At 52.0% G+C, this 70573-nt stretch overlaps 2 protein-coding genes across 2 annotated transcripts; both read right to left on the minus strand.

The window, feature by feature from the left end:
- Positions 1-9515: 9515 nt before the first annotated feature.
- Positions 9516-50986, minus strand: GFPT2 (glutamine-fructose-6-phosphate transaminase 2). The gene is made up of 19 exons (XM_069468322.1): positions 50927-50986; positions 39248-39355; positions 37771-37869; positions 37121-37246; positions 33692-33750; positions 32919-33053; positions 30984-31045; positions 27581-27660; positions 26903-27020; positions 22946-23109; positions 21492-21587; positions 21319-21416; positions 20896-21016; positions 18480-18637; positions 18079-18193; positions 15867-15994; positions 13851-14018; positions 12025-12186; positions 9516-10417 (listed from the first exon to the last, which is right to left on the minus strand). Exons 1-19 carry the CDS (start codon positions 50931-50933, stop codon positions 10373-10375), a joined length of 2049 nt encoding a protein of 682 aa, XP_069324423.1. The 5' UTR covers positions 50934-50986; the 3' UTR covers positions 9516-10372.
- Positions 50987-69669: 18683 nt separating this feature from the next.
- LOC138383426 (small ribosomal subunit protein eS27-like) lies at positions 69670-69981 on the minus strand. Its single transcript, XM_069468323.1, has one exon. The coding sequence runs from the start codon at positions 69967-69969 to the stop codon at positions 69688-69690; it is 282 nt and encodes a 93-aa protein (XP_069324424.1). The 5' UTR covers positions 69970-69981; the 3' UTR covers positions 69670-69687.
- Between the last annotated feature and the right edge of the window lie 592 nt (positions 69982-70573).

Consider the following 70573-nt stretch of genomic DNA (forward strand, 5'->3'; position numbering starts at 1 on the left):
CCTGGGCTTAAGAGATCCTACTGCCTCAGCCTCCCGAGTAGCTGGGACTACAGACATGCACCACCATGCCCGGCTAATTTTTTCTATATATATTTTTAGTTGGCCAGATAATTTCTTTCTATTTTTAGTAGAGATGGGGTCTCGCTCTTGCTCAGGCTGGTCTCGAACTCCTGACCTCGAGCGATCCACCCGCCTCAGCCTCCCAGAGTGCTAGGATTACAGGCGTGAGCCACCACGCCCGGCCAACAAAAAATTTTAAAGAAAGAGCTGCAGAATGATCACTCTGACACATGCATGGAGGATGGGTCTGAGGCAGGTGAGACTGGGGGCAGGAAAGTGGGCCAGGGTCCACATCCGCATTTATAATCACTCTCTCAACAGCTTGTGAGGGGCACTGTTACTACCCCCACTCTGCAAATGAGGAAACGGAGGTCTGGAGACAGCAAGGGAGCTGCCCACATTCCCAGCATGGCCCAGATTTGAATCTACATGGTTTGACCACAATATTCATGTTCCTCCAACACACCACTCTAACATCTCTACTTTTATCTAGAAAGCAAAGCCCTGTGTCCAAGGCTGGTCAGGACCAGGCCAGAAAAACACAGGCCTTCACGTTTCATCCTGCTGGCTTCCCCTACCAAAACACTTTTTCTCTTGATGACCAAGGTGAGTCAGTGATCTACAGATTCGATTCAACCTTTAATCACAATAATTTCAAAATACCCACCTGACAGCTATGATTAAAAGCAGATTCTCACCATCACGTTTTTAAATACTTGCTATTGAAATTTTTTTCATCAAATTGTTCTATTTTCCTACTTTAATTCTTAAGAAAAATACCTTAGTACAACAACTTAACTTTTCTTTGATAATCAAGAACCTTACAGTCTCCCAGGGCCATCCTCCGGACATCAGTTCTTAAGCTACTGTACACACTGCGATGTAGAGTAAGAACTAGTATTCGGTTATCACCTCACCTACTGCTGGCTCCTAAGGACCCAGCGAGGACCCTCCCCACCAGCCTCTTCCATCCACCAGCGCCTGTTCATTCTCCCCCTTTCCAGGCCGCACCCCCAGTGCCCTGGGTAAGGCCTTCTCATTGCTCCCGGGACCCGGACGCAGCAGAAGTGCTCTCCAGTCTCCATTCCTGATGCGTGCAAACCACTGCACACACGCCACTTTAGGAAGAGAGAGCTGTCTACACGAGAACCTGTACACAAATGTTCACAGCAGCTCTATTTGTAACAGCTCAAAACCAGAAACAATCCAATGTCCTTCAGTGTGTGGATGGTTAAACACACTGCTGTACATCCATACCAGGGACCACTACTGAGCAACTGAAACAACCAAACTACCGATCCAGATACACATTACGACTTCGGTGGATCTTTGGGCATTATATTTAGTGAAAAAAGCCAATCTCAAAGGTCACCTGCTGTAAAATTCCATTTATACAACATTCTTGGAGTGACAAGATTATGGAGATGCAGAACAGATTAGTGGCTGCCGGGGGTAAGGTGGCATGGCTTTAAAGGGGTAACACGAGGAGATCTTTGGGATGATAAAACATTTCTGAACCTTGACTGTGGTGGCGGTGTTTATACAAATCTCCACATGTGATAAAAAAAATGACAGGACTGTACACACATTGTACCAATGCCAATTTCCTGGTTTTGATACTGTACCATAATTATGTAAATATACAACTATTGGAGAAAACTGGGTGAAAGGTCCATGGGACCTCTCTGTACTACTTCTGTAACTTCTTGTGAATTTATACTTGTTTCTAAATAAGGAATTTTAAGAAGAGAGATTTGTTGAAAATATGCAGTGATCATACTTCTGTTTGAATTCCTTCAATAGCGACTGACTGCCGTGACAGTAAGATTCAGTTCCTTAGCACAACAGAGAAGCTGCAGCCCCTCTGGCCCACTCTCTGGCAATACCGAACCACCTGGGATCGGCAGACACACCCGGCTACTGCGCACCTCAGACCTCAAGCTGTTCCATCTGCCTGAAACGACTTCCCTCTCCCTTTTGTTCTCCTGGTCAACCTTCATTCTCCTTCAAAATCTAGTTCAAGTACCTGCTTCTCTTCTAAGTTTTCTTCTATACCCTTTTCCTTCTAACTGTGCTGGGCATGCCCACTTTTTTGCCATTCAATTTGTTTTACATTGCATTGCAGGCCTACCTCCACTTCTACTCTGTGAGTTCCTTAAGGGCCAAAAATGTGTCTGATTTATTTCTCAGTCCTCTACTAATTACACAGTGGGTGCCCAGTAAATGTCTGTTAAAGGCAAAACTAAGCACAATAAATGTGGTAAGGCAGAGTGGAGCAGTGGTTAAGATCAGGACCCTGGAATTAGACTCCCAGTGTGTATGCCATTTATTTGGGTGACCTGGGGCAAGCAAATGTACTCATCTGTAAAACAGGGATGGGCATAAAACCTCAGGGTGTCTCTAGATAGAAGCACACAGCCCCCCTAGGAAGGCATCTTGACATAAGTATGCACCCTAAATCTGACCATGCCTTGTCTAGATCCAGCTATTAATTTTCAGCAAATAGAGAGAAACACATTAAATCACACGCAGAGATGTAGTCAATTACCAACCATGGAAATGCTACTGAATAACCCGATTGCTTCAACAAAAAAACTACAAGGAAAACAAAAAAGAAATAGAGGTGAAATCTACAGATTAAAAGACATATCAACCAATCGCAATGTATGGACCTTATCTGGATCCACCTTCAAACTATTACTATTAAAGAAACTGTAAAATTCATGGGACAACTTGAAATTTAAATACTGACTGGTTATTCGATGATATCAAAGAATTATTGGTTTTTCAAGTATAAAAGAGTCCTTATTTAGAGACATACACTGAAAAATTTATGGATGAAATAATATGATACTCAGGATTTGCCTGAAAATAACATAGGGGTAAATGTGTAAGTGGAGGATGTTACAGATGAAATAAGATTAGCCAGAAGTTAATAATTGTTGAAGCTGGACACTCTATTTCTATATATGTTTGAAAGTCCTCATAATAGCTAAAATAAAAAGACTGACATTGAAACTAGTTCATACAATCAATTACAAACTATTAAGGCCAAATAAAAATTATTAAGAATGAATTGTCCTTAAGGCAAATTATATAAAAATGGCACATTCCTAACCAAGTGTGAAGTATAACTACTGTACATGTTTAGACCAAAAGTAGCTGCCCTAGTGCCAAATCTATAGTCTTAAGAAAAAAATCTGGCTTCTGTTTTATCTTATGCATCACGAAAACAATTGCTTTACTCACTATTAATTGCTTCATCTGGCACTTTTCTTTATCCAGAAAATTAAGAAGATTTTAAATAGACAAGTTCAAGTATACTAACATTTATTTAGGGAATGAAATGAAGATTTTAATCTGTCAACAAATTATTTTAAAGTCCTGGCACCATGCAAATTAAATTCTCAGGAAAATCAAAGCTCTCCAGAGAAGACTATACCAAAATAGGATTATTTTTAGCTCTATAGGATCCTTCTGAAGGAAAAAAAAGGTTAAATGGAGGAAAACATTGAATAGATTGGATGTTCTACCAGAACACAGTAAAAGCCAATAGAGAATACTAAGAGCCAAGAGACCCAGGAAAGAATGTTTGGGGGGGGCCTGGGTTCGACTTCTGTTTACCAGCTGCTTGCTATGAAGCAGACTACTGAAATTCCGTGGGTCTCCATTTCTCCCTTGGTAAAAGTGGGTTTGACACCTGCTAATCACAGGGCTCCAGTGACAATCAAATGAGTACCCGGCTGGTACCCAGGCAAACAGGGCCTCCCCTGGCCTCAGGCTACCTTTCCAGCTCATCACAGCTTCTCCGTCCCACACAGCCTGTCCTGGAGGTTGACTGGCCTGCAACCAAGTTGAAGGAGGTCTGTATTTGGCTTGAATCACAATGTTTTTTTTAAAAAAAAAGCTTAATTAGCTATTGCCAACATTTAAAAATCAGAAGAGTAGAAATGCAAATTTGGAATTCTGCCTTCTTTTAGAAAATTGCTGGGTGAGGTTCTGGTTCTCTGGGGTCCCCGCCGCTCTGTGCCCTTACACCTGGCCTGCAGGCTGGTTCCCGGCTCCACACTGAACTGAGATCTTCCCTTGGCCCTGCCCTTTCACACTTCTGTGCCTCTCCCTGCCTGGCAAATTTCTCATCACCCTCAAGGCCCACCAGCACCACCTGTCACCTCCTCCACATTTCCATGGCACAGCCCCTCCACTACAGCAGGTGTCCTGCACTGTCCTGGGGCTGTCTGCATGCCTGCCGTCCCTACTGAGCTCCTGGACTCTCTGGGGGAAGGGACCCTGTTGCTATTCCTTTCTGTCCCTAGGGGCTAGCATTAAGTGTGACCTAGAAAATGAAGAATTCAGGAAATGTCTCCTGAATGTCTGGAAGAAAGCTAGAGCTAAACTATTACAAAAACGTAATATTTTTATATCACAGCTTGTTCTGACAGTTACCAAATAAAGGAGGTCAAGGACATTACAATGTTTCACAAAATGAGAAGAAGCTTCCATCTGCTTACAAGTTTCACAAGTTAGTCAGAAGTCACTCCATGAACAGGTAAAGCAGAGACAACAAGCAGGCAGGGTCATTCCTTAGATCACTCATTCATTCATTGAACTGATACTACTGAATACTTACGGTGTGCTTTCTAAACACTGGGTTAAAGCAGTGGACAAATCAGACAGCTACCTGTTTTCATAAAGTTACATCCTAGTGGGGGAGACAGAAAATAAACAGGCAAATAAACAGAATAGTTTCAAACCAGAGTGAGTGCTAGGAAGGAAATTAAACAAAATAATGAAATAGAATGACTCAGGGAAGAAAGAGGGTGGTCAAGGAAGGCCTCAGCAAAAATGAAACATCTGATCAGACGAAGGAATGGAAAGAGCCAAAGATCCTGGAGACAACTCCAAAGCTGGGAAATAGCAAGTGCAAAGGTCCTGGGGCAAATGGGAGTTGGCAGGTTCAAGGCAGGTGAGAAGATGAGTGGGAGGAGGAGCAGTGTTCTTGGGTAGGGAGGAGTGGTAAGGAAGGTGGGCCATACCTGCTCTGGTGCTGCTGGGCATTTGTGCGATGTCAAGGCACTGGAGGGGTGCGGGGGGAGGGGGGTTTTGGGCGGATGGGGAGGGGGTTCCTATCCCATTCACACCAGCAAGGGGCAGTATCCGGCCCAATTTTCCACAAATGTGCACTGGGCTCCTGCTCAGGCGCTTTCATGCAGTCATACAACCCGACAACAAACCAAGGGAAAGCAGGATCAGTGCCTTAGCCAAGGTCGCGGGGACCAGACCGGGCCCCTGGGCACCCAGTGCAGGAACGCAGCCGCGTGCCCCACAATCTGAAGGAATGGCGCCCACAGACCCCCAGGCAGGTCTGCGTGGCCAGGCCCGGGAGCGGGCCCGCAGCCCTGTGCTGCTGACAGCGGGTGGGAGGGGGCGATTGCCGCATCCGGGGGACAAGGGCGGCGGCCGCCAGTGCCCCGCAGACCCGGGCCCACCCCGCAGAGCCCGGCCGCGCGGCTCCCCCGCCGCCCCTTTCCTGCGGGGCCCGGCCCGAGCAGTCCCCGCTGGGCCTAGACCGCCCGCCGGGCTCACCTCGCCTCCCCGCCGCCGCGCACGGGGAGAGGGCGGGCGGGAGGACTGGCGGCGCTGCGTGCTGCTCGCTCCCGGCTCCGCTGCTCGCTCCCGGCTCAGCCGGCCGCCCCACCCCGCTCCGCTCCGCCCCGCCGCCGCCGCCGCAGTGGCTGTAAGGGGCGCCGGGGCGCTTCGACCCTTCCGGTCCGGCTCCCTTCTCCTGCGCCGCCGCCGCCGCCTCGGCGGCGCCCGGCCCGACCGACCTGTGGGCCAACCAATCGGCGCGCAGAGAGCTGGGCAGGCGCGGCCAATCGCGCCAAGGGGCGGGCCGCTGCCGGGCCGCGCGGGCGGGGCCGGGGCCCGGGTCAGGGTTCGGCGGGCGGCGACGCCCGCCGGCAGCTCAGCCGCGCCGGCCGACGGGCCCTGGAGACGGCCTGCGTCTCCAGCCCCCTGCGCGCACGGCGCGGCCCGCTGTCCCGGCAAGGGGGCCACCGCTGGTGGCCGGACGCAGAGCTGGGAGGCGGCGGCGAGGGCGGGCCGAAGGGCCCGGGAGCGGGGCTGGAGGCGCACGGCGGGGATGGGGCGCCGAGCGGTCGCCGGGCTCCGGGCTGCAGGAGCAGGCTCGCAGCAGCGAGGAGGACGGGGGCCCGCCCGACTCGGGGAGAGCCCGGGGCGCGAGCGAGGGGAGGTCGGGCCTCGGCGTCCGGGAGCCGGAGTGCAGTAGCTCCGGGAGGAGGAGGCGAAGGAGGAGGGAGGAGGGAGCAGAGGCGCGGGCCTTGGACTCGGTTGCTCGTTGCGGCGCCGCGGGGAAGGGTTTGTAGGGGTGCGGCCAGAAGTCAGATTGTAGTGGGGGAGGGGATGCAGAGAGGTGAGAGATGGCCATGTGTGGACAAGTGACCGGGTTGGTCAGGGACGGGCGGGAGCGTGCGCAAGGTGGCAGGGGTCAAGCCTCTGCCTCAGAGGCGCAGAAGGGCGGACGCGGGCGGGGGAGAGGAGTGCAGTGCCGGAGGGCTCCCTAGGGCCTGGGGTCCGACAACCCTGAGCTGCTTTTGAGGCAACTCCTGGGCCCTCGGATCAGGTTCCAGCAGGCCATGGGGGCATAAAAGATGATGGGGAGCCCGGTGTTTGGGGTGTCGCCAGATCTGCGTTTGACCAGTAAAGCTGGATGTGAGGCCAGGGGGCTAGACACCTGGGGCAAAAGCTCAGCGATCTGCGGGGTGGCGAAGCCCTGTGGCCCTGGCTCTCCCCGAAACGGGTGGGCTCCTGTGCCCCGCCAGGACTTCGGGGAGTGGAAGAGTGGGGGGACAGTGGTTGACAACAAATGGTTACCGTGGAGGTAGAGCAGCAGTTACGCCAGGGCCAGCCAGAGTGGCGGGAAGAGCAGGAGGACCTTGCAGATCGGGAGGTCAAGGGGCTGGGGGGCATGGAGGGTGGTTGCAGAATTTGGGGAGAGCGGCAAGCCCGTGACCAAGGGCACAGAGGGCTGGGCCAGGCTGGTAGGGCAGCAGAGGAGGGGTGGGACAGAGGGATCCAGCCAAGGTGTCCCCCTCAGGCCACCCCCACCTTGGCCACCAGAGGGAGTTTTCTAAAATTAAGCGTGGGCTCACACCAGATGGGCCCTCCTCAAGGCAGGCCACGCTCAGGAGCTAGAATTCCAAGCAGGGATGAGCCCTAGTAGTAAAGTGATTCCCAGACAGGCAAGTCCTCAAAAATTTTGCCTCCTTGCTATAGTCTGAATGTTTGTACACTCCAAAATTCATATGTTGAAATTCCAATCCCTAATGTGAAGGTATTAGGAGATGGGGCCTTTGGGAGGTGATTAGGTCATGAGAGTAGAGCCATCATGAATGTGATTAGTGCCCTTACAGAAAAGGCCCCAGAGGGCTCTCTCATGCCTTCTGTCATGTGCGGACACAGTGAGAAGACAGCCATGTTTGCACCAGGAAGTGGGCCCTCACCAGACACCAAATCTGCTGGTTCCTTGAGGTTGTACTTCCCAGCCTCCAGAACTGTGGGAAATAAATCTGTTTTTTTATAAGCCACCCAGTCTACGGTGTTTTGTTATAGCAGCTTGAATGGACAAAGTTACCTCCCGAGTGCTTTTTCTCAAGAAGGATGTGCTCCACCAAAACAAACAAGGAAACTGAGAAGGAGGAAGACAGATACAGGAAACAGGAGCCCAATCCAGAAAACATGGCCAGGGAATCCCATGGAGGAGGGTGAGAAGTGACCCCGGGTGACAGCTCTGTTCCAGACATGGGGGGCGACTGCACCATGCTGCAGCAATGCCACCCGGGAGGTAGACTGTCATCACCAAGACCCCACTTCCATCAGGGCATCTTTTTAACTGAGGACAGAATGCCCAGGAGCGCTTGGCCCAGGTTCTCAGCAGGACTTGGCTCATCTTGACCACACGCTGATGAGGGTCTCTCCTGCTCTGCTGAGGGCACGCACATCACCCACAGAAGTCTCCAGCTTTTCCCCGAGAGCTGGAGGGAGGCCATATGAGCTTAGGAGCAGAAGGTACAGGACACTCCCACCCTGACCGTATTTCTGCTGCGTGTCGAGTACCTGGCCCACACCACAGCCCTGCCGGGCACACGACTCTGTTTCCCGACACTCCCTCGTGACCTTGCTCACACCCTTCCCAGAGGGGCCTTGTCAACAGCCAGAGAAGCGGAAGTCAGACCACGACCTGGAGACTGACCCGCTCACCTCCTCCCAGAGCCTTCGTCCTGCAGGGGCAGTGCCACCCTCTCCCTACGGCTAGTGTGGGCTTGCCCTCTGCTTTCAAAACTAGGCAGCTGTTGCTTGGGGCCAGACACACAGGTAGAGCCACGAGGAACAGCAAAAGAACGAGCAGTACAAAGGTTGAGACAGTTGTCACCTCTCTGGCATAAGGTAAGAAACATTTCCTGGGTCTTGTCCAGATAAAAAGGTTCTGGCTGGTTTGCAGTCTCCTAATCTCAGAAGTTGCACTGGTCAGGGTTTGGTCAGTAAGACAGAGACCACTCTAGGCGTTCCCGGCAAGACTTGCCCCTCGTTGATTTATGACGAGGCCTGGAGGGTGGGGGTCAGGGACAGCTCTGGGGCTCTGGGTTCCTGCCAGCTCTCCAGAGTTGGGATTTTGGAGGAGCCGCAGAAAACCTGTGTTTGTGGCCAGCACTGCCAGGAGTGCTGAGGTGGATGAATTTTGGGGAGTACCATAGCAGAACCCCTGTCTGCTGAAGCCATGAGAGAAATTAACAATATGATTTCTGCCCCTCAACTGCCTTCCAAATCTCCCGTGAGTGCCTCTCACTGGTGGAATTTAACCTGGAAATGTAGTTCCCAGGTTTCCAACTTCTGTGATCCAGGGGAGAACGTAGAAGAGAACGGAAAAGTTGCTGAGTAGCCCACAGGTAATCCAGGACCGAGGCCCGATTAGTTGTCAAGACGACGTCATGCAAGCTATGTGACGGCACTTACGTAGGGAGCCTAGATTCCAACCTCACAGACCTTCAGAACTCTGCCTTTCTATCTTTCTGCCTGAGTGCATTAATAAAATGAGTAACTATAACAAGCTCATTGGGGAAAAAAATACAAATTTGGAAGTTTCACCCCTCTACGCGGCCTCCAGGCTCTGGGCAACCATCTTAAGCAGCATCGAGTGGCCCAGTCCCCTCCAGGTTCCGTGAACCCTCAGCAAGTGTCAAATCTCCTGCATTTCGTTGTATCCTGCAGAGTAGCCTCACTTTGTACTAGAAGCATGGGCGTCACAGCTGTGGACAACGCCAGTGGCTACTAACCAACAGCACTTCTCCCCCAGACACTACTGAGCTCCGGCAGAGTCCTCAAAATGCAACGTACACTTAAAGAATGAGGTTAACAAAATCTAAACACATGAGAAAAAAATCGTATGTTCTTTATTGTCTTAAAATTGCATAGTACTTTGATTGTGCATGCTTTTAAATAGAGAGCAAGGTGGCCCACTTAACTACTCTCTTGCATGGGACATTTCCAGCTATTTTACTACAGACAGGGAGCAGGAATCAAAATGCTGCCTGGGCTTAGCAAGAACCTTGATCAGATTAAACAGAAGTTGGAGAGTTGGAGGGATCTGGGCTATAGATGAGGAGAAAATGTTGAAGGAAGTTGAGATTTCAACCGGACTTACAGGTGGCCTGGGCAGATGGCTGGAGGGACTTCCTGATGTCAGGGGTGGGATTCAGGAGCAGCCTAAGGGGAGGAAAGGAGAAGGCGTCCAGAGGGTCAGTGCCCTGTGCTCAAATCTGAGATGAATGCCACCCGCCAGGAACAAGCCCGGAGATAGCACACTGGGTAGCTAGGATGCATAGTCTGGGCGTTACCACGGCTACAGAAAGCCACATAGAAAAATAACTTAAAGGCTATACAATCATCATTATAAATACTTTTTCTTTTAAAACTAACTAGTGTTGGTTTAAAAAGGTTCACAGTTACTCTGCAGAGAGCTGCATCTCTATTGCACAGTAGTGGAAAAGTTCGCTCTGATCCCCATGTGTAAACAATGATTCCTTTCTCCTCAGGCGACTCCAGGACACAGAGAAACAGTATTTGCTGTTAAGCAAAAGCACTTGGGTACAAGGCACGTCGAAGCTGTCAAGCTCTACTGGGAACACGCAGAACACGTGGGATGCCCACTTTCTCTTCCCACGTGGTATCCCTGCTGTCGGGACAGGTCTGGAATCAGGCTGAAGGTGGTGATGGTCTCATCATGGTCTCCTTCTCATTCCACGGTTACAGACTTGGCTAGATTTCTGGGGAAGTCAACCTAAAATGAAAGAGAGTGGCTGCTTAGGACCACACAGAACTCAGCAAACTCCTATGTCTTGAAGACTGTCATCAGAGTGCTTGAAAACAAGGAGACAGATGTTCCTGGTCACCTCCAACCATGAGCTACCCAGAGACCTGCACCCTGGAAGCAGAGTCCCTATTCCAGAAGCTTCATTTAACTGTATAATGTTTAATTCATTCAATAAACATCTATGTGCACCTAATATATATCATGCTGTGTTAACACTATTAAAAGAATATGATCCCTGCTTTTAAAAACAGGTAGCTCAATTTGTACTCTTAAAAATTCACTTTTCTTGGAAGGATACACACAAATCCCATGTGACTTGTTAGTTTAGGGTAGGGGGTGGGAAAGAAATGTGATTGGGAATGGTTTAGAAAGTGGGCTTCAACTTTATGTGCAATGTCAGTACATTTGTATGTTAAAAAAAGATGAAACAAATACAACAAAATGTTAGCAAATGTCCATTCTGGATGGTATGTGCACATTCAGGTGTTTATTATATTATTCTTTATATTCTTATGTATTTTTAAAAGCTTCTCAAAATAAAATTGTAATAAAACTTCTATTTCTTTGCACAATGAATTGTGTGTTCTTAGACACTTGCTGGTGAGATCATAGATAATGCCTTCTCTAGAATACAATTTGGCCATATATGTTAGGAATGCAAAATGTTAAATCATTTGCTAGACTAAGGACCAATTTTAAATGTGGGACAAAGTTATATGGACAAAGATGTTCACTGCTGTGTTATTTGTGCAGACAAAGAGATAAGGAGCAGTTTAAATAATAGACGACTAATTGTTAAGGAAGTCATAAGACTGTGATGGAATATCATGCAATTAGATGTTTCCTATAACAATAGCATAAAGATGTAAGACAATACTTGTAGGCCGGGTGCAATGGCTCACGCCTGTAATCCTAGCACTCTGGGAGGCCAAGGCGGGTGGATCTTTTGAGCTCAAGAGTTCAAGACCAGCCTGAGCAAGAGTGAGATCCCATCTCTACTAAAAATAGGAAGAAATTATATGGACAATTAAAAATATATATATAGAAAAAATTAGCTGGGCATGGTGGCACATGGCTATAATCCCAGCTACTCGAGAGGCTGAGGCAGGAAGATTGCTTGAACCCAGGAGTTTGAGGTTGCTGTGAGCTGGGCTGACGCCACGGCACTCTAGCCTGGGCAACAGAGTGAGACTCTGTCTCAAAAAAAAAAAAAAAAAAGAGAGACAATACTTGTAATATAATAAAAGGAAGATGCAAAATTTTATCCTTGATATAATATTGAAAATGTTAAAAATTACATGCACAGGAAAAAAAACTGGAATAAAATATAAAATTTGCTAACTGCCTTTGGGTGATGAGGTTATGGTTCAATGATACAGTTTTTCTTTATATATTTTGCAGTTTCCAGCTTGTTTTCAGGGAGTGTACGCTGCTTTAAAAAGGAAGTTTCTTTAAATGAAAATTATTTCTCTTATGACCATTTACTGCAAATAAGTATGCCGGAGAAGAACATGAAGGAACTGTGGGGCTTTGTCTGTCCTCTTTGCTGCGCTAGGTGCCATTCTCAGACGTACGTCGTATCCTCGGAGAACGGCCAGGTGGAAGGAGAGGAGCTGCAGCGGGATCACGCTCAGGACACCCTGGAGGCAGTCCACGGTGCGGGGCAGCGAGATCGCTCTGTATGCAAACTTGGAACTCTCCGTGTCGTCCTGGGAGCACAGTATAATCGGGCGACCCTGAAGCAGAGAGACATGACTATACAGCAGACCGTGTCAGACGCAGCAATCCCTCCCGCGCGGCAGAGCATCTGGAGCCAACATTACTTCTAGGATAACAGTCATCTTTTGTTTTTGCTGGAATTATGGGAGAGGTGATCAGTACGGGACACAGCGTTTGGTGCTTTTGGTGTGCATCTTCCCCTGGTAAGGGGACTGCACTTGCCGGGTGGCTGCAGTGTGCCCTGTGAGAGGGGGCGCAGACCCGCTCCTGACTCCGATGGGCTCATCATCTAGTGGTGGGAAACAAAACCTAAACAAGCTAACCAATAAGTACAGATGAATTTCAGGGAAATGCTGCAAAGACAACAAGGTAATGTGACTGGGAGACATGGGTGAGGTCTGGGAAGGCCTCTCAAAAAGGAGACGTTTGGATTGAGACCTGAGTGGTGAGGGCCAACCTCTGCAGATCTGTGGGAGGAACATTCCAGGCAGAGGGAACAGCCAGTGCAAAGGCTCAGAGGCAGGAATGAGTTGGGTGTGAGTAGGAAACAGAAGGAAAGCTGGAGTGCCCGGAACTCAGTGAGACGGGAGGAAGGGGTCAGCTATTACAGGGTCGGGGGTCATGGTGGTTTGATGGGAGGCCCCAGGAGGGTTTTAAGCAGGAAAATGATGCGATTGTGCTTCATGCCATCTCTCTGGCCACTGTGCTGAGCCGGGTGGCAGCAGCTAGATGGGGCCCCTTGTTGGATTTCACCTCCCTATAACTTCATGAGCCCCCAGGATGGAACTGTGGGGGTTCTGCCCTCCTCCCTCGGGGCAGCTGTCATTGTATAAAAATTTGGCTGGACTTTGTCCCTGCTTCCTGGGAGGGAACCTCTAAACCTTGGCTTTTCCAGATGATAGAAGTGTCTTTTGTTATTCATGGGGGGCCCCTTGGACTTCACCTTACTTTATGCTAATCAGGTGGCCCATCATGGCTTCAGATGGCTTCAGGATTGGGGCTAACCGTGCCACAAAGACCAACCACGTGATTAGAGGGTTGGGGCTCTGAGCCACATGCTGTCAGCCTGACCTCCCAACCTCCAGGGTGGAAGACTGAGTTCAGTCACATGGCCAGTGAGCTGATCAAACATGCCTACTTGACAAGACCCCAGTAAAAACTCTGGACACTGAAGCCAGCAGCTCCGGTGAGCTCTCCGGTGACGCACACTGACATGCCGGGAAAGTGGTACTTCCTAAGGACACAGAAGCTTCACACCTGGGGCCCTCACACTACCGGTCTTTTCTTTGGTGCTGGTCATGATTTGCATCTTTTATAATAAAACTGTAGTAGTAAGTAAGTATAGCATTTTCTGAGTTCTATGAGTCATTCTGGAGAATTCCTGAATCTGAGGGGAGCACCGGAACGTTGGAATCTGTCGCTGGCTGGTCAGGAGCGAGGGCAGTCTTCCGGAGGACTGACCCTGGCCCTGTGGGACCCGGCCTGGCTCCGTGCAGTGAGCACGCAGTGGGAGGCGCCGCCACGCCCCCTGGCAGGAGCACCTCCTCTGCCGCCAGGCCAGCAGGCTGGGCCACCGTGGCGTCCTGCAGGCCGACCAGTTCCTTCCCAGAGGTGTGCACTACTCACAAGGGGGCCCAGAAGAACGGGAGGGAGGTGCCCTAGCCCAGCGGAGAGCCCTCACCTGGCGGGCCGTGACCTGCTGCAAGGCGTTCTGGCACTTGGCAAAGCAAGGGTCCTTCATGATGACCATGATGACGGGCATCTGCTTGTCGATCAGCGCCAGAGGCCCGTGCTTCAGCTCCCCAGCCAGGATGCCTTCTGAGTGCATGTAGGTGATCTCTTTAATTTTCTGGGGAAACAGGAGGTGGGATGAGAGGTACACTAGGCAGACAGGTGGCTGGAGCTTATCAGCCAGAGGGGACGAAGGGCAGCAGGGGAGGTGTGACCCTGGAGGGCAGAGAGCTGAGGGTGGCAAGGCAGATGTTGCGTGCCACAGTGTGGCTGACAGCACTGAGGATGCCTGGCAAGGGCAGGGGAGCGGTCTGGCTGCTGCCCAGGACATGCACAAAGCCCAGCACACAGCCTCTGTGTCCCCAGATCAGCCACCCCCTGGACAGCCAAGTCGGAGTCAGCCTATATGGCCCTCTTCGCCTCTGCAGCCAGCCACCGGGCCTCTGCAATTAGCATGTGTCATGATGGCATTGCATTCTGCTTAGACACGCCTTCCGTCAGTTATGTGACTAAGCATTCCCCTAATTTCAGACCACTAGTAACTTCTGAAGGGTTGCTCTAACTGACCTGTGGAGCAAAGCTGCACACACTGCGGCATCATTTGAATTTTTTCCTATGCTTAGGTAGATCTATTGCTATTCAGTCACCATGAAATCTACACCATTGAAATGGTGAGAGCATCGAAGAAAACATCTCTCAGCTCCCCTAGGACTATTTATTTGGGTCAGGGAAAAGCTGTAAGGGGTGTGGCTCCACTCTGGAGGCTGCAGACCACTGGGGCGCCGGCCTCCAGGTGACCACAGAGGGGCCAGTGACTTGTGCCAGAGTAGCCTAAACGCGTCTTTCTTTCCCCACAGACTCACTTGGAGGCACAGTTGAATATGCGTCTTTCGCCAGCACACTCGGCCACTGTAGCTGGGCTCCCCACCCAGGCGACTGACCTATCTGGGGGCTGACAATGAGCCCCTGAGGAGCAGGGTGCCAGCCCCGCGTTCCTCAGAATCTCCACGGGCTGGGTGTGGGGGCTGGAGCCCACTGAGGTCAGGCTTGCAATCTTGGCCGAGACAGCCTCAAGTAAGCTCTGGGTGTTTCTTGTGAACCACTAGCAACTGGCATGGTCTTTCAAATGGGGTTGGTGGGGAGGGAACAGACGCTTCCATGGGGAGAGGCTGGAGCAAAGCTGGGCAATGGATAATGCCCTGGTCAGGTGCTCAGCGCTACCTTGCCTGGAACACTGTGTCCCTGCTCCCTGGGCAGAGTGTTTTGATCCATAAACTGCGAGCTGACAGCGCCCCTGCCTCGCTATGTGCCCGTGCTCTTGGCAGCCTTGTGCCCTTGGCCCCTTGCCCCTGCTCCATCAGCTTTCTCTGAGCGGCCTGGATCTTTACTGCAGCAGGGGCAAACAGCCCATCACCAATTTTTAAAAACTGCAGGGCCTTCGAAGCTCATTCCTGCAGGATCTCAAACTCCTCTCGGGAGGGAAATTCTGGAGAGACCTCCACCCGGCCCTTCTGGTCTGCCAAGATCCTCCCACACTGTGGTGCTGGACAGAAGCAAAGGGCACATGGATCTGGGTTCCATTCTGTTCCTCCTTGTCACTTGAGTGACATACTTCACCTGGAGGCTTAGTTTCCCGCTGGGTGAAATGTGCGCAGGAACTGCCAGCCTCTCGGAGACGACCAGGAAGCACGTGTGAGCTGCTCTCAGCAGCCTGGCACTGGCCGGACACTGGAGGAGCTTGCCCAGAGATGCCCTTCCCCTGTCTCTCCAGCAGATTGGGAGCTCCCTGGGGGGAGGCACCTGCCTCACCCGTCTCTGTGTCCCCAGGGCTAGAAACCTGGTCAGGAACTGATGCTTAGTGCAGGCTCGCGGGGCGGCCCAGGAGCCCTCCTTCCCACCGTGCCTGCCCTCACGTTGCCCAAGGGCTGTACAGCGCCTGGGAGGTGGGGCTGGGCAGGGGGCTCACCAGGGCTCCTTCCAGGCACGTGGCGTAGTTGTAGCCCCGCCCCATCACCAGAAGCGACCTCTGCGTGTAGAGCTCCAGGGCCAGGTCGTGGATCTGCTCGTCCAGTGACAACACCTCCTTGATCAGCTCTAAGCCGCACACAGAGCAGAGGGAGAGAGCCAGTCATTCCGATTTTAAAACAATATTCATGAAGAAAAATTATGGTGATTCATAGATGTGCGAATACTTTCTCGACCACCACTAAGGCAGGTAGGGAAGTATTATCTCTAGCTCCATTTTGCAGGTAAGGCAACTGAGGCTCAGGAGAGTGGAATCACCAGCTGGCAAGACACAGAGCCGACACTCCACGCTGGTGTCCCCTTTCTTGGCCGAGTGCTGTGTTTGAAGACAAGCCAGTGTGGGGGGGCCAGTGGTTCTCAAACTTGTTGGTCTCAGACTCCTCTATATTCTTAAAAATTATTGTGAATCCCTGAGAGCTTTTGTTTTTGTGGGTTATATATATATCAATATTTGCCAGATTATAAATTACACTGAGAAATTTTAAAATATTAATTCATTTAGAAATAACAATAATTTACCCATTACATTACTATTTAAAAAAATAGTGAGAAGAGTAGTATTGTTACACATTTTTGTAAATCTTTTTGATGTCTGACTTTTTAATAAAAAATAGTTGACTCTCACATCTGTTTCTGCAGTCAATCTGCTGTGGCAGTTTCTTCTAGTTAGTTGAAGTATGGGATTAAAATCCAGCCTCACAGAACTGTGAGTATTGTTCTCTGATATTACAGTACACCTAACTTGAGAAACAATAGTTTCTTAAGAGGGTAGTTGCCAATATGTAATCTAAAATTATATCAGTAGTTTTCTACTTTGTTACATTAAAATTTACTGGTCTATCTTGTACTTTTAAATGGATCATTTACACATGCATAATTTTGTAACATCATGCATTGGCCACAAAGTTATGCAAATCTTCTTAAAATAGATAAACATTTTCTAAGTCACCAGGATCTCATCAGAGAAGTCTTTGAATGTTGGGAAGTAATCAAGCTCAAGGTGGCAGATACAAGTTTTACAAAATTCTGTCTCATTTGAAAGCTCGTAGTTTATCACTGGCAACAAATACTATCAGTTGTTTTTACTGATGTGTCAAGATTACTGTTAATTTTGAGAAAGTCTGCCAAATATCCAAATAAGCTTGCTATTCAAACAATCTCAAGGGTGCTTTTCTTTGAAACAACCATGATTCTTCAGGGTGAGCAGAAGAGCTCTATGCATACTTCCCGTTTTATCACAGAACGTTAAAAAGGACTGCAGTTTACGGACTAACGTTTTGTGCCGCCTCATCAAGGATGCTCTCCGGTGAAGCTGGGTGTGCGGTGGTGAAGAGCACAAGACCACTAGGTCTCAAGTGTGCTAAGGCACCGGGTGTAGCCACCCCAGGCAAAAAAGTCATATTTATTATAAATAATGTGTTACTACATAAATTGTTTTGACTGAAAGGGCCTGATAGACCCGCAGGTCCTGTGGACCACATCTTGAGAACCGCTGGCTTAGATATCAGAAGAGAGTCCTGTTTTGCATGGTTATGACCTAGCTTGAAGTAAGAGTGCTTTTCTTGTCAATCAACTTTCAACACGTTGTCTAGGCCAGATTTCAGACCGTAGGCCTTGGTATTGACCAAGGCGGAGACCAGCCGGTAAACAGGTGAACAGGTCACTTCAGATCACGAGATATGTTATAAAGAAAAGAAATGGGCTAATGTTTAAGGAAGTGCTGGGGCACAGGGTTGGGGACTCTTGGGGTGATACTGGAGCTGAGGCTTGGGAGATGAGAAGCTGCCAGCTGTACGAAAAGCTGGAGGAAGAGGGTATCGGCAGAGGAGAGAGCCAGTGCAAAGGCCCTGTGGCGGGACAAGCACTTGACACCATTGAGGATCCAAAGGTCAAGGTAGCAGCCATCCCAGGGAGCGGGAGGGAGCAGAGGAGGCAGAGGCAGTGGACTCAGCGTGCAGGGCTCCAGGGCCTGGCGAGGAGTGTGGATTTTAACCTTGGCCCAGTGGGCACTGCTGGAAGGATTCAGTGGTGACCAGGAAGTTTTAGGAGGAGGGAGTAATTAATAGCATCGAGTACAGGAGAGTCAAGGAAGAGAGTGGCCCGAAAGAGTCCACTGGATTTGAAGCTATGGGAAATCGAGTTGTGGAACATACCAGGTAAAGATCTCAGGCCACGGATGATCTCTTGCCTCCTGTTTTGTAGTGAAATTCTGTCTTCAGACATCATCAAACCAAACATCACCAGAGAGATGAACTGACTGGTGTATGCCTGCAGGCAAAGGAGGAGGCGGCCAGAGCTTTGAAACAAGCATCTCAAAGAGGCTCAAAGAGCTAAAGGCCAACATGGAAAGGAAGGGAAGACAACGTAGGAACAAAATGAGACTATAAATGAAGAGACAGAAATCACTAGAAAAAGGAAAGAAAGGCAGCATCGCTGGTGCATCAGGGCACGACTGCCCGCCGCATGCTCACCAGAGAAGGGTGGGCACCAGGCACCCCGGCCTCTGGCCCACCCGCCAGGCTCCTCCCGAAGCAGAGCATGCTGTTCCTTCTACCTTGGTGCTGGCCACGCCGATCTCCGGCCCCGCGTTGATATGGACTCCGCAGTCGGTCTCCCGGGAGATGGAGCTGCCCACGGTGTTAGTGACGCCCACAGTCAGGGCGCGGCGGTCCTTGCAGTATCGCAGAGCCAAGAGCGTGTCTGCAGTCTCACCTGCCACACAGGGGCCTTTCAGTGCGCGCTGCCAGCCTGAACCCCACCCCCAGCCCCACCCCCACTCCGTTACCCGGGCACTGATGTAAGAGCCCGGGCACGGCAGGGTGGGGGGTGTTCAGAAGGCAAACTGCACACTCAACAATTTTTTCGTTGATTGTTAGATTGAAGATGTTGTTATTATTTATGTGACAAGCACTTTCTCATCCACTATTTCATTTAAATCTTATGACGGCCCTGTGGGGGCCACTGTCCCCACTTTCCTTTGGAGGATGAGGGGCTCAGAGGCAGGAGAAAATCAGTGCCTCTATCAAAGTCACATGGGCAGCAGGTGGGCCTGGCTCCCAAGGCCCCTCCGCCACTCTAAGTTGCCTTATTCAGCATGTGCTGAGATGTAACAGATTTAACATTTAAAAAGCAGGAATGCCCCCAAATGGTGTTTCTCAAATAGATCTTGTTTGAAAGGAAGCACTTCTTGCAGCCTTCCAGTTCGGACTCAAATTGTTTCTAGAATAAAGCTAAAGAGGTTCATGCATAAACTCCCTATGTCTGTACGTTGTAAAGAACTCAGACTAAATTAAATATGAGCCAGACCATAAAATCAAAACCGCTTGAATTCACACGAGTTGCTGGAGGCTGCTCTGTCTGCAAGGTCCCCGCTCCCGGCTGTGCCTGTCCTAGCGTCTCTGCAGGGCAGGCTGGCACTGCCATGTGCTGCCGCATGGCCCAGTGCTCCTCTCCCTTGTTCTCTTCGGGTTGCCTAGTTTACGGCACTGGGGTGCCAGGCGGCACTTCCTGGGCACCAGCCGTGGGGGCCGGGGGAGGATGACGGGGAAGGGGGCTCTGTCTTCAGCCGCCTTCTGCCCCAAGTTTCTACCCCAAGTTTCGACAGGTTTTTCCCAGTCTCATTGCGGGGCTGGACCCTTCTGTGCCCAGAGGCTCGGGAGCTGCCGCTGCATTATTTTCACATCAGAGCCCCCTCTGTTCTGTCGCTCATGGCTTCCAACAGTGTATAATGTTTTTAAGCTCTGATGGGATCAAAAACCTAAAGGCAAACGTGGCGGCTCCCGGGTAACGGAGCGGTCACCTGGGTACCTCTGTGTCAGTTTTTCTCAGCTTGTCGTCAAAATGGAAATGGCATTAAGATTCGACATGGAAACGGTATTAAAAGCCCCAATAGATATTAGAGCATTACTGTCAACTTCTTAGTTGTGGTAATGACATTGTGGTTATGTTTTTTCCTTTTATCATTTTAATCACACATCCTGACATATCTGTGGATGAAATAGCACGATGTCTGGTCTGGGATTGGCTTCAGAATAACCCGGCACAGGGAAAGGTTAGTGTGGGTGTGGACGGCGGTTATCGGCTGTGTTGGTAACTGCTGAGGCTGGGCGATTCGGTGCACGAATATGTCTACTTTTACAAAGGTTTGGAATTCTCCATGATCAAAACATTTCAAAAATCATTCTAGAGCTCAAGCGGACTGCAAGCATATGGCCACGGGTCACTGCCCTGGAGCAAGTGTCCAAGCCTAGCACTAGGATGGCACCAAGGCGGTTTGCTCACCTCAGGGACAGGCGGGCCCTAAACCAGGGCAGTGTCTCCCACGCGCCCCTGCTGGGTGGCGTGGGGACTGCACACCGAGGCCACACTGAGACCCCGGTGTGACTCTCAACCTAGCAGAATTTTGAAGATTTTTTTCTTCATGAAGTTAAATCCAAGTTTCTCTTTATGGAAGTAACACAGCTAGTAAGGAAGAAATGATAAAATTAGAGTAATTGATTTATGAACTCCTAATTATTAATAACTCTAATCAAGAACCATCAATAGCTGTTGAAACCAGGAGGTGAAAAGCTGAGGGCAGCTTTTACTGGACGGATAAGGCCGGCAACACTTGAACCCCTCATGGATTTTAGCACAAAAAGAGAAAAATGAGACATTATGTGCCTCTTGGTGAGTAGTCACTGAAGTCTTGAACTTGGACTGGCAGGAGGGAGAAGCCAGGGGGCAGGGGAAACCAATGGCCCAGTTCCAGCATGGCCTTGGACATACCTCGCCCTTCCTGAGCGACAGTGACAGTCACTGACGGCTCCAAGAGTTAAGTGACCCAGTGCACGAGAGAGCGTGGGGCACAAGGTAGGTGCACAGAGGACTTAACTGGATGGAGGAGGGAGGGAGGTATCTGGTATGTCACAGAGAGGAGAGAGCCCAGAGCTGACCTAATGCTCACCTGGCCACGCGGCCCTATCCCTTACCTGATTGACTTATGAAAAAGCAAACGTCATCCCTGAAAACAGGTGTGTTCCTGTCCAGAAAATCACTAGCAAGTTCAACCATCACAGGGAGCTCGGTCAGTTCCTCCAACACTTGCCGAGTCTGAAGCCAACAAGAATGGGGACTAAAGTCAGTCACAGGCTGTACGGGGACACAGGGCAGCTGAGCTTCCAGGGACAGTTTGTGACATGGCGCCTCACTAGCGCTGTCACGGTGGCGAGGGGATTTCAGTCACTCACACCTTGCAGAAGGGCCCTGTGCCACGTCTCATGCTGGCGCACGGCGGCGGGGGCAAGTGCTTTGCAAATGCAGAAGGCCAAATGCGTGACCAAACGGAAGGCCAGCGTGTCATCCTAGACAGCCAATTTCCCTTCACTCTCAGGGGTCCAGCGTGTTGCACTTACAGCCACGGCAGCGTGGTAGCTGGTCCCACAGCCAATCACGATGAGCCGCCGGCATCTTCGAATCTCCTTCAAGTGGTCCTTCAAGCCGCCCAGGAGCACTGCGGGCACACAGCAAGGCGTCAGTGCTGACTGCACAGCGCAGGCTGAGGCTCCCGGCGGAGTATAGGAATTACCTGTGTTGCTCTCAAAATTCACCCGACCTCTCATGGTATTGAAAACCGATTCTGGCTGTTCAAAGATCTCCTTCTGCATAAAGGCACTGAAGTTACCTGGTCAAATAAACATCAACAAGACTGGTCGGTTTCAATTTAGTTACATTTCTACTGCTTGACTTTTAGTCAGGAGGGAAAGTGGCCCTGGGACAGTGACAGTGACTCGCGTGTAAAGCCCACTGCAGGGACTGTCCTGGCCGGAACGAGGACTATCTCTACTTTACATACTAGATCCTGAAGCTTGAGGAAGGCAGGGATTTGCTTGGGGCACGTAAGTAAACAAATGGTGTGGCTGGTCCTGCTGGGCCAGGCTCCCCTTAAGGCCAGAAGAAACTAAAATGCTTGACTTCCAAAAAGCCGCCCACTTAGGGAAGTACAAATTAAGCCAGCCCAAAGAAACAGACAATCTTCTTTTTAATAAATAACCTCCTAGCTTCTGTAATAAAAACCCAAACCAAAATCTTCCTAGCCGCACATGCATTTCCGGGCTCTGGCTGGAATGGGACTGGGCGGTAGCAAAGGGGCGACCCGGCTATGGCACGGTCAAGCCCCTGACGGAGGTGTGGCACCTGACGCTCCGGCGGCGCCCAGACCTGGTGAGCGAGGGCCTCCAGGATACACGCACTCGTGCTGCCCAGCACTGCCCGTGTGCCCTGCCTGCTGCCCACCACACAGCACGTGTACAAAGAGCGAGTAAAGCAGTGCAGGGGGGCAGGGAGGAGCCACGGCAGACACAGGATTAGAGGACTCTGAGGGCGCCATGTTTCAGTGGAGCTTGAGATGACTGCCGGGAGCCAGGCCTAGGAGAACAGTGAGTGAAGGACCCCAGGTGGGTGAGGGGCTGAGGCAGCCAGGCCAGGGCTGGTGGGCAGAGCACGAAGGGTTAAGTGTGGTGGGCCGGGCTTTGGCTCGGGTGGGGCGGGGGGGGGATGTGGGCAGTGGCAGAGGGTTTGGGTTTTATTCTAAGAATGGCGGGAAGCCATCAGAAGGCTTTAAGCAGTGGGAGCACCACAGGGTCTGAGTCATGTTCTGAACAGTCTGTCAGGCTGCGCTGCGGGGTAGTGGTTGTAGGGGAGGGAAGTGGGTGCAGAGACAGGCTCCCCTTGTGCGAGAAAGTGCTCCACAGCCCAAAGGAGAAATGATGCCTGGGGGTGGGAGCGTGTCCCAGGGAGTCAGCACAGGCCGGCCGCAGGTGCGCTGGAGGCGGCTCAAGCAGACAGGGGCCCCCTTGGAGGTACCAGGCCAGGCTCCCCACATCCTTTCAGCTGTGTGAGCCAGAGGCCACCTGCAGCCCGCCCTGGTGGCCATGAAGGGCAGGAGGACTGCGGCCCCACCCAGGGCAGGGCGGAGTGTCAGGAGCTCCACCACAGGCAGCGGCCCCAAGGCTGCTGCACGCAGCCCCTCGCGGCACCTGCCTTTCATGATCTGCTGCAGTTCCATCTGCAAGGTCTGGATGGCTCGCGATGGGTCATCACTAGCCGAGCGCTTGATCCGGTGAATGGAGAGTTTCCCATCAGCCACTGCGGCAATGTCGTCGTCCTCCAGGAAGATGACCCTGTTGGTGTGCTCTATGATGGCGCTGGAGCAGGGAAACACAGGCATCGTCACCGTCGTGCCCTGCCCTTGGCAGTCACAAGGCAGTAGTCGCTAGCTGTTTCCCAAGCGTGGGGTCCACATCAGTGGCGTTTTAGGGGGGACAGAGACACACCACACTAATAACATCAATTCCCAGGTGAATCATCCCCCTTCTTCAGCCTCCCCCCAGAATTATTCTGAAGCCAGTCCCCAACATTATATTGTTTCTTCTGTAAGCCCTTTAGCTTATATCCCTAAAAGATAAGGACTATTGTTTAACCTACTAAATGCCATTATCATATCTAAAGTTAACAGTGCTTCCTTCCCATCATCAAATATCCAGTATGTTCAAATTTCCCCAATAATCTCATGGATGTCTCTTTTTAGCTGGTTATTCAAATCAGGACCCAGCAGCATCACCCTGGAGGATGCCTGGGAATCAACACATCATCCGAATCGCAAAGGGGAAGAACGGAGCGCTCATCTTGCCTTTCCAAACAACCTGGCTTTCCGAACCACAGTTTACAAAGCCAAGTTTCTCTTTATGGAAGTAACACAGCTAGTAATGAAGAAATGATAGAATTAGAGTAATCAATTTATGAACTCCTAATTATTAATAAATCTAATCAAGGACCGTCAATGGCTGTTGAAATCAGGAGGCGAAAAGCTGAGGGCAGCTTTTACTGGACGGATAAGGCTGGCAACACTCGAACCCCTCATGGATTTTAGCACAAAAAGAGAGAAAAATGAGACATTATGTGCCTCTTGGAGGAAGGACACACTGTCACCTATGCAGTTTTGCCAAAACAATCAAATCTCAATGAGATCAAATTTCTAGACGCTTGTAAACTCCAGTTTACAGGAAATACAGGACACCGAGGAACACGGCAGACCACACCCGGGGATGCACTCAGCAAAATCCAGACAGTGGGAGACTCAGGACAAGAGGCTCCGTTTCTCTCTCTCTCACACACACACACACACACACACACACACGCACACACACACGCACACACACACACACACACACACACGCCCTGAAAGTAACCTACAGAGCATGTCCACCAATGAAACAGGGCCATTGTGTTTATTTTTATAACTTTCTCTGTATGAAAAGGGATAATGATTTTTCCCACTGGAGATCACAGTACAAAGTGTCTTTTAAAAATAAGTTTAAGTTAGAAAAGTTGGTAAGTGAAAAAGAAAGTTCAGTAATTAATAGCACAGGGGGAGTATAGATATGGTAGAAACCATGCAGGTAGGGCTTGAAGGACCACTGGAAAAAACTTCATTCTAGAAAGTGCCACACCCACAGGTGTCTCTGCAGGTAAATGAACAAACTCCTGGTACAAAGTTAAGGAGAGAAACTCTCAAGCTCGATGGCTCTACGAGAGGCATGGCCAGCAAGATCCCAGGGAAGACAGAGGAAGGACGGAAAGCCAATGCACTGGGAAAAATATTTTAAGCAATACTCACCTATTGTATAAAAAGGAGAGATACAGAGTCACAGGAGGAAGAAGTATAATACAAATGGCCCTACCCCATCTCCAAGAGATAAACACTGCTTACATGATAGCATTGCTCAATGCATGTGTGTTTATATTTATGTGTGCATGTATATATGTATGTCTAAATATAATTATTATTTTAATTTACAAAATGGATAGTAACGGATAGGAATCTAGTCATTAAGGTCACTGGTACAAGAGTTAGGCCTGAGGTGGATGCTGCAACTCTGTCCCTTACTGGTCCTGTGCCCCCAGGCAACACGGGTGACACCTCTGTCCCCCTGGCTCTGGCTCCTCCTCTGTGAACAGGAGAGGGGAGCTGTCCCTTCTCCAGAGGTCTGCTGTGATCATTAACCAGGGCGGTCCAGGCGTGGCCTCGGCACAGTGTCCCGCTGTATGTGCACAGTGGGCTGCGGCCGCCTCAGCTCTGCAGCGTGAGGCCACCGTGTCGCTGGTTTCCAGTGTGTGTTGGCTTTCTTGTCTATGCACTGTACATGACAGAATCGCTTTTTTAAGTTCCAAAAACCTAAACAAACAGAAGAATCTCGAGGATTTTAATTATAGCATTGAATTCACTGATTAATTTAGGGGAGAATCTATGCTTTTTAAAAAATTAATTTTTAATTATTAAATTAATTTAAAATTTTAAGTCCATTAATTTTTGAAAATATCCACTTGGGAAGCTGAGATGGGAGGATCCCTTGAGCCCAGGAGTTCAAGGCCAGCCTGGGCAACACTGTGAGACCCTATCTCTATAAAAGAAAAGAAAAAAAGAAAAATAATAATTTTTAAGCTTCTTACTGAGGAATGTGGAATCTCCTCCTTCATTCAAACCTCTTTGTTCATGGTAAACTTCTGTGGTTTTCTCCAGATTCCAGACCATTTTTATTGAAATTTATTCTAAGGAATTTAATTAAACATTTTTTTCCAGCCGTGGTGAGTGGTATTGCTTTTTTGTTTACCAAATGTTTGCCGAGAGCCTCTGGGGCCCGGTCACAGCCACGGTCAGTCGCGTGAGGAGAGACAGGCGGGAGCCAGGCAGACGTGGTCCGGGCTGCTCAGCCAGCAGCTCAGGGGCTGGGGCCGCAGTCTGGGGTTTCCACACCTTTACTCCCAGCTGCTATTCGTAGGTCTAACAGCCTTTCAGCTGGGATACAAATAATTATTTCATCTCCTTTCAGGCATTCATTCTTTTTCAAAAGAGAAATATTTATCATATTTCATTGAAAATAGGTACTGTTGGTTGTAAGATCACAATTATTTGATACACTTGGAAGAAATAAAAACTTCAGCAACTAATAATGGCAAGATGCCAAAATCTGTAAAATGCTGTGTCTCAGAATCATTGAAGTAATCTTAACTTCTCACTGAAATGGTGTGTAGGGAACACGGCTGGGGAAACGCTGCCCGTCTCTGTCCGTGCCAAGCACGATGCTGGCTGTGGCCTTAAGCAGGCCCTGCGTTCCTATCATCCCGTCCCGTTTCCCGGGAGACCTGGCCTGGTGTCCCCCTGCCGCACCTCAAGGCCCTCCTGGAGGCCGGGTGGGAAAGGACAACTAGGGAGGGCGGAAAGGAAGGAAGGTCTGGCCGAAGGGGGCAGCAGGGGCGTCACATGGTTTCTTCTTCAAGGCAGGAAGCGTTGTGCTTCTCCTCTCTCTCCCTCTCTCTCTCTCTCTCTGCATGTGAGTGTAAAATTTCTGTAATAAGATGGGTATGAAGCAGAATTTCTCAAATTTCAAAATGATTATTTTGCAGATTGATGAGAACACGGACTTTAGAATCAATTGAACAAACACCCTGAATCTTGGCTCTGTCTCTCACAAATGGACAGAGCCCGGCAAAAGCGGAGCTGGGGGGTGCGGGAAGAACTGAGGTCTGGAGACACCGGCCCCATTTGAAGGGAGCAGCTCTGAGCAGACCCAGACACCTGGGGCCTGAGAGAGCACAGTAGTTTTTCCAGAGAAGCTAGAAATACAGATTTTTATGGAAAATCTTCTGATTTTAAAATGTTGGTAAATAATTCAATTATTTTGTGCAGACGCAAAAACATTGTGCCCATCAGTGGATCTGGCCTTTGGCCGCCAGGGCTGCAGACCACAGCCGTGCAGGTGCCCACTGGACAAGGACCTCGGGACGAGGGCCGTGGGGCTGGAAGCTGCTTTGGCCCCGCACGGTGCTGAGCTACGAGGAAGCAGCTCACGTGGGGGATAAGGAAGGAAGGGTGCTGTGTAGACGGGCACCCTTTGATTATGCAGTCCCAGGCAGGAAAGGTAAGAAAGGTTTAGTTACCTTGCATCAGAAGCAAAGAAGAATTCCACGGCCTTGTCACCCACTGCGTGCAGGCAGGTAGAGCTGTCCAGCCTCTTCATCCTTGTCTTACAGATGTTCTTGACATTCTCAATAGTGCCTAGCAAATGAAGGGATGATTCGCAAATCTCATTTGACTATTTTGTTTGCATAACATGCAGCAAGGAACCAATTTCCCCTCTGAATGTGTGTGGGAGAAATGTGCAATTTTTAGCTTTGGCTGCGTCAACTGAATCATGTAAAAGATCCCCAAATAGCACAGGACCACTGCAAGAGTGTTCACACGGCTACAGTGTGAGCGCAACGCAAACAAAACAAACCAAAGCAGCACTCAAATCAAGGCACGGCTGCCATCACACAACGGAGCTGCAAGCCGTTCTCTCTGCTTTTGTGTCTGTTTGAAAATATCCACAATAAAAAGCTTTTTAAAAATATGGAGCCAATTTGCCATTCTGGAAAAGACAAAAATAAAAATAAAAATAAAAATAAACATGGAGCCAAGTGTCAGCTGCATGGAAACCTTTTAGACCCGGAGCCGAGTGCCAGCGGGCCCCAGGCAGGGCGGGGCGCCCTGGCCTCAGAAGGGAGTGGCCGCACCCGCGCAGCCGCTGAGTCCTGGGGGGCGCAGCTGCGCCGTCCACGCCTTCTTGAGAGACTTACACGTCCTGTATAAGACGGGGATCTGCTCCGTGGAGAGCTTGTATTTGCTCCGCACTCCGATGAGCAGGGGGCTGCCTCTCCTGGGGAGAGAAGGCGTCAGTTACTTACTGCCTTCCACCCCCGGGGCTGGATGTCCTCCTAGCATCTGAGGTGGGATCCCTGAATCTAGCCCTTTCCCTGGGGCCGACAATCGTGATTAGGTGCCACAGGGTGGACCCTTGGCCACAGGAGATGCTCTCGGGTCCAGAGCAAGGACCCAGAGGCCAGCGCGGGAACCCCAGCTCACTGACTTGCCATCCCCCACTGCCAAATGAGCCTGGCAGTCTGTCCCGGACCCCAGGACCAGGGACTCCTCCGGCTCGGCGAACCCCCCACAGGACTAACCCACACGGATCACCAAGGCTGAGCGACAGCACGCAGAGGCGCGCGGGTCTCCCCAGCCTTCCTTACCTGCACACCCCGAAGCAGGAGGGCTCCATGTCCCGGATGTGCCCAAAGACTCCCTTTTTGTTCCCTCCTTTCTCCCAGTCCCGTTGCTCTCCTGCCTTAATGGGCAAAAAACTACCTGACCTTTGTGTCCACTCTGCTCTGTGGGCCACTTAAGGTGATTTCCAGGGTAGTTTTTTCTCTGCCTGAGTGACACCTCCTGGACGAAGTTTAGAATCTTCGACCCGTACAAGGTGCACTTCGTCATGAAGGGGACGGTGACTTTCACAAGGCAGACTCCTGGGGAATTCCTGCCGCCGGCCAGGACAGGGCCCCAACTCAGGCCTCCCCTCCCGCGTCTCTGAGCGCCCCCAGCAGGCTCTCCCAGCACCTCCCAAGCGAATCCCCAGGGAAGCGCTTCACGCTGTTTCCTCGAAGTTCACAGCTTCTAGCGGTGAATGTGTTTACGGTATTATTTCATGCTTTAATGACATCTTGCCTCCAAAATCTAATTCTTTGCTCATTCTTATAAATTACAGCATGCAAATCAAATTTACAATGCGTGTGCATAGAAATAAGCTGCTCGTTCTCGTAGCTCACGCTCTAAACCTCCAATTCTAGCCAGAACCCAGGCAGGTAAAGTTCTGGTAGCTACTAAAGGGTGCCCTCCCCCCCCCATATTAACTTACTAATAAGAAAACACCCAGCATGTATCAATGAGGCAATTTGAGAGCTGTTTCAAACACATTAATTAGAACACAATGAGGTAACGTTTTACCTCAACCGGTTTCTTGTTAACTCGGGTCAATGAACTAACGACCCACTTGTTAGCCTGAATCCTGCCCGCATGTAACCAGGGTGGTTAACCCAACTCAACACAGCTCCCAATACTCTCCAGCAACAACAGACCTTGTTTTTCAGCAGTGCTGGGCTGTGTGGACCCCACTTGTGACTTCTCCAAGTGGGGGACAAAGTCTGTGGCTCTCAAGAAGGTGCCATGAGCACCTTGGATATTTTGGCCAATCTCTTGTTATGTCTTAAGCAAATCTGAGACATGGCTTGGGGCCCATCAGGGAACTGGCTTTAATAGTCTTTTTTTTTTTTTTTTTTGAGACAGAGTCTCACTCTGTTGCCCGGGCTAGAGTGAGTGCCGTGGCGTCAGCCTAGCTCACAGCAACCTCAAACTCCTGGGCTCAAGGGATCCTCCTGTCTCAGCCTCCCGGGTAGCTGGGACTACAGGCATGCACCACCATGCCCGGCTAATTTTTTCTATATAGATTTTTAGCTGTCCATATAATTTCTTTCTATTTTTAGTAGAGATGGGGTCTCGCTCTTGCTCAGGCTGGTCTCGAACTCCTGAGCTCAAACGATCCGCCCACCTCGGCCTCCCAGAGTGCTAGGATTACAGGCGTGAGCCACTGCGCCCGGCCTTTAATAGTCTTGATAACAATGGCAGTGAGAAAGCACGTGCTTATCTAATTTTCTCGGCAAATGGCTTCCCCAAATTGTATTGTTGTAGGTTGAGCTCCGCGGTTTCTCTAGAAGGAGACGTATAAGTCTCCCAGGACATCCCAAAGGTTGTCCTGGAGGTTACAGAGCCATCAGTTATAGGCAATTTAGAAAAATAAAGCTTTATTGCTTCTTCATGCTGCCCTCTTCTGAGTTCACTCTAAACAATAACATCATGATAATACCAGATTTTAATAGGGGCTTCTAAATTTGATGGGAACCAACTGGTATTTTATAATTCTATGATTTGAGGGAATTAAATTCCAAATGGTAAATCAGTTCCAGTTCTAGAAAAAAGTAAAATCATGATAAATGTCTATCATTTCCTGCCCAGATCATCTGCAAGGGACAGCCTCACCCTCTCTGGCCTAGTCTCCCAGGGCCATGGGCACACCCTCCATGGCTCCTGGGGAGCTTCCGGATGGAGCCTGCCGCCCGCACAGCATCAAGCCCCTTTAGAGCTGGGCCTTGCCCACCTCTCCACTCTCAGCAGCCTTCGAGGCTCCTGGGGCAGCGTCCCCACCACCCTGCTCACTGCTGTCCCCTGTACCTGGCACACAACCGGTGGCAGTTAAGCACACACTAAGCCTGGAAAAGCCTCAAGTCCCACGGTGCCCCTCCACCCCGCTGTCACCCCGGCCAGCAGGAATCCTGGAGGCAGCACACCTGCCCTGGGCCCCTTGCCTTGCTCATGCTGGTCCCTAGAGCCCGCTGCCTGCCTCCTCCGGGCTGACACCTGCCCCCTCAGGCCCTTGGTGCGCTGGCCCCCATCGCAGAGCATCACCCTCCTCTGCCCTCCTGCACAACTGTCCAGCCCTTAAGGGCAGGGACCAGGTCCAATGTCACTAGGTCCCCAGGGCCTGGCACACAGTAAGTGCTCAATAGATATTAGTTGGATGGATACTCAATCCATCTGAATATAAAATAAAAGATGGCATTTAATCCACTTCTGTAAATCCACACAGCTCTGGGGGCCACACGTGGGCTGAACCAGACTCTTTGGGCTGATTCCTGGGACCCCCTGCTGTGAAGGTTACGAAGTTCGAGCTCTGGGCCTCCAAGGCCTCTTTGGTACTGGATCCAAATCACTGTTTCCTAGTTACGTGTTCATTTTGCATGCTTTTCCTTAAGGGGGGGTCCCCCAAATTATACTGGCTTCAAGCCCCACAAAACCTGGATTTGCTCCAATACAGTTTTGTTTTTATTTTAATTTGTTGTCAACTTCTAAAAATCTGGACATTCCAAACAGAAATCCAACTTTCTGGTTTCTCTTTTTAAAATATCAAGCTGTGGCACCACCAGCCGCAGAGACAGTAGGGTGCAGTCCTGGGGGACAGCACGGCTGTCCTTTAGACACAGCGGGCACCTGCCAGTGTGCCGAGGCCCTGCCCCTCCCCTGTGCCGCAGCTAAGCGATTTTACTTCATTAATTTCTTTCTTATTGGAAATATTAACGCATTTTGCCTTACCTTGTGGCAACAGCTTCTCCTGGGTAGTGGATGCTCTTGAAAACCAGCGCGAACGCACCTTCCTGAAAACACACACATGAACAGTGAGGGCCAACTCGCTCCGGCCAGCCGAGCCTCTGCAGCCTGGCCGCTGCCCCCGCTGGTCCCCCTGGCCCCTCTTCACGGTGGGCAGCCCTGGGGTCCCTGGGGAGCTGAACGCAGGAACGGCTCGAGCAGGGTGATGGCAGGAGGGAAAGGGAAACCCAATCGCTGAAGTACCAGAGACCAGAACTTACAATTTCCCGGTGAGCAACATAAACCACACCCATCCAGCCCCACAGGGAGCCCCTCAGGGACACCCGACTCCAGGACGGGCGGGCAGGACAGGCGCACTCAGAAGCACAGGAAGTGCGGCCAGCCGGGCCCTGCGCCTGGCCCACGCCTGTGGGCTGCACTCAGCTCCACACAGGACAGCCTGGGCTCAATCCCAGCTCCGTCCCTTCACTGGCCACCTTTGTGCCTCGTTTTCCTCAGCTGTGAATGGATATGAGGACAGTCCTGCCTTGGACGGCTTCTGTGAGGATGACGAGCTACAGCACTGAACGAGGCCTGGCATGCGGAGGACCCAAGAGAAGCCCAAGCTGCTGTTACTGTTACTGTTACTGTTATTTCTGTGGACACTGTCACTTGCCCGCTGTGCTTCAGCCTGCTGGTTGTGCAAAGCCAGAACTAGTGTCTAGCTCTCCTAACGCAAGATCCAAAGAGCTTTTTCTACTTAAATTCTTGGTGCAAAATTCTCCCCTACATCCTGACTGTCCCGTACTTATTTATCACGACCCTAGTAGACCTCAGTGACATACAGCCGGCCATAAATCCAAGTTTCCATGCGAAACCTCGTAAGTGCTGGAGCCCTGGCAGCACCAGGCCCTGTGTGGCCTGTGTGTTAGGTCCAGCTCACCCACTCAGCGGCACAGCCAGAGGGACTGAGTCGGTGTCCCCAGGTCCCAGCGGCCCTTCCAACTGCCTAAAACCAAGGGGCTTCAGGCAGAATCCTGAGGCTTTTGCTAATTTAGGAAAAATCCTAAGTTTAAAAGTGCCATTATGGGGGAGAGGTATTTCTAAAGTATCAAAATAAAAACGGAAAAGCAGGAAATACCGCACTGCAATACTAAATGGGCTTCCTGTGTGTTACTCCCTACACTAGCACATTAGGCAGGGGACGGGATCTTACTGCTATTTATACACATGGACTCCAAAAATGGGAGTCACAGAGCAAAGTGTTTTGACAGCAGACTTGCTTTTTAAATAAGACTCTGAAAACACTGGCCCAGGGATGGCACATCATAAACCACAGCACGGCGCCTGCGGCACCCAGCGACCCAGCATGTCCCAGTTCTCAGCCCTAACACTGTCTCCACACCGCCGTGGCCATGGAGGAGCTAGTGGCCAGCACCGAGAGGTCGGGGCCCTTCCCTCCTCCTGCCCCACCCCATGTGCACCTGTGTGGGCTCCACCTCCTCCGCCAAGGACAGGCTCCCCTTGGACAGTCCCCCCAGGGTGAGCTCCCCTTCTCATCCCTTCGGCTCCTTGGGCCCTGCCCTCTGGGATGTCACGAATCTCTCTCTCTCCTGGGTCATTCTCTTCAGCAACACAATCCTCCCTCAGAACCACGACCCTCTTTTGCATGCCCTCACCAAGCCCACATGTGCATCGTGGGAAGTCATAGGCCACAACGCCAGTCACGGTTTCAGGGCGTTAAAGCAAAGCAAGGCACTTTTTATTCGATGTTTACTACCCAAATCACAGAACATCTCCCAATTCTATAAAGATATAACATCTTTAGGCCGGAGGATGTGCATGAACCATCTTTTAGCCTCAGGACTTTGTGCAAATTTGTTTAGTAAGTGCTCATAAAAAAGGAAGGAGTGATTTAGACAGATAGGATTTATAACTCACCAACTGTTGAATGACTCTCTCAACCAGTGTTGAAAATGTAATGTCCTCAGTTTCTCTATTGTCAAACACGTATTTAATCAGCTTCGCGATGGTCTCTGTATCTGTTTCTGACTCAAACTCGTAGCCTTTGCTTTCCTGGAATGTGCGGTTGGACACGGAGTGTCAGATAGTGGTTGTTGCGCAAAGCCTGCCCAGCCAACTCCCTCTCCTCCCCGATGACATGCACTTGGAGCAACTCAAGCCAAGAACAAGGAAAACTGGGAAGGGATGGAGAACGTTTGCCAGAATCACACAGACAAACACCTCTGACTCACTCCTGGGTTCCCTGAGATCATCCCTCCTCAGAAGCTTGTCCTTGCCATTAATCCGGACATTGCAAAACAGCAGCAGTCAAAATGATAAAATATGAGTCAAATCCACCCACATCCCGACCAACACCACACGAGCTTTCCAAACTTCAGACACTCACCAACCTCACTCCCACCCTCGTTCCCCTGGTTGTGTGAGTCAATGTGTTCTACAGTGCAGACACTTTCGCAAACCAAGTGCGTGTCATTTGCTTCTGTGACTCGGCAGTGGCCTTGAGGTCAATGCTGATGCCCTGGCTCAGACAAGACCCGGGAGGCCGGGGCTGAGGCTACGTTCACCACGTGGTGGCCAGGATGGGTCTCGCTCGTTCCCGTGCTTGCCACTGGGGGGAAACGAGCTGGCTGGAAGGTTTCCAAGGAGACCAATGCCACCCGGCCCAGATGTCACCTGGGAAGGACTCGTACCAGAAACTTCCTCAGATCTTTGTAATTTGTGATGATCCCATTATGGATGACAACAAATTCTGAAAGAAAAGTCAAGAGAGAAGTGCTGTGAGGAGGCAAAGCACAAGTCAGATGTGAAGGAAATGACGAGATGGCCTGCAAACCCCGCATCACCCCCCCCCAACAGAGACTGCGCTGCAGATTCTGTCCCCGGTGACCAGCACTGCCGTCTGTGACAACTGCGGTTCAAACCCGAGGAACACATATTTCTCTCTCTGTGACAGACAGTCACCAACCTGCCCGTGCCCAGAGCTCCGTGCTTGGGGTCCCGATGCTACCAAACAGGCTTTGGTATTTATGTCGCACAACGGACGATTAACCCTTCATTAGCCAGGACTAACCCAGGCACTCCCAACAGACTTTAGGCTCAGAGAGGTCACAAGCTAAAAGCCCGTTGAAGCGCTTTGTTTGGTCTACACTTTGCACTTTAGAATCCTGGCTTTCTTGGGCGGCAAATCCCCAGCACTTCTGGCATCCCCGGGCTCAGCCACACTTCTGTGTGTCAGGGTCTGCCTGCTGCTGCTGCCCTGCCTCCCCAGCACTGCCCCACGCCCTGCACGGGGGACCCCGCAGACCCTGGAGGGGCGAGGGCTGTCTGCCTCAATGCCACTGCATTTTCTCAGTAAACAGCCGATGAGGGAGCACCTTGAGGGAAAGGTCTAAGGCCAGCCTGAAAGGTTTTCTGGGCAAAAGCCCCCTTTCCCTCTCATCCTCGATGAGGGAAAGATTCCTTACTGCCCTTAACATTTAATAACTCCACCAGGATGTGTTGTTTAGATGTTGGATGCTCTTCACAAATATTGACTCTTATGGGGTGATCCCTTGGATCTCCACTTCAAATTTTTCTTCAGTTCAGGAAAGATTTCTCCCACGACATCTTTTAAAACCTTTATTTTCACCATAAGTTCCTCTCTACCTTAAAAAAACCTATTGTTTAATTGTGTGACATCACACAAAAAATGGGAGGGCTTGAATCAGAAAAGCCCAGGTTCAGCAGGTGCACTGGCCACAGCCAAGTTCTCCTGCAGCATTTAGGGTTCTGTCCTGGTGGCCTCTTGGGGACCCCTGCTGTCCACATGTTGGCTGTCTCTTACCTGGCTCCATAGTCATCCTCTTCTCCAATCTTTTTCATACCTATTGTGACATTATTTCTTTACATTATTTTCTTAACTCTCACATTTTCTTTCATCTTAGTCTACTATTTTAACTTGTCGTTAATTTATTTCCTAGAATCCATGTTTTCTTTGCAAGAGTTTCTCCGTGCAATTTCCTTGTGCACTGTGGCTGCTGGGAGTGAGACTTCCTTCAAAGTGTGCACTTCAGCTATCACTACTAGTTGTTAAGAAAGTTTATGAATCTGTGCTTCTTGTCCATGTTATTTTCTTTGCAATTACTCATCCTGAGTCAGGGCAGAAGTGTCCAAGTTCGGGCTTGGGTGGGACTCCTTGGAGCCTCCCTGCTTTGGGGACACAGAATCATTGTCTGCCCTGGAGTGGGGGATTTTCTGGGGAGGTTCGCCCTATCGGTTGGGCGGCTGGGAGGCTGTGGCTGAGGTGGCAACATCTCAGGGCACACAGTCTTGGGGCAGTGTTTTCTCAGCCGACGCTGCTGCTCTGGGGACCAGCTTCTGCATCTGCCGTGGGGTTTGGCCAGATGTACGTTCCAGGTCCTCAGCACCGTGGGGTCTGCAGTCCTCCTCTGGGGTGTAGGGTGCTTGTCCCAGTCATGGCATGCCCTATGGTTCAGGGCATGGACCAGACCCAAGGAACAGTCACCAACTGAAGCCTCACCGCCCAAAGACTCTGACCACATGGACACATGAGCAGCCCTGGCCTCTGTGCTACCTCCAGCTGCTTTTCTGAGTGGGGTAGACGGGGCTCTTCTTCCAGGCTCTGGACGATGCCTGCCCTTCCAAACTGGGCAGGGAGAGCTGGTGAACCCCTGCAGAGCGCTTTGGAGAGAAGCTGCACTTTCTGTTAGGGGTGAGGGTGGCTGTCCTTCCTGCCTGGCACTACCGGGGGCACCACTGATCCACAGTGGGTAAAGGACCCCAGGGAGGTGCTGCTCTCTCCTTGGTCCAACTTCCATGAGGACATACTGCAGTGAGGCTTGTCACGTGTGTGGCTAAGTGCCTGCTAACAGGCCCCCGACAACTGCTCTGATGTATTTGATCCTCACTGTAACACAGGACTTGGAAAGAACGTGCACTATGCCAGGGGACGTCTGGGGTCAGGGTCTGGCTGACTCCAGAAGCCATTCTCTTTGCTGGATGCCCGCCCGCCATGCCCAGGTTCAAGTCACTGGGGGCTTCTGCCCTGACCAGGCCTCACCCAGTGTGGGGACCTACTGGAAGGCCCAGATCATGTCTTAGACTCTGGCGGGCCCTGGTAGGCCCGGGAGGAGTGAGGGATTGAATCCTCTCCCCATCTCCACGCCCACCGTGTCCTAATGCAGGAGGCTCTGACACCCTGGGGGCCGCCCGACGAGCCCCTGAGAGCTGCCGGCGGGAGCTCCAGCCAACCAGCCTTTCTGCCACGGGAGCGGGAAGGGTGCTACTTAAGAGAACCACGACACGGAGCACTGTCCTGGCGGCCCAGCTAAGTGATGTGGACCCGTGAGCTGGCCTTGGGGGTGGTTGGGAGAACCCACCAAAGACGCCGTGAGCAGTCAGTGACCTTGGCCCTCTGCCCATCAGCGGTGCTCTGAGGCTCTGTAAGCTCAGTGTTTCCAGAGTTCCCAGCTTTTCAAGGGATGCCAGATAGTCTGGACTTTTATGCACAATAATTCTTGATTTTTAAAAACACAAAGTGAGCCGAGTTGAGGGCTCTCCTGGGAAGATCCCTTGGGCTTCGGGCTGCAGCTCCTGCTTCTCCAAATCCTAAGCTCTGGGCGGCTGAGGTCTCCTGCAGGGGCCCAGCGGGTGGAGCAGGTGCCTCCGACACCAACCACGATCAGCACGACCCCTGCCTCACTCTGGAACACTCTGTAGGGATGGTGGGTTTAGCTGGATGAGGACGGACCCCATCCTCCCCTTAAAGGTGCAGCCTTCTGGGACACTTCAGTCTCTTAGGGAGGAAGAGTGTGCGGCCCCTCGGTCCCTCATGTTGCCACATCCCACTCAAGGGCTAGGTTCCACGGAGCCAGCAGCCCTCCTGGTAAGTGCCATCATTTTCCTGTGGGTGCCCAGCAGGTCAGCACCGCCCGGGGGCCAGGCCGAGTTTGCCTCTCCACAGAGGCCTGGGGCCAACAAAAGTGTTTGGGAGCAAGGTCGTTCGTGTGGGAAGTCAGCTAGAAGTGGGCATGGGTTGCTCTGGCCGGGGTTAGCCCTGCAACGTGGCTCAGGGTGGGGCAGAACCTTCAGGGACAGAGGAGCAAGGCCACACCACGTACCATTGCCTTTGTCTGAGCGCTGCGGGTGGCTGTTGACAGCATTGGGGATCCCATGGGTGGCCCAGCGAGTGTGGGCGATGCCAAAGTGCGTTTCAAACTCCACCTTTAAGTCCATGCTGTTTTGTTCTAAATGAAAGAAAAATGAGTTTGCCACACTTTAAACACAAGAAAGACACAGGACTGTTAAGGGAAGGTGGTGTCCTTACACCACGACACGCCAGCCGTGCCGACAGCACGTCCCCTGGGCCCAGCCGGGCACCCCGCCGGGTCCTGCACCACCGTGCTGAGGGCTGCTTGGGACTCACCAGTAACGCAGCTCACTTCTTCACTGAAATAAACTCACTTTAAAAAGAAAATTACACTAAAATAGAAAAGCAGTATCTGAATAATTAAAATAAATTTGCCAGAATAATTAAAATGAATACTGTACATAACTATTAAAACTTTTTAAACTTCTCCACGTGCCACTGCCTAAAATAAACCATCCTACACTCTGTGAAACACAGTTTTACAACATGGGCTTAACTCTCCTTTTATTTAAGCCTGGACACATCAATATTTTTAGCCTCAAATGCTGTTGGAAAAAAGTCTTTCTTTTAAAGTGGCCCATGCTGCACTTGTTATTCGAACTCAGAGTGTTTTCCACTTACTGTAAAGTTCTTCATCCAGAGCCTTGACTTTTCCGCTTTTCTTGACAAGCTGGATTTGTCTTTCTTTGGCTTCGTGATTATTTCCATCAATTGCCACACCTGCGGTTTAAACATTATTTTTTCTGTTGGAATTTAAGTTTGGTCACAAGGTGCTATGCAGGGCAGGGCTGCACGCTCAGGGCTGCTGGTCACCACAGGTCTTGCACCCCAGGCTTGCTGACCGGTGGACAGCTGTGCAGTTTGCCGGAAATCTCCTTGGACGCAAGATGTGTCGCGAGGGCGGCGGGATTAACTGCAAGCAGGGGACTCCCTGCCTCCTCCCCTGCTGCAGCTGCCCCGCCTGCTCTGCCCTGGGCTGCTGACCAGGGCGAGCCCCACAGGCGGTGGGGGAGGCGCTACCAGCCCCTCCGCTGGTGGCAATGGGCACAGTGAAAGGCTTGTGTCCCATGTGCTCTTCACATTATGACAGTTTTGCTGGTGTCCCAACTGCATTGGTGTCCCTGCAACCTTTTATCTGATTGGCTTTCTGTTAAGAACTTGATGGGGATATAAAATCATATGGCTCCCCACTTCTCCTTGGGCTGCTTAATTAAAAATGGGAAACAGGCTAAATGTCCCCCTATTTGGTGGATGGAGTAAACTGTGAGACAGTCGCCGGACGGAGGATCAGGTAGCCACTTAGAAAGATATTTTGGAAGAGGTTAAGATAATGGAAATGCTAAGGTAAGAGAAAAGAGAATATAAAATTACAAAATTGAATAATTACAATTGGGTAAAAACAAAAAATATCCAAGTACAACACCTCCACCCCTCCCCTACCCCACATCACACCAACAGACTGCAAGGACAGGATGAGGGACACGAAGGTTGATCTAAGATCGATGGAAGGTGCTTTTGTTTTCTGAAGCCACATTATTGAGGTAGGGCTAACATACACAATGCTGTGCATATTTAATATCTACAACTTGATTGGTTTGGCGACAAATCTGCACCCACGAAACCACTACCCCAATCCACGCCATAGACCTACCCGTCACCTACAGAAGTCTGCTCCCATCCTCGTTATTTATAATTTGTGTGTGTGATAAGAGCACTTAACCTAAGATCTGCTCAGCAAATCTAAGACCCTTTTAGCAAATCCTTAAGTACGTAATCCAGCACCCTTACCTGCAGGCCCCTGCCGCAGGGCGCCTCTCCAGCACCTGCTCGCTGTGCACAGCCGAAGATTTGTGGCCTCCCCGTTTCCCGATGGGGAAACTTTGATGGAGGTTTATTTTTTTTATTTCTTTTTTTTACCCTTGTTTTTTCTTTCTACTTTTCTATAGCTTTCAAATTTCTTTAGTGGGCAAGCATTATTTTTATGCTGAGAAGAAATGTTAGTAAGAAGTACCAGAAAAATGCCCAGGTTGTAAAAGCCCACAGCAGAGAAATGGGCAGCGGAGCCTGGTCCCGCGCGAGGCGGGCAGGTGGGACTCACCTGCAGAGTCGTAGCCTCTGTACTCCAGCCGCTGCAGGCCCTTGATGAGGGTCTCAAAGATCTCCTTCCTCGTCCGCGGGACTCTGTAGTTCATGTAGGCGAAGATTCCTGAACAAAGAGAAAAAAGTGGCAAGTTTATAAAACACTCAGTTCACGTGTAGAAGAAAACACTTTGGGGGCACAAGGTGGCAACTCGGGAGGTCTCTGGCTGTTTGCAGAGGGAGGTGTGGCCTTTCCAGACAAGAAGAGTGGCACTTCCCTCCTTCCCCCCGTGACAAAAACACTTGTGCACCCTGTGTCACGCCTCTTGGCCTTGCGATTCCGCTGCAGGGAACTTACGCTGGACTTCCAGGAGACAGCTTTCCTGTGGCAACGTCCATCAGAGCAAAGGCCAGCAATGCAGCCCAACCCCCTTGGGACTCTGCAAGTCCCCACCTCCCTGCATTCCTGGATTTGTACAGTACACGCCTTGAAAGAGTCATAAGGTCACAGCAGCCCCTGGTGGCAGGTGGGGACTGGTGCTGGGCCTCTGCTTCCACTTTCCACCTGTATATGTGGCTTGGAGCTGGACATGAATAAGCACTATGATGACAACAGCAAGAATATGACCATCTCATTCTCCCTTGGGCCCCGGAGAATCCTCACCCTCAAGGTAGGCCGACAAACCAAGATTTTGTTTGGCTTTATTTTCTGCATTTGTATTTCAAAATAATACTTTTCCAAATAGGAAGCCATGGTTGTCATGTTGGTTCTGCCCTTCCAAACCCCTCTACTCCCCCATTGGTGACGACGGACCCTTGACCTGCCTCTCTCTGTGGGTGTCCCAGCCCATCATCCTCTCTCCCCACCTTGGGGAAGCCTGTCCACCTCAGGGGTGGTGTCCTGGCCCTGGCTCTGGCACACCCCAATGCACATACACATCTCCCTGACAAGGGCACAGGCTGGCACCTCTGTCTCTTTTTTTTTTTTTTTTTGAGACAGAGTCTGGCTCTGTTACCCTGTCTAGAGTGCCGTGGCATCAGTCTAGCTCACAGCAACCTCAAAAGCCTGGGCTCAAGCGATCCTCCTGCATCAGCCTCCGGGGTAGCTGGAACTACAGGCATGCACCACCATGCCCAGCTAATTTTTTCTATATATTTTTAGTTGTCCAGCTAATTTCTTTCTATTTTTAGTAGAGACAGGGTCTTGCTCTTGCTCAGGCTGGTCTCCAACTCCTTTTTTTTGAGACAGAGTCTCGCTTTGTTGCCCGAGCTAGAGTGAGTGCCGTGGCGTCAGCCTAGCTCACAGCAACCTCAAACTCCTGGGCTTAAGCAATCCTACCGCCTCAGCCTCCTGAGTAGCTGGGACTACAGGCATGTGCCACCATGCCCGGCTAATTTTTTCTATATATATTTTAGTTGGCCAGATAATTTCTTTCTATTTTTAGTAGAGAAGAGGTCTCGCTCTTGCTCAGGCTGGTCTCGAACTGACTTTGAGTGATCCACCCGCCTCAGCCTCCCAGAGTGCTAGGATTACAGGCGTGAGCCACTGTGCCCGGCCATTTCTGTCTTTATATTTCTCACCATGCCTTCACACACAGTCCTGTTTGATAAACGTATGCTGAATAGAATGACCATATATCTGCATTAACGGAGGAAGCAATAGCACGGGTCATAAGAGACTTATTGGGCTTCAGGCGTTTTCACAGTGCCTGTCTCGGTATGCCTGGGCTGCTGTAACAAAATACCATGGACTGGGCGGCTTATAAACAAATAGGAATTTACTGCTCACAGTTCTGGGGGCTGGAAGTCCAAGATCAAGGTGTTGGCAGATCCGGCGTCTGGTGAGGGCCCCTTCCTGGAAGGGGCGCAGGATCTGTCCAGAGTTTTTTATAAGGGCACTAATTTTATTCATGAGAGCTCCACCCCCACAACCTCATCACCTCCCAAAGGCTCTGCCTCCAATACTATCACCTCGGTGGGGCGAGGACTTCAATATATGAATTTAGGGAGAACATGAACATTCAGACCATAGCAGTAGCTAATCTTGCTGAGGCTCATCACGTACAGGCACTGGGCCACGCAGATGTCAGCACAAGCCCTCAGCGGCCTTCAAGGTTGGCCCACAACCCTCCTCTTACCTTCTGGAACAGAAGCCTGGGGAAGCCGGGACTCACCCAGAGCCAGAGTGGAACCAAGGAGACCTGACTTCAAGATTTAAACGCTCCTAACCACTGGGATGAACACTGTGAAGGTTAAAAGATTTATTTTCCCAATTACATTTTGCTGGGATGAGAGAAAGTTCTGACCAGGATCAGAGTTCTTCCAGAGACGAACTTCACAGAGGACAACCTGCCCCGCAGATAGCCCAGGGCTGGCCATAATTATACACAAAACCACCTGCAACATCTCTGGTCATTAAGAAGATTAGATTCAAGTGAATACAGAATGAATGACTAAACTTCAATGAAAAGAATGTTATATTCCTAAACAGTAAGTAGGGTCCCATCACACAAACACTTAACTTACTAAAATTCATCTACATGCACAGTCAAAAAGCAGGTGATAAAATTAAATAGTATCATAAGTTATATTTAGCATTCTTATGTACTGTAAGCTACTGTACACAGGATATATTTGCACACACATATTAAGGTGAAGGGTTTATATAGAAAAACATGTACCCGGTACACGGGCAATTTTGCCAGTAAGCTATTTTTGTCTTCCTCGCTGACTTCAGGCCAGGTGAGAGGCGCTGAGTGCGAGCCGCCGGGCCCTTCCCCCGCGGGGCCTGCACTGCCCGGCTCACGCTTAGTACCTACACTGCCACCAAAACACACATCTGGGCATGCGACGTACTTTTGTCACCTTGTTTTTTTTTGCTTTTTTTTTTTTAAGATAGTTACTTTTTAATGTCAACATTAAAAAATTTTTTACCAGCTTTCTTGAGATATAAGTCATGTACCACAATATCCTCCCATGTAAATTATACAATTCAATGGTTTTTGGTATATTCAGAGTTGTGTAATCATCACCACAATGTATGTTTTAGGTGAAACTTTTAATAACATTAATTTTTCTAAAAACAATCAGAAAGTTCCCTGGGGGACATGGTCAAATTCTGGCCGCTGTAAAGACCATATAGTTATGGGAGACAGTTACTGAGAGGATGGAGCGATTCAATAAATCGTTGTTGGAGTCTTTTAATCTAAACTTTCCTGGCATCCTGAGAATGTTCTAGAATTACACCTGTGCCCACTAAGGGAACCTGGCAGACATCACAGATGACACAAAGATTCAGACATGTAACCATCACCAACTCTGAAAAGGTTTTGAATTGTGTTCAGCAGAGTGCTCTAAGGGTGGGCTCTGCGACTCCCCTCTGTGGTCCCCTCCTGCTGGCCACACGTGGCTTCTGCACACGCGTCAGGCATGTAGCTCTGCGTATTGTCGCTGACTCTCAGACCCGTGACAGTTTCTGGGGGGCAGCAGGGGGTGCCGCCAGAGCCCCCTGCAGGCTCGGACAGGGAAAGGGTCCTTGCCCTCAGGACTGCACGCCGTGTCCACACGCAGCGGGGAGCCGCGGCCGTGAGGGAAGCTGCCAAACAGTGGTATTCACGGTCTCTGCGCAGAAGACACAAATCTAATTTTCAACAAGAAACCTCTTGCGTACCGACATCTGTTCCGTAATGCTTTTCACGAGCAAAGCTCTCTCTCCTTTCGCAGCTCGTCCTCCTCACCGGACTCTCCCTGTACTCTGCTGCACTGAAGTGGGCAAAACAGCATTCACATTGTGTTCTGATTCTTTTTTTAAAAAATAGAATAGAAGAAAAGGAAGCTGCTCTTCTAGGAATTTCTCTTGCTATTTACATCAGAATTCCCTTTTAAATCCCTCCCATCCATGAATAAAAGCCACCGTGAGAATACATTTTTTAACCTTTTTTACCTTTAAGATCAGGAAAGATCAAGCAGTTTGACAATAAGCGAGAGTTTAAATTCCAGCACCCTCTTTGGAAGGCCGTGTGGCAATCTCTCAAAATTCAACATGTACACACATCTGTTGCCCAGAGCTGCTGCACTTCTAGGAACACATCCAACAGGCATCTCTGCAGAGACGCATGTGCACAGCCACGAGGAGAGCTGCTTAGCGCTGTCTGCGGTCACCAAAGGCTGGAGACAGCCGGACGCCGGCAGGGACCAGGTGGGGGGGTTGCAGCTGCACAGCGGCCTGCAGCAGGCAGCCCTTACGGCCGCGCTGTCCTGGAGGGCAGTCTGCATCCCCAGGACGTGTCAAGGGGAAAAGCAGCTTGCAGAACATGAATAAACTACACAGGGCTGGGGGTAGGTGCGCGGAGCATTTCTGGAAGGGCACCAAGACCAGCAGGCAGTGGTTGCCTCTGACGTGGTCACTGAACATGGGACAGACACTTCCTTCCCACGGTGTCCTGTTTGTACGGTTATTTCCCCACATGCCACTACATAGTATTTTACCCCTGTATGAATTAGGTGGTGGTGAGTACATGACAGTTATCTAGATGCCAGATAATGTCTGAACAAGAAAAGACTCTATTCTGTCAGAAGGGGACACCCTAGCCAAGGCACAAGGGTTGACATGGACCAGCTGTTTAGACAGTGGTGGGTGTGACAGCCCTGGTTCACCCTGATCTCCTGTGGGCACGGGCATCCCGGTGAGGACCCTACAACTTCCAGGGAAAGGTGCACTGACGGTGTGGCACCTGGGACCCCCCAGGACGGACCTCTGGCCGGGTCTGCTTTTGTTGCAACCGTCTCATCACATCCAGAGTGGCAGGACCACTGCCAGCCCTTCCTTTTGCAGGGCCCCTGCCCTGGCCAGTCCCTCCTGCCCCTCGACCTCTCCCTGGCCCCACCCACCTGGAGGAACAACAGCTGACCACACCTCCTGATCCTTAAAAGGACTGGCTCAGGGTCACGCACCTGGGGTGGCCTCCTTCCTCCCTCTGCCACTTGCCATCTGAGGGACGGCAAGAAACACAGAGGGTGGCCACCGAAGCCTGCGGCCAGCACCAGGAGCTGATCTCAAATCCCTTTCAGGGCAGCCTCCAGCAGGTCACTGAACCCCTGCACCTCTGTAAAAAGGGGGTGATCGCTAGCATAGTGCCTGCCACATAGTAAGTGCCCATTAAAATAAAATGAGGCAAGGAGCTTGAGAAATTATCCCTTGAGAAGTTATCTTTAAATTAAACCAGGGGGGCCGGGCGCGGTGGCTCACGCCTGTAATCCTAGCACTCTGGGAGGCCGAGGTGGGCGGATCGTTTGAGCTCAGGAGTTCGAGACCAGCCTGAGCAAGAGCGAGACCCCATCTTTACTAAAAAAATAGAAAGAAATTATATGGACAGCTAAAAATATATATAGAAAAAATTAGCCGGGCATGGTGGTACATGCCTGTAGTCCCAACTACTCGGGAGGCTGAGACAGGAGGATCCCTTGAGCCCAGGGGTTTGAGGTTGCTGTGAGCTAGGCTGACGCCATGGCACTCACTCTAGCCTGGGCAACAAAGTGAGACTCTGTCTCAAAAAAAATAAATAAATTAATTAAACCAGGGGGAAAATTGTACCATTTACTGTTATTTCTTCTTGGCCTTCTGCCTGGGGAAATAATGGTTAAACCAAATGTATGATTTGGCTGTGGTTTGATCAAGATTTAATTCACCCTGGAAACATTCTCTGGCCATGAGGGCCTCAAAAAGGGGTCAAGAGAGGACAAGGGTGCTCTGGGACCCCTGAGCCCTCAGGGGAGGTGGGAAAGGGCCTCCTGCTGGGGGCGGGGAAGACAGCCGAGGCCGGCTCTTGGCACAGGTGGCTGTGACCCATTCTACAGTCTCTCAGCTCACAGGTTCCCCATGAGATCTGAGCAGGCCTTTCCCCACCCCCTTCCAAAGCCACGTGGCCCTGTTTACTTTCTATACAGCATTTGCCTCCTCTTCTGTTTTCTGACTCCCACGGGACTGTAACCTCCATGAGAGTGGAGGCCACATCCGTCCTACCCATCTTTGGGTCCCCAGCAGCTGGCCCAGGGACTGGCACATTTTAGGTGCTCAATAAATATTTCTTGAATGAGTGACTGGAGGGGACACCGAGGAAGGTGGCTTCTGAGCTGGGCATGAGAAGCCACGCTTAGCCAGAAACACGCAGGTCCGTTTGCTGGAACCCACAGCGAAACCATGAGGGACACAAAGGCAGGGGGTGATGGGTGCTGAGCTGGGGGTCCCTGGGTGTCAGCCCCTGTCACCAGGGGAGCACGGCACTGCCAGAGCTCAGGGTGAGCCGCAAGGCACTCCGACGCTGATGTTCCCCAGCACAACCTCCCTGCCCCCATGCAGTGTGGTGGAGGAGCACAGCCTTCCCACTGAGTGACCAGGGAAGCCCCCGGGACCCTGCTGGGTGGGCTGCACAGTAAGCCACTGCAGAGGCTTCCCAGTGCCACCACTTTCTGAACCTCGTCTTCTCGGACCCTCACAACACCCTGTGCAGAGGAACTGCGGCCTCCGTGGGCGGAGAGGGCGTCTGCGGCTCCAAGGCCAGAAACTTGAGCAATTCACAGCCAGGTCTGCCTGACCGCAAGCCGGGGCTTATCACTGCCGCCCCCCAGTCAGCACAGAATCCTATCCCAAGGGGAGAGGAACGGCTCTCACAGACACCTGGCTTGGGGGAGATGCCCACCTGGCACTAGATGGACAGGCCTCAGAGACCCCCTGGTCAAGTTCAGGCCGGGTGCTGCCCTTAGAGCCCAGCCCCACCCCGACACTCCCAAGTGCGACTCCACCCTTCTCCTTCTGTCCTGTCCACCCCTAGGGCCTCTGAAACCAGCCAGGGAGCCTCCAGCCACACCCCCCAACCCTGCCCGGGGCCCACAGCCCTGCCTCAACCTCTCACCCCTGCTCCCCACAGGCCCCTGCAGGGGCCAGCCTCAGCTCTCACTCCCGAGGGGCCCCCAGCCCGGTGCTGTCCCCTCCCACGTCCCCCGCACCTATTCTCACACGCTGCCTCCCCAATCCCTCTACCCCAGATGAAAACCATCTTTCCCACCTCTGACCTCTCTTTTCCAATTCCCCATCCCTTTTCCAAGACTTCTCCCACTTTCTATCTCGACCTACTGCCATTACTGGCCTCCTCTCCTAGAGCTGCTCGTCCCATAGGACAGGTGTCCACACCGACAGCCCTCCATCTCAGCACTGAAGGGCTCACCTTTTCAGCCCATGAACCGATACAGGTCAGAGACTACCCCAGGTCCTGGACTGGAGGGCTCCCTGCCCCGACAGAAGAGCACAGGCAACGGATTTCTGCCTCAAGGAATGCTCAGAAAATTCCTGAGTGTGTGCGCGTGTGTGGTGTCGGGGCAGGGGGCAGGTCTAGTCTCCTGGGTGAGGCACACAGGTGTGTGGAGGCCTCGGGGCCATGGCAAGGGCCACCGAGGAGCTGTGGCCTCTCTGACTGTCCAGTCCTTGCTCACCTAGACCGAGGAGGGCCACTCCACTGACGGGATGGGGAGGACAACCCCCACCTCCTCCTCACAGAACCAGGGCAAAGCTGCAGGCGCTGAGGAAGCGGGTGCTCCGGTCGCAGCCCTGCTTAAAGACAGGCAGCGGAGCCCGCAGGCCTGGCCAGGGCCCTGAGCGGACCCAGCTGGCTCCTCTGCCTCGGGCCTGCTCGGGGCTCCGTGGTTTAACACTGTCTCTCCGCTGGAACCCAGGAGGTACCAGACTCTGCTTCCTGCAGCAAACCAGACAAGGCCTTTCTAGTTTTAGTAGAAAAGTTCCTGGTGTCCTTGTCATTCTAGGATTTTACGAGGAACAAAGTGGGAAGTGACATATACTCTAAGTATTACCGAAAGAAAAAAAAAACTTTTAAGAAAAAATGTGTTAAATTTTGGCTATAAATGCCAAAAATTTTTTTCAGTGAGAAATATTTTCCTTGAAAATTAAAAAGAAGAACATGATCAGGTTGAATTGCTCAATCATTTTTGTGCAGAATTCATCTTTAGACTTTTCTCTCAAAGTTGTTTGTAACCTCAAGTTAATCTCTCTTTATAAGCTTATTTTGCTAAATACAAAAGTAATCCCTTAATTTAAGAGCATAGTTTACTAATGCTACGCCACTAAATGTCCAGGTTTTTCTGAACTTGGGGAACCCCTGATGGTTGAGACTGACTTACAGGGGAAGGACACAATGACAGGGAGGAAGAGGAGGAGGTGGAGGGGGGCCACAGCCCATGCAGAGATGGAAGCCATGTGGCCACAAGCCAAGGAGTGCCAGGAAACGCCAGAAAGTGGAAGAGGCCAGGAAGGAGTCTCCTCTAGAGCTTCCAGACGAAGCACAGCCCTGAAGACACCTTGCTTTTGGCCCAGTAAAACTGATTTTGGACTTCTGGTCTCCAGAACTGTGAGAGAATAAATTTGTGTTGTTTTACATGAGCAAGTTTGTGGTCATTTGTTAGAGCAGCCAGAAAAAACGAATATGCCAATCAAGACAAAAGATGGTGATCAAGGCAAGGGCTCTACCTTCTAGCAAGAACTAAGAATTCTCCAATTCTCCACCCCACAGCCAAGTCTTTTTTCTTTTTTTCCCCCTTCATAGATTACAAAGTGAATCACAGGGAAGGTTTAAGAGTGCCTGGCTGGGAGGAACAAATCCCTTCTGCCCTCCCTTTCTTCCTAGGAAGGTCAGCTCCCTGTCCTCTCTGTGCCGGGGTCCCAGGTTCGGACTGCTGGGGGGGCAACAGGTAGCACCAGTGAGCAAGGCAGCTGGGAGGGGCAGGGAGAACTGGGGCACATGTGCCCATCATCCAGGGGGTCACTCATGCACCATTTGGAAATACGGACTCCGTGTTGCTTATCTTTGGATTTTTTTTCAAGAGAAGCCCAAAATCCACCTACTTATGTGAAATCTCCCAATTTTGTAATGTGGTAACTAATTTTAAAAAATGTTTTAACCCTGTGCGCCAAACAAAAAGACGTCTGTGTGCCTAGTTTGGCCCAGGACTGCCGGGCTGCATGCAGCCTGTGCACAAGATCCTCCTCCGCAGCGGGATTTCTCGGGTCAGGCAGCCCCGGTCAGTGAGCAGCCTCTGGACTGGCCCTCTAACCCACCTGCCCCCTCTTTGGTGGGGGGACCACACCCAGGAGATCTTCAAAACCCCAGGGCCTGGAAAACAGAGGGCCTCTCCACGATAGTCAGTCCCCAGTGGCTGAATGAAGAAGAGAAGGAAAGAAGGAAAGGAGGGAGGAAGGAAATATCGTAACTTTTCTATTGGCAGAAAGTCAGCAAAATGCCAGCAACTCTTGGATGTCAACCAAACCCGACATGTGAATACCTAAGTGCCATTTCAGCTACCCTCTCAGTACACCGAAAGCCGTGGAGCGTCATCTGCCCAGTTCACGGAGGATTGACCCCTGCCGGCGCGGGCTTTCCGAGGGGGAAGCCTCGGCAGACAGACTGTGTCTGTCTCAGCAGACACAGTCTGAGCACGGTCCTTAGCACAGGGATAGGGAAGGGCCTTTGGTCTTGTTCCCTGCAGGAACTGCCAAGGAGACCTGAGACCTGAGGCTGCCTCCACGTGGCAGCAACAGGCATGGCCCAGAGAAAAGACCTGAAACAATTCCTGCTCAGACACAGGTGTGCACAGTCCTCTCCAGGCCGCGATTTCCCCCAGTGTAAAGTGAAGAGGTTATGTGGTTCTTTCCAGGAGCATCCTCACAATTTCTGCTGTATCCTTGTACCAATGGCACAGTTATTTCTTTAATATTTTTCTGTAAAAATTGACTAAATTTTCAAAAACATAAATGAATTTGTTACAAAAAGAAACAACCATAAAACGAAAGCCAGTATCACTTGCCATACACACACAGATCATAATCCAAAAAAAAAAAAAAAACAGACTGATGTGCTCAATTCTAGCCAGCTGCTGCTGCCTGCTCTGAGCCTGGGAAGTGTCAGAGAGACGTTAAGGACACATTAGCACCAAGCTGAGACTTTCTCCTGCTGTAACTTTCCCATGCAGGGATTCCATAGGACTCCAGGCTGAGCTACACCCGCCCTGCCAACAGCAAGGATCAGCCCTAGGGAAATGAATTCCCAAAAGGCATCCTTAGTCCTGCAAATACTCTTTGATTCTGGCTCTGGGCCACGGCCACTCTCTTGAGCCCTGGGTATCCTTTGGTGACCCAAGCCCCTTCTCACACTCAGCCATGAGCAGTACCAGAAGATATGAGGACACGGTGTTCCGCCCACAGCACAACATTTCCTATGGGGACAATATGCGTGCAGCCCTTTAAGAAAGCAGAACAAAAAACTTGTGATTTTGAACATTGGAGGAGTTAGGGCCCCCCAAACCTCAGAAAGACACCAGAGAAAGCCAGATGCAAGCAGGCCCGGTAGGACGCAGGAGGGCAGGCGGGGTGGGGGTGGAGGGGCATCCGAGGGGAGGAGGGCAGTAAAGGCTCTGGTGCTGGGGGGCAGAGCCTCCAAGTTCAAGGGTCTCATGCACAAGTCTGGGTCCAAGGCCACCAGTTGGCCGAGAGTCTGGAATGCCACACTGAGAGCTCTGGAATCTGAAGGGCTTTGAAACCTTCCAAAATTGCCATGTTTGGCTCATCTCTGTCCCCAGAAGCACCTAGAGGCAGCCCTACACGTTGCAAATGACGCCCAGGAGTACTGAGATTTTTGCTGAGGGTTCAGGAATTTAAACTGATGCCCGTTCAGCCAAAGCCAGCTGCCCACTTCTTGGTCCTCTGGCCCCGAAACAAGGCCTGTACAGACCTTGGCCCAGGGCGCACAGCCGGCGCACCCCACCCCTCGGCCCTCGGCAAAGTCAGAGAGAGGCCTTTCATGGCTTCAAAAGTTCCACCAGGTCCTCCAGCCACAGGAGGCTGGAACGGGTAACCGAATCCTAGTCAAGTGAAGAAAAAAAAAAAAAACGCACAGCGACCTTTTGTCCCAGCAGAAGTTCCAGCCTCTCTCCAGGCCAGCGGAGGCGGCCCAGCCAGAAGAGTAAAGAATTGCAGATGTGCGCTCAGGGCCGCGGCCACCCTCCCGGCTGCCCGGCAGCCACGCGGGACGGCGGGGTTCGCCGCGGGCATCCGGCCGCCGAGCCGGCCCGTTCCCCGCCCTGGACTCCGTCTCCTCGCTTCGGGCCGAGGCTCCGCCGCGATTACTGCCGCTTCCCCACGCCTCCCCGAGAATTCTTTGCAGCAAAAAAGCGGCAACAGGGAACCAACCCTGCTACAGACAGGAGGTTCATCTGGGGTCGCCAGGAGGACGCCAGCGCACCGGGGGCTGCTCTCCCTGCCGCGGGGGCGACCCGGCGGCTGCTGGGGGTGCAGGCGCGGGGGCCGAGAGCTGGGCTGGGCCGCCTTTGTGAGCGGCTGGGGAAGTGGAGGAAAGCGCCCCCTTTGGACTTGGGGTGGGGACACCTCTGTGTTGCGGGGGCCCGGGCCAGGGGCCGGACCAGTTGCCCCCCTCTGTGGGGGAGCCGAGCCTGGGTCCCCCTCACTACGACGGAGACCCGGGCTGGGCATCCCCCCAACCCCTCCCGGAGACACCCAGGCGGGGGCCGGGCCGGGGGAAGGCAGGCCTGGTCATCGAGAGCCCCGCGCTCGGCGCCCCCGCCGGGTCCCCGGCGCCCGTTCCCGGAGGAGGGCGGCTCGGGCGAGCGACGCACTCACCGCACATCGTGGCTGCGGCTCTGGCCCTCGGCGGCTCCGGGACCTGCGCACTGGGGACGCTCCGGGTAATCCTGGCGCCGTGTGCTCAGAGGGCTCCGGCTCCCGCGGTTTTAGCCCCGAGCCCGGCGAGGGGGCGGGGCGGGGCGGGACCCTCCTTCCGCCTGCCTGCTCCCCATTGGCCCCCGGTTGTCGTGACAACGGTGGGGACAGGGACCCCCGGAGTCCCGGAACCGCCAAGGGGCTGCTCCCGGGCGCGGGTCGCCACTGTGCCGCGAGCGCGCCGGGCGCTGGAGCCTGGAGGTGGGCTGGGGGCAGCCAACGACCCGAGCCCACACCCGATTCAACCCCGGGCGGCGTGGAACCTTGGGCGGAGGGCGGTTCAACCCGCTCTGTGCCTCCGTTTCCCCGTCTGTAACATGGGAGTAACCATGGACCCCACCTCCCAGGTGCGGGCGAGGATAGGACAGTCGGTGTAGCCCTCAGGGAGCCGCGGGTCCTGGCTGTCCCGCTGTGCCGGACGCTCAGAGCTCCAGAGACGCGGCCCACGATCGGCCCGGTCCCGCCCTGCGAGGAGGGGACTCCTGGGCTGGGCCGACAGGAGAAAACTGGGGCTCCTTGTTGCTGGGAAGGGACTTTGCCAAGACTGGACAGCCGCAGCGGTGGCAGAGTGTGAACCTGGGTTTATTGTGGAGCCTGAACTTGGAGGCGAGGATTCCCCACGTTGTGAACCTAGCTGGGGGCAACCCAGGAAGCCACCCCTCCTTGAGCCGGGGCTCCCGCCAGGGGCCGGAATCCCACCCGCTGCAGCCTGCGACCCCGCCCTGGCTCCAGGCTGTCCCTCCCCTCCCCGCCGAGCTCTGCGCCCCTAGTCTCCCGAGGAAGGTCACGAGAACTGGCCCAATATTTGAGTACTTTGAAGACATCTGTTTTTTTTTTTTTTTAACTTAAAAAAAAAACCCGTGAAATTCTAAACAGATCCTCCCCAGACCGTGAGCAAGAACCAAATGAAGCTTTTCACGTCTTGTCTAGAGCATTTCTCCTGACGTGATCTCTCCCTAGCTTCACTGTGCCTCTGTGGGCCCTGGGGGGAGGTGTTTGCTGTCCCCATTGGAGGGTCGGTGACAGCAAAGGAGGGGGCTTGGTTGAGTCACGATGCTGGGAAACAGCAGAGCTGATTCAGGAGCTGCTGCACTTGCCTCTCACCCTCCCACCAGGCAGGGCCCCATTCACTCATTCATTCATTCCCAAATCCTAAGCACCCACTTCATGCCTGTCCTGGCACTCGGGACTTCGTGATGATGAGTGAGAGCAGATCTACGAGGTAGTTAGTGCGGAAGCAGGCGCTAAGCTGGTGGTCACACGGCAGCTGGACAATTCCAGGTGGGATACAGGGAGGAGATGGGCAGGGCCCGTGAAGAGGGTGCCAGGCTCTTCCTGGGACTGGGCTGGAGCTGGCACTCGTGCAGGTCAGTCGACAGCCAAGGCAGTTCTCCCAAGGAAGTTAGCAGACACTCGAAGGCAGGGAGCAGCGGGCATGTGCAGAGGTCCCCTGGGTGAGGGCTAGAACTTGAGCCTGGAGATCATGCTGTCCTGCCCCAAACTGGCCTCTGCTGTCTGTAACTGAGATGGGAACAAGATGAGGTCGTCAGGCGCTCTGCTAGAACCAGGAGCCCTGGGGTCCTAGCAGGGTCCAGGTCTGTGCTCCATCTTCCTTGGGGATCCACAGCTCCATGGTGGGAGTGGCATGAATGCTATGACCCCTGGGGAGGCATCTACCTCAGGGGCTGGCTGAGCATCTCCTCTGCTTTGGGGACCAGCCCCCTGAGAATGCTTTGGGAGGGTGGGGCCTGGGCCTGGCCACGTAGCCACTAGATCCCCAAGTGGGATCAGCCCGTGGCCCATGCTGGACCCTTGGGTGGTGCAACTGGATGGAGGATAGCCTGGTGATACTGGAGACCTTCTTGTCACCTTTGGGGTGGAATGGGGAGAGGCCATCTGACAGCAGAGTGATCCAGAGCACACAGATGGATCTAGGATGGAGCTGACACAAATGAGAGCCCCGGCGTCCAGCCAGGTCTGAAGCCAGGATCTATCCCTGGACTTCTCTGTACCGGACTCCATAAATTCCCACCCTTGCCTGAGGCTTTCTGAGGTGACTTCTGTCATTTGCAACCAAGTGGAGTCCTGACTCCTGCAACCTGCTGGACTTAGGCTCTGAGGTTCAGGTAGGCAGCTGGTGGCCCCAGCCTTTAAGGTCCTGCTGGCTGGAGGTAGCTCCCCTTCCTGCTCTCAGCTCTGTCTGGAATCTGTCCTCACACAGCTGGGGAGGCCCCTGGGGGTTGGAGAGATTAGACAATCTGCCCACAGTCACACAGCCAGGGAAGAGGGGCTGGTCTGGATCAGAGAGCCCAGGCTTGCTGCCTTTTGGGAAGAAGGAAAATGTGGGATGATGCATTGGTGCCTCTCTCAGGTTGGCCCCGGCCTGCGCTTACAGGAGGGTGAGCAGGAGTGGCTGGGGCAGGGCCTGGGTGTCCACTGCCCAGGCTGATCTCTATGGCCGGCTCCGGCCCCGCTCCCCAGGAGTGCCTTGGCCCTGCTGGCCAGAGGGTGGGCCCACAGGCTGGAATTGCAAACAGCAGCCACAGACATGGCTTCTTCACCTGCACAGTTTTTTCAAAGCTCTTTGTAGTTGGGAGATTTGCTCATCGATCTGCTCCCCACTCCTCCACCACTCCCAACAAAAGCAGCCCAGTTGAGTCCTGTGGCTGTCCTGGTAGATGTGAAATGTGCCTGTCATCCCTTGGCCACAGGCCCTGTTCATCTGTTTTTCCCTGTGACATTTCCCGTAGGGTCTGGGGAGGGTTATAGGGCCACGGTATGGTGAGGACCCCCTCTGGCTCCTGCAGGCATCCTGGCTGGACTTTTACCAGCTCTCATGTTGTCGTCAGGGTCCTCACTACGAGTCTCCGCCAGCCACAGCTCTGCCTGAATCTGGGCTGGTCACCTGTTCTTCCTGCTCTCCTTTTACCCCTCTGGATGCAGAAATGCCAGGCAGGTCTCCCTGTTGCCCAGAGACCCCGCCCAGCCCAGCCCAGAGCTGTGGAGCACAGGGCTTCCTGGACTTCAGCAGAGGGCCCGGGGAGCTGGAGGTGCAGGGTGCTGAGGCCTGCTGCTGGGAGCCCTGGGTTGGATCGCTCCATGGGGATGGAGGGAGATTCTAGAGGGACCTAAGAGTGGTGCTCTCAGTGGGCAGCAGGTAGGATTTGGGGAGCCCAGGTCAGACATCCCAGGTGTTGTGACTTGGATGGAGTGTCCCACCTTGGGGCAGCTGGTCCTCAGCTCAGATTCAAGGTGGGGACACAAGGAGCAGCAGAGCTTGGGGCTAGACTGGAGCATGGGGCAGGAAGACACCCCCCTACCCCTCCTGTGGGACTGGGATAGGGTGGATGGGGGGTGGGTAGGATGCAAAAAGCCCACTGTCAGCGAAAGTCTGAGGGACTGGTCTGGGGCCAGGGCTCGAGGATAGCCAGAAGTGGAGAGCTGGGCAGGAAACTGAGGCAGGAATCCTTGCAAGAATAAGAAGCTTGGCTGGGGCCTGGGAAGTGGGGTGGGTCATGTAGCTCAGGTTTTGGCCACCAGATGGCTCCATTGGCCCCGAGCCCTACGCCAGCACTGAGGCAGGAGCGACCCTCCCCCGCCTCATTCCTCAGCACAGGCCAGGGGCAGTGGGGACCGTCCCATCAAGTTCCTTGTTTCACCTTTGTCCTGCAGAGCTTAGGAGGTCTGCCAGAGAGCTGAGCTTGTGTACTCTTTCATGACTATAGGTTAATTTTTTTTTAATTAATAGGGCTATTTATACATTTTTGTAACTTTTTTCTTACAGAAGAAATACATGTTCATTTTAGGGAATACAGAGTAAAATTTTTTTCAAAGGGTTGACCACCGTCAACTTCTTACACCTTCCAAATGTTATCCTCCACATACACGGTCAGTATTTAAACAATGCAGTCACCCTGCAAACGTCGTTTTGCAGCTGAGGTTTGACAAACTGTGCTGCGAAGCCCGGATCTGGCCCAGGAACGCCGGTGCTGTCCCACATACCCCTCTGGTACCACTGTCCCCTGGAAAAGCTGGGCCTTCGCTCTGCTGAGCTGGGAGAGGGTGGGGATCTGAGTGGGACGAGCAGAAATCTGAGATTGCAGGAAGCACTGTCTGGGAGACAGCAGTGATCGGGGAGTGGCGGCTGCAGCCTGTCGTGCCGTCCCTGGAGGCTCTCTGGCCCCGACAAGGGGGCTTCCGCTATGGGCTGAATCTCTGTGTCCTCCTCCCCCAATTCCTATGTTGAAATCCTAACTCCCAAGGTGATGCTACCAGGAGGTGGGGCTTTTTGGGAGGTGATCACGTCAAGAGGGTAAAGCCCTCCTGAATGGGGTCATTGTCCTTATCGAAGAGGCCCTAGAGAGCTGCCCCACCCCTTCTGCCGCATGAGGACACAGTGAGAAGGCGGCATCTGTGAGCCAGGGAGTAGGCCCTCACCAGACACCGACTCTACTGGTGCCTTGATCTTGGACTTGAGCCTCCAGAACTGCAAGAAATGTCTGTTGTTTACAGGCCTGTTAGTCTATGGTATTTTGTTGTAGCAGCCCGAACGGACTAAGGCAGCTGCTGACGCCAACACCTGCCTAGCCACGCATGGGTGGCACTACCTAAGCTCACCCCATGCCAAGCTGCTCAATTATTTCAGGCAAAGTATCTCCTCAGGGACGAAAAGGCACATATTGGGGTCCCTGGCAGAGCAGGAAGAGGCCTCACATTCATGGACCATTCGGTGCAGCACAGCATGGCTGCTCATGTGTCTCACAAATGCTCATGTGTCTCACAAGTGCCCATGTGCCCGCATGCCCATGTGCCTACCCTGTGCTGGAGGGGGCGGGTTTCAGAGAGGAAACCAACCCAGTTTCCACCCTGGAGGAGCCCATAGTCTAGTGGGCAAGTATACACACACACATATACACACACAAATACACACACAGAAAATCAGAAAATAGGCGGTGGGTATGGAATCTACCTGAGTATTGTAAGCTGAGGAGGCATTCAACTGCAAATGAGGCAGGCAGACAGGCGAGCTGTGCAAAGGCCCAAGGGGCAGGAAAAGCAGGTCAGGTGCAGAAGGTCAGCAGGGCAGAGTTGTTGATCCCCCACACCTTGCCTAAGACCAAAGCAGGTAACCGTGAATAAGGAAGCTGAGTGGGAGAGAGGAGGTGACGGGGGCAGTGGGGACTGAGGGAGCTGGGATCATGTACCCCATTTAAGGGTGTTCCTGGTACCAGAAAAAAGGCATTTTCTGATGCCAGGGCAGAGATCAATTGGGGGGGGAGACCCAAAAACCTATAGGAGCGTCTTTTTAATAATTCCAGGTAGGTGCTACAAGTTTTGTTTATTTGCCCGTTCAGTAAGCAGGCCTTTCTTTCCTGAAAGGCCACAGCCAGGTGCTCTGCCTGGGAGAGCTGCGGGACAGCCCAGCGGCTCAGAGTCTCTGAGAGCTGGAGGGTGGCGGTGGCAGGCACCTTAGTCTGTCGGCCCCATCACAGTCTCTTCTGTTGTTTGGGGCATTTCCCTGTGGAATCCGGGACCGGGCGTGGTAGGCGGAGCTGCGCAGACAGCCAGGGCTATGGCTGAGGAGCTTGGTGGAGCTTGAAGGCTCTGTGGTGACTCAGCTGAGTGGGATGGCAGAGAATTCATTAGGTAGTTTAGGCTTTGTGGGCCACATACGATCTCGTCTTTGTTGCATATTCTTCTTTGTGCATTTTTTGTCTTTGTTTTGGTTTTTTTCCTACAATTCTTTGAAAATATGAAAACCATTCTTAGCTGGCTGGACATACAAAAATAGGCCAGGGGCAGGATTTGTCACTGTGGGCCGTGGTTTGCAGGTCCTTGCTTTAATGGATGTGCTCAGCCCCAGAGCTGGCCAGGAGTTAAACCCTCAGCAGAGGGCGGTTGCACTGGTCCCCTTCTGCAAACGGCCGACCCGGACTCCAGCTGCGGTTGGGGGCGTGCTGGGTGAGGAGCTCACACACTCTGGGAAGCCCAGAGAACTGGGCTCAGGAAACCAGCAGGGTCCTCAGGAGGCCTGGCTCCTGGAGCCCTCCAGAACACACCCAAAGCCACCCGGGGGGCTCCCGGCCGCACGAGGGCTACGTCAGCCAGCAAAGGAGGTCTGCATGCTTTCCCAGAGCCATGCATGTGTGCTCCGGGGGCTGGGGCCACCCTGTCTGGGGGCCCCAGAGGAAGGAGCCTGAGTGTGGAGAACTCGAGGCTTCCCCGAGCACATGCTCTGGGGGGCACTGGGATACAGGCCAGGGTACCCACCCCCCGGAACTGCTTGGGCCTCTCACTTGGGTCACTATGGTGATCACTGTGGGGTTAGTGGCTGGGGTAGACCCTGCCTTGGCAAGTTTGCGTTCTTTTGGGAGGCCTACTTTTGGACCTCTTGACCCAACTTCACTTCTGTGCGACGGTTCACCCAGCACCCATGCAGGGTCCTCCCATCCACTCCCCTTGCTCTGTGCCCAGAGTGGCTGGCTTCACCAGGGGTCCCAGGCCCTCTGGCTGTGGTTGGCTTTGGCCAATGGGCGACACCCAGCAGGAGGTCCAGGGAGGGAGGGAGTGAGGTCGGGATATTTGCTTCCCAGGCAGCCAGTCTCCCCAGAGCCCCAGGGCTCTCTGGTTCCTCTCCCACAGCTGCACTCTCAGGGTCCGGCCCTTCAGGTCCAGGAGTGGCCATGCCCCAGCTGGGAACCCCTTTAACTCTTTATTCGCTTCAAGTAATGCTCCTCAATTACCCTGTCCTGGGGTCCCAGGACTGTCCTGCTTTTAGCATTGAAATTTCCAAGTCCCAGGAAACCCCTCAGTCCTAGGCAAGTTGGGACAGTTGGTCACTCTAGCTGCCATCGATTCCTTCAGCTACCCTGATGCATTCTTGTTTCCTTGCATTCTTGCCTACTAAGCTGAGAGTAAGAAGGGCCTGAAGCTGTTCCCCAGCCTTCCAGTTCCTCTTGACCAGTGAGAAGAACTGGAGATCCTCCCGAGGGGTGGCTGTATCTTTGGAGGGGCTCACTCCCACGACCCCCCCATCCCAGCTCCCAGACTGGGTGCTGGCTGTGCTGCCTGCCTGATTTCCTGCCTGGCCCCGCAGGCAGCTGAGCCAGCTACGCCACATACTGCTGATGTCCCACAGATTCTGGGGGTGGGAGGAGGAGGGAGTTGCCTGAGTGTGGTGGTGGATGTCTCCTCCGAGTTGTCCAGTCTAGTGGGGGCATTTGGCTGTAATTCCCAGAGCCCAGGGCAAGGACAGAGGGTGAAGGTTTGGGACCCAGGACTCTTCTGGTTCCTCATCCCTCAGACAGCAGAGACAGGTTGGTTCTGGGGGTCCACACAGGCAGGGCAATGGAGGCCATCCCAAGCAGGGGCCAGCCCTGCACCAAGGGCCAGGGGGCTGGGCCTCCAAGCACACCTGGAGCCACTCTGTCCTCACGTGTGGCCTTGTTTCCATGTTTCCAGTTGGGACATGAGACCCTCCTAGACCCCAGTGGTGCGGGAAGTAGGCTTCAGGGAGGACCTGCCTGGGTGTTCACTAAGTGTGCCAGCTATGGAATGGCCAGTGGGCAGAGGGGCGTGTGTGCCTGTCTCCCTCCCCACTGAAGACAGCACCCTGGATCTTCTCTGTGCAATCACCCCTTCTCTGCTCTCAGCCTGTTGGATCACATCGGTCTGCCCTGTCTGCTGGCTGCTGGGGGTGGGGGACCGTGTGACCCAGACCTGAGCCTGAGGCAAACACTGTGAACACATAGTGGTTCTGGGCTGGGCCAGGGACCTAAATCAGCCTAGAGAGCACCAGTGGGTGTCATCTCAGAGGAGTTTTGCTAGACCATCAGGAAAGAGGGGCTCTCTTTGCCATGAAGTTATGAAGGTGTTAGAATGTAAGATTGGAGTTTCACTTGTGGGGTTTCAACTTGACCCCAAGTGGAGAGAACCTGCGAGTAGGGATAACACAGAGGAAAGCAGATCTGTGCGCCTGGATCCAGCCCTGCCTGCAGTGACTCGGGCCTGGACTTCTCAGGCTTTTCGTTCCTTGCCCGGGTAGCAGCCTTGGCTTACCTGGTGAGGTTGACCCTTACCCCCAGGGGCTCCAGCACTGTTTGTCCTTTCCTCTAACCTTTGCTGCTCCGGGCTTGGCAGTGTTTGGGGGTCTTCCAGAAGGCCTGCCCTGTCACTTAGGCACTTGCTGCGTCACGCACACTGCACAGTGGGGGTGGATCTGTTCTGTGATGTGGCCTTCCAAGCACTGATCTTTGTGAAATTGCTTGAGGTTTCTCATGGGATGCTGGCGGCACCACCAGCTGTTTCTGTAGCCTGCGAGAGGCTTGGTACCGTGACCTCAAACTTCCATGGGGCGCTGAGAGCGGGGGTCTCACAACCTGCGGTGCTCCAGGAAACCAGCTGCCGGAGAACACGAGTCTCTCTGGGGTGTCGGTTCCATCCCTGACCCTTTGCATCAGTGAGTGGCACTGTCGCTAGTGTTGGGGACTTTTCTCTTCCCAGCCTCTGAAGGGGGATCTTGATGCCTCTGGGAGGGAAAATACCTCCCAGGTATCTTCACAGACAAGCCAAGCCAATAAAGCTGGGCATCCACATTCTGCTGACGTGGCAGTATTTTGTTACTGTTCTGAAACAACTTGTCTACAAAAACTATCTTCCTTTTCTTGTAAATATTATTATCATCATTATTATTATTATTTGAGATAGTCTCACTCCATTGCCCTGGGTAGAGTGCCGTGGCATCAGCCTAGCTCACAGCAACCTCTGACTCCTGGGCTCAAGTGATCCTCCTGCCTCAGCCTCCCAAGTAGCTGGGACTACAGGCATGCGCCACCATGCCCGGCTAATTTTTATATTTTTAGCAGAGATAGGATCTCGGTTTTGCTCAGGCTGGTCTTGAACTCCTGAGCTCAAGCCATCCTCCTGCCTCAGCCTCCCACGGTTCTAGGATTACAGGCGCTGAGACTGTGTGGGGACCACATGGTGCTGGGAGCAGCAGCCCAGGGACCAGGGCCCAGGGCCCAGAACGAGGAGGGGACAGATGGAAATGCCTGTGCAGGCCAAAGGTGGCTGCAGGGCAGAGACCGTGCTGGGTCTGGAGTTGGGCTGGCCGGGCTTGAGCCCTGACTCCCTGTGGGCCCCGGTGGGGCATTCTCCTCGGCCACCAGACGGAGGTGGCAGGCGTTCTCCACACTGCCCGGGAAGCTATCCCTGGGTACTAACTTTCCAGAGAGGAATTTGCAATATGGATCAAAGACTTAAAATGTCTATTTTCTGACACATTATGTTAAAGACATAATGAACAACTGGACAAAAAATATTCAGGATGTTCACCTAGTGCAGTTTATACTTAGTGAACATTGAAGATAACCAACATCCTTCCATAGTGGGCGGACACGGAGACCAGAGCACGCCTGGAACACACCTGCGGGAGACGGTGGCAGCGCCGAGAGCCGGCCGCTGGCGGGCTGTGCTGCCGCGCGGGCCGAGGGGGCGAGGGGGCCGCGGGGCCGGGCTGTGCCGCCGCGCGGTCCTCAGCGCGTGTTTGCTTCCCTTTCGGCAGGTTTATTGAGATACGGTTCACTCACCATTCAGCCAGCAAAGTGGGAGGCGTTGGTCAGAGGGCACAGCGCTCAGCTGACGGGAGGAATGAGCTCCGGGATCCGATGGGCACAGTGTGGTGACTGTACTTGAAGTTTGCCAAGAGGCTAGACCTTAAGTGTCCTCGCCACAACAGGGCAAAAGGAAACACCACCAGACCCGATAACGACGTGAAGCGATGGATGTTTAACTTGATTGTGGTAATTGGTTCATCCTGTGTGCCTGTGTCAGAACATCGCTGCGTACACCATAAATATATACAAGTTAAATTTGTCAATTCTATCTCAATAAACCGGGGGGAGGGGGGAAAATAAAGTGAACAATTCAATGGTTTCTAATATATTAGCAGAGTTGTTATACAACCATCACCACCATCAATTTGAGAATATTTTCATCATCCCCCCACAAAAAAGAAATTAAGGTCTCTGAATCTGGAGGGCGGGTTTTGGCCCACGGCCCTGCGGAAGCAGAGAGGCTGGCCCTTGTCTGGGAGGGGCAGGGTGCCTCTCCCGTCCCGCTGCGAGGTGGCCAGTGGCAGGCCTGTCTTCAGGCCCGGTGAGTGCGAGGCCAGAGGGCTGCGCAGTGTGTGCAGGCCCTCGCCCGGGGCCTCCCAGGCTCCCAGGGGGGAGGTGTGGAGCCCAGCTCCTCTCTGTGGTCCCCATGGTCCCCGCCCCGCCTGCCCTGCCTGCTGCCCTGGGGCCACAGGCTGTTGGCACCAGCCAGCCTGGCTGGTGTGCTCCTCAGCAGGGAAGCCAAGGCAGGGAGAACAAGAAGCTCTGTGTCCTCTAGGGGCACAGACTGTCCCACGTCACGATCTTGGTCTGCGGAGTGAAATGATTGGACCCTCCCATGGGCCCGCAGATGTTGCTGAACAAAAAGTCACTGAACACACGCCAACATCCGCACTCCAGCCCTCCCTCCGGCACGTCCAAGTGCACAGACGGAATCACAGCCGAGATACGGGGAACGTGGGACGGCTTTCCCGGCACAGACTCACCAGTCCTGTCTCAGCGCCCGCTGGCCCTAGTCACAGAGGCAGGCCACGGTGACTGCCAGCTCTGGGGTCCTGGGTCCTGACGACCATGTGACTTATGCCAGGTGTCTCCACACCTGCTGCCTAAAGACCATCTGGGGTGGGACACTGTGTTCTCTCATTTGCCAACAAGAAACTCCCTGTAGTCTTGGGACAAGGGCACCTTGATGGCGAATTGTGATGGACCCCGACTCTCTGCTGAGCGAAGGGGTCTGCTTGGTCCCCTCCTGGCTTCTGAGCCGCCCCCACCCCCACCCCGACACTCTGAGTCTTGCCTGGAGACCCTCGCAGCACTAGCCTCGGGCCTCGGCTCAGTTCCTGGGGCTGGAACTCACCTCAAACCTGCTTAAGCATGAAAGAAAGGACATCGGTCATTCCTGAACGTGTCCCCAGGGACCCAAGCCGTGTCTTTCTGGTGCTGCTTTCCCGACTCCCACTCAGCCTGCCTCTGGGTGTTCTTGGGGCTCAGGCTGGTGCCCCCCAGGTGGCCGGAGGCCCATACAAGAAGCCACTCTGGGGAGGGGCGAGGAGGGAGCTCTCTTCCTCAGTCCATGGCTGTGCTGGCAGCTGGGGACTGGAGTTCACCCTGGAACCTCCCGGGGTGAGAGGGGAAGGGGAGGACACCGAGGCCCGGAGCAGTGTTTCCACTGAGGTTCTGAGGATTTCAGCTCAGCTCGGATGGGAGAGGCTGCAGAGCAGGGCGAACGTGCCTTCCCCACGTCCCCTCTTTCCCCACTGTCAGGCTTGGGAAGGGGGGAGGGGGGCAGCACCAGACTGCTCTGGTGGCTTTCTCTCCCTGCAGGGACAGATTCACTCAGGCCTCAGCACTTCCTGGGCCCACTGCGACCGACCTGTTGGCACTGAGGGACAATGATGTGTCAGCCTCCACCCTTGGCCTCGATGGTTCACAGCCCAGCTGGCGGCAGATGTAAACACGCACTGTGCTGCGAAGTTCCACAGATGGTGGGGAGCAAGCAGTGGGGGGCCACCCACTGTGCCTACACTAGAGTGTCACTGGAGCCAATCTTGGTGGTACGCAAGGGGGAGGAAGAGCTCAAAGTGGCCTAATCAAGAAGGGACTGGTTGGTTCGCGTAACTGAAACATTCAAGGGGTAGATGCGGGTGCAGCGGGACCCAGGCACTCGGAGGGTGCGGACTCCTCCTTCATTCTCTCAGCTCTGCTTTTCTCTGTGTTGACTTCGGACCAGCTTCCTTTACCTGGTGGCCCTGGCAACTCCAGGCTCATCTCCTCCCGACTGCGCAAGCCCAGGGGGCAGGAGCATCCTTCCCCAAAGATGCCGGCAGAGGTGCTGGGACTTCCTCAGACCCTCCAGGGACTCGTGCATCCCTGGCCAGGCCCTGCCGTGTCGTCAGAAGTTGGGTTTACGGACCCACCGTGGGGCGAGGGTGGGCATCTCCAGGCAAAATCTGAGGTGCTGTTGGCAGACTGAGGGCGTGTCTAACGGCTTGTAAAACCCTCTCATCTGTGACAAATGGGTAGGAGTCTGCCAGCAGGGAGGGAGGGACATCTGGACAGGCAGGGCCTCCCATCCCTCCCGCCCTGTGTGGGAAGCTTGGTGGAAGTCTTTAAGCAGAAGTGACGTGGCGGGATCTGCCTCTTGGAAAGATCTGGGGCAGTAGGAGGCTGGGTGGATGGTGGGGGTTGCTGCAGGCCCGGGGTGGGAGGAAAGGTGGGTGAGAGGGAGCCCTGGGGGCTGGCACAAACAAGGCTCCAGAACCACCAGGTGCGGGAGAGAAATGTGGCATCCAGGCCTTGGGGACACCAGGAGAGTGTTGGCCGGGACCTTTGGACACGGGAAGGCAGCAGGCTGAGGGGTGGGGACCACTGTTCAGCCCTGCTGGATGGGAGGTGCCAGTGGGTGGCCCCTCCCAGGGCAGGGGTCTGCAGGCAGTGGGATGTGTGTCTGCAGCTTGCAGAGGGACCCCTGCTGGAGACAGGCTCCGAGCGTGCACCTGGCTATGAGGGGCGATGATGCTGAGGGACCACATTGGGGGGCTTGATCTGAGCTCTGGTGTCCGTTCTTGCTGGACTGTAACCCTGAGCAAGCCCTTCAACTCCCAGAGCCTCAGTCTCCTCATCTGTAAAATGGGGCTGAGAAAACCTAGCTCATGAGGGCAGATGGGAAGGGGCTCTGCACACTCTGAAGCACAGGGTAGGTGTTCAGAGGACGGTGAGGCCAGAGGTGAGGCCAGAGAAAGCCCGAGAGCTGCTGCAGGGCTCTGCATTGGGAGTCACCACCAAGGACAGCCACACAGCCACCCTGCAGGCAGCATTTGGAGCTTTTGTTATTTTCTTCAAAAAACACAGCTGGGAAATAAATGATCACCGGCGACAAAGACGGGTCTTGGCCAGAAGGCCTTTCTGTCACCCCTCCCAGCTGAAAGGGATTTTTGGAGATTGTCTTGTCATCGACAGATGAAGAAAACAAGCTCTGTATTGCTTGTTTGCAGAGCCCGGGTGAGTCAGACCATGGCAGAGCCACTGGGACTCCCAGACCTGCTGGGCCAACCCCCCCAGTGGACAGATGGGAGAGGGGCCCGAGAGGTTTGGTGCTTGGTCCAGAGCCAGGCAGGTGGGGGCCCTGGAGGTGGCCACTGGCCAGAGCTGACACTGCCCTTCAGGTGGAGCTGCACGCCTGGGTTTGGCATGAGCTCTGTCGCCCCGCAAACCTGGTCCATCTGGGTTCAGGATGTTTTCAGAGGGGCCCAGCGGGCAGCTGTTGCGTGCACGAGAGAGCAAAGGGTGAGTTGGGGGCCAGGGACAGTGTGAAAGACCGCCAGGGCCGTGCTCAGTGTGAACTGCATATCCTAATGACAAGCAGAGTGGATGGCACAAGAAACCACTGTTCTTCAAGGCCTTGATCTTTGCAGTTCCCTCAGCCAGGAAGGCTTCTCCCACCCCAGTCAGCTCTTGTTGCCTGCAGAGAATCTTTCCCTGACTGCCCCCCGGAAAGCAGCCACCTCATTCATCCCAACTTCTTGCCTGACACTGGCCCCCCGCCCCGTGCTCCCAGGGCTGCCCCCTCATAGGCCAGGCCCCAGCCAAGCTTCCACCCTGTTTCCAGCTCCCCCGGGGGGACCTGGGCTGAATGGACCAGGCCTCTGGTAGCCTCCCTGCGGGACCTTGCTTGCTCTGCTGCACCGGAGGGAGGGGCGAGCGGTGGGTGTGGCCTGGACTGCGCTGGGATCGGGGGTGGGCTTGGGCAGTGGCAATCAGGTGACTTCTCAGGCCTGAGGGGCTGACTATATGTCCTTGACTACACAACCTCTGTCCTCTGCTTCCACCCACTGAGAAGATGCAAAGCTCAGGCCAGGGCTGAGAAGCAACTGCCCAGTAGGCTCTTCCTCCAGCAGAGGAATGTCCTCTGCCAAGGGAGTCCCAGGCATGGCCTCCATCCCACTTCCAGCCTGCTGGGTTAGGGTCTGGGTCCCTACTCTGTCCCTAAGACCCTCAGTTGCTAGCCCTTCTGGACCTCAGTTGTCTCGTATGTGAAATGGAAATGATACTCTAGCTCAGTGAGTTGTGAGGATTAATAAGAGAAGATGACAAGAACATTAATGAAACTTTAGGATAAATTTAAACATTTTTTAAAAAGCAGAAACCAAGCAAAAATACTTTTCTAATTACAAGAAAAGGATAATTTTTAAAATATCCTTAGAAATAAAAAACAAAATCCTTCTAAACAACCCTAGAGCAGAAGACATTAGAACTGAAATGGTGTCGAACGTATATACTAAAACCTGTGGGATGCATACAAAGTAGTATTCAGAGGAAAGTTCATAGCCTGAAAAACATTTTTTAGAAAATATGAAAGAAGAAAAATTCTTCCCGACTAAGGGAACTGCTTTCAAGGGGGAGCAGGCATGTCACAGGGCGACTCAGAGAGTGAGAAAGAGAGAGGAAGGAGGTGGTGCAGGCTCTCTTATACAACCAGCTCTCCCGTGAATAATAGATCGAGTACTCACTCATTATGGCAGGGTGGGCACTAAGCCATTCCTGAGGGATCCACCCCGATGACCCAAACACCTCCCCTCGCCCCCACCTCCAACACTGGGGGTCAAATTTCAACATGAGATTTGGAGGGGCCGAACACCCAAACTATATCAAGGATCCATACTATTCCCTGGGCCGAGATTGCTATAGCAACTGAATGTTGCAGCCACTTGCTGCTCCAAAGCCTTGGCCTCCACCTGCAGTTATCTCTTGCTACCACCAGCCATCCTTTGAGTACTCACAATGCCACTGCAGGACACTTGTCCCATGTTTCATTTATCCCTGGCAAAGAGGTACAATCTGTGTAAGCAACCAGATCCCAGAAACCATTTTGAAGATTTGTTTCCTGGGGCACGTTCACATGTGGTAAGTTGAGAAGAATTTTTTGATTTTTTTAGAAAAAGCTTTATTGATGTATAATTGATATTCAAAAAATGCACACAATTAATGCATACATGAATTTGAACATATGCATACACCTGGGTTACCGTCACATCCAAGGTACTAAACATATCCATCACCTCTAAACATAAACATTTCCTTGTGTTCTTTTTTGGGGGTGGGGGTTGTAAGAACACAACACGAGCTCTATCCTAACATAAGCAGGCACCACCATACTGTTAGCTGTTGGCACCATATTGGATAGCTGACCCCCAGAACTTACTCATCTTGCACAACAGAAACTTTATAACCAATTGAGAAACAATTCCCCAGTTCCTGAGCCCCCATCCCCTGGCAACCCCCATTCTATTCTCTTCTTCTTTGAGTTTGACTATTTTAGATACCTTAGTAATTGGGTCATGCAGTATTTGACCTTCTGTAACTGGCTTATTTCACTTAGTGTAACAGCCTCTGGGTTCATTAATGTTATAGCCTAAGTGCGAGAAATGACCACCTAAAGACCGAATTGAGCCAAAGTAGGAGTCTTTATTAGCTGGCCAGCGACCACCTCCTGTTCTGGGAAAGTCCAGAGACAGAGAATGGCCCCGATCTTAAAGTGGGCAGGGGTTATATACCTTCACCACTAACAATACTAACAATACACATACGGCTCAGAACATGTTGATTACAATAATTCATAACCAAGCAAACTTATAGAAGCAAATAGCAACCGTTAAATCAAGGAACATTTCTTTGAGGAACATCCAAGGAACTGCCAAGCATAGTACAATGTAACTATACACACCTAATGATTTTAAACAATCACTTACAAGTTAATCACTGTATACATTTTTTTCTGTTATTCATGTATTCTTTTTTTTTTTTAACGTCACACAACAGTGAGTCCGTACACAAGATGGCTGCACTAGCCTGCATACAAGATGGCTTCACTGTGGCTCACAGAGCTATAGTGATTACTGTGCCTCATCACAATTAATGTTGTTGCAAATGGCAGGATTTCCTTCTTTTGGGGAGAGTTTAATGAAAGACTCTACCAACTTGTGGGGAGGGTGTGGGGAAGCTCTAAGGCAGAGTGCAGCCCCAGGGCTAGTAAGAGCAAGGTGCGGCAAATGGCCCCCTTCTGTGGGGAGAGGGGCAGTGAGCAACATCGGAAACCACAGAGGGGAGGGAGGGCGCTGCATAGAAGGGCCATTAGCCAGGTGACCCTGCAGGGAGGGGACCTGGGGAATAGACCTCCCACAGTCCTCTCCAGAAGGCCTGTTAGTTTACCCCAGAGCAGGGGTGAAGAACCTGTGACCTTAAGGCCACATGTGGCCTTCTAAGTCCTTAAGTGTGGCCTTTTGACTGAGTCCAAATTTTACAGAACAAATCCTTTTATTTTTATTAATACATTTTTGCTCATCTTTTATATTTTATTTTTAAAATGGACATATTTAAAGTACCAAAGAATAAAAATAAGTTTCCACAAAATAATCCTCCCAGATTGACCGGCACAACTAGAACATTAGTACACCAGTCTGCTATCAGCTTTGGACAAGGTGCCCTGTGTTCCTGTCTGAAGTGGAACTTGCGAATAGTTGCACAGCTCGACAGTACTTTTTAATTCTGTCTGCTTAACAGCCCATCATGTCAAAGAAGACCAAGAGAACGCTGACGGAAGCAGACAGATTTTTAAATGAGAATTGGAAATTGCAATGTTATTTTGTTTCTGTTAAAGATAAGATGATTTGCTTGCTTTGTGATACTGCAATATCAACATTAAAGAAACTCAATGCTCATCAACATTATAACATTCATAAGGACCACAGATATTTTAAATTAGAGGGAAAGGCTGCACTGCAGAATTTGAAAGATGAAAAGCAAAAGGAAGACAATTCTTTCAAGCAGCAATAAGACCTGGAAATAATGCCACGGAAGCAACTTATAAAGTAGCTCATATACGCTTAAAAGGGAAGCCATTTAGTGATGTAGAAATTGTGAAAAAAATGCATTGTTGAAGTTGTAGGATGCTTAGAATCTGATAACATTTCAAAGTATAAACAACTGCCCCTTTCAAGAAGAGCCATAACTGATCGGCAGCATGAATTAGGCTTCAACTTAACAGAACAACTTGGTGCAATACTTCAAAAGGAAAATACATATTATTCAATCGCTTTGGATGAATCAGCTGATACTTCTGACTTGGTGCAGGTTTTATACCTCATTTGGGTCATAGCAGAAGATTTTCTGTGCTACGAAGAGTTACTCGCTTTGGGCACTCTTGTGAACAGAACATGGGGAATAGATATCTTCAACAACTTTCAAGATAAATGTCGTGAAGTTGGACTGAATTTGGTAAATTTAGTGAGCATATGTACAGACGGTGCACCTCCCCTGACAGGAACACACGAAGGGCTTACTGCACAGGGGTGGGGTATAAACTTAGTAGGTGCTCATGGCAGCTTGGAGAAAAAAGTCTCACACCAGGAGTAGAATAGTTTTAGGAAAGAAAGTTTATTTTACTCTCTCGAGAAAAAAAGAGAGAGAGGGAAAGAGGCCACAGCACTGAAGAAAAGGTCAAGGGGAGTGCCAGGTATCTGAGGACAGTTGCTTGGAGTTTTAAAGGGTAAAATGGCGTTTTTCCCTCTGCTTCAGCAGACTGATAACAGAAATGGCAGCAAAGTAGTTGCAGATGTTCTTTTTTTTTTTCTGTGAGGCTGAGGAAATTTCAGATGAATGCTTTCCCCAGGTGGCAAAGGTCAATGATGAGCAGGATGATAACATGGGAATCATTTGAAGAATACACAGCTGATACAGACCTATTAATTGGAGAACACAACGAAAGGTTCACTGACTTTGAGAATCATGACATCACACTCAAATTAGCATTTCACCCTCCCCTAGTTGATTGCACCTAAAGAACTACAGATGGAATTGATTGAGTTCTCAGTAGACGAAATTTTAAAGTCATTGTTTGATGCTAAGAATGATCCAACTGAAATATGGAAAAATGCAGTAGATTACCCACATCTTCAGCAACATGCCCCCAAAATGCTTTCTTGCTTGTCAATCACTTACTGCTGCGAATCTACATTCTCCTCCCTAACCCAAATCAAGATGCCCTTAAGGTCACAAATGACCAATATCCATCTAGAGGGTCAACTGAAACTGTGGACCTCCACACTGCAACCAAACATTCAAATGCTTTCCAACAAGAAGACACAACAAAGTCATTAAAATGTTAGTTAATTTTAAAATTAATACATAGTTTTCATTTGTTGAAATTATTAAGTACATAGTAGTTAGATTTTTACAAGATAATGTAATTTTTAAGTATATCTAATTGAAGTTTCTTGAATTCGGCCTTATTTGATTACAGCTAAATTAATGCGGCTTCCAGCATGAGAAGGTTCCCCGCCCCTGGGCCAGTGTCAGGCTCTGGGGACAGGGTTGGGGCAGAACTGCAAGGCAAACCAAAGTTACCCTGCCCTCATTTCTTGTGCTTCTGAGTTCCTGGCTTGAAATTTGGATCTCCTACAATTTCACTCTGTTTTGTTGTAAGGAAATTTGTTTCTTTTTTTTTTTTTTTTAATCCAAAATGTGTTTAGTTTCCCATTCATTCAAGCAGGATACTTAGTGCTGCCTCCTTCTGAAGGAACATCCTTCTGCAAGCCTTGCTTTTCCTCCTGTGGGCTGGCAGAGGACAGTAGAGCAACCAACACACAAACACAACAAGCCATGCACAACACAACACACTACTGTTTGTGCATGGCTAAACACTGTGGTGACTTTATAGCATCCTGGGCATTTCACATCCATGAAGTAGGAATTTGGGCTCTGCACCAGGCGCTTCTTCTTGTGTTTCCTCTTCTCCTCTTCTGGAGAGGGATGAAGGAGATCCTTTGCGAGAGGCATGTTCTCATGGGAAGGCCGTCACTGCCAGAAAGGCGGAAATTTGTTTCTGAACCAGGCAAGTATTAAAATTGTGCCCTTGCGTCGCTCCTTTTCATGCTCCTTGGAGCCCGGCCACAGGACTCCTCTGAGGCAGAGGGCACTCACCGGTCTGCGGGTTGAAAAATCCAAGTCAGTGCTAATGCACGTGGCTTAAAAACCAAACAGAGCAAAATCAATCTGCAGCTAAAGATTTGTGCACTTCATTCTATCCCTTAACATTTAAAAATGCCAGTAGGCCGGGCGCGGTGGCTCACGCCTGTAATCCTAGCACTCTGGGAGGCCGAGGCGGGTGGATTGCTCAAGGTCAAGAGTTCGAGACCAGCCTGAGCGAGACCCCGTCTCTACTAAAAATAGAAAGACATTATATGGACACCTAAAAATCTATATAGAAAAAATTAGCCGGGCATAGTGGCGCATGCCTGTAGTCCCAGCTACTCGGGAGGCTGAGGCAGTAGGATCGCTTAAGCCCAGGAGTTTGAGGTTGCTGTGAGCTAAGCTGACGCCACGGCACTCACTCTAGCCTGGGCAACAAAGTGAGACTCTGTCTCAACAAAAAAAAAAAAAA

Source organism: Eulemur rufifrons, chromosome 5, assembly GCF_041146395.1.
Source record: "Eulemur rufifrons isolate Redbay chromosome 5, OSU_ERuf_1, whole genome shotgun sequence".
NCBI classification, from domain to species: domain Eukaryota; kingdom Metazoa; phylum Chordata; class Mammalia; order Primates; family Lemuridae; genus Eulemur; species Eulemur rufifrons.

Coding starts and splice junctions, on each gene's coding strand:
- GFPT2 (XM_069468322.1), bottom strand. Junction 27,661..30,983: donor GGAGAAGCTGTTGCCACAAG/GTAAGGCAAAAT, acceptor TTCTCTCCCCAG/GAGAGGCAGCCCCCTGCTCA. Junction 10,418..12,024: donor CCGTTCTCCGAGGATACGAC/GTACGTCTGAGA, acceptor CTTTCATTTTAG/GTTGACTTCCCCAGAAATCT.
- LOC138383426 (XM_069468323.1), bottom strand. CDS start 69,969: ATGCCTCTCGCAAAGGATCTCCTTCATCCCTCTCCAGAAGAGGAGAAG.